Below are 72,089 nucleotides of genomic sequence, written 5' to 3' on the forward strand. Positions count from 1 at the left end.
CGTTCAAATGTATTGCGACGTCATCTATACTCAAAATGGTCAGATCATGACGTCATTGTTAAGACCAGATATGCATAGAAGAAGAGAACGATCTGAGGTAATCCGAATAAAAAGGACAAACTTTAAGGTGTTCCGGAAAGGTGTAATAAAGCGTGTGGTAAAGGGGGAAATAAAAGGTGGTGATACAGGGGATGATAAAGGCTCGTGGCACTGTTCATATCTGGGGTGCTAAAACCCTGTACCCTATACCAAGTTTATAATAAATGTGATTACTAAGGCATTGCTAATATTTAAAAATTAAGCAATTAAAGGTGAAGACGATAAAAACGATAAGGAGATATGTTTTAAAGTTATATCAACAAACATATCAAATATGTGCAGTACAAAAAAAAGCAATGAATCCAGTTTATAATGATATGAAAAGTTTACGATGCGACCGTTCCAGCAAGCGAATCCCACAAAAGAAAGTATTACCCTTGAATAAGGTAATAGAATACAAGGCCTGAAAAATGAACCACTTTACAAAATCTCAGAGGTACGAAGAACAAGAAGATCCATACGAGATTTGACATGCAGATTACGAGATTTGAAATTTGAGATTCAATTAATATTTTTTAAGTTATCGTTTCAGGTGTTAGAGAAGAGGAATGCAGAAGGTCGCTACCAGGCTACGATTATACAGGAAAGGTGAACGTCACACAGTCTGGGAGAACCTGTCAAGCATGGATTCTTCAGACTCCGCATAACCATCCTTATACCAGTCTCCCAGAAAACTATTGCAGGAACCCAGGTGTTACACCAAATCCTTGGTGCTACACGATAGATCCAAACAAGCGATGGGATTACTGCGTCATTCCTTATTGTGGTAAAAACCTTGCTGTTTTTGTATTAATCTGTAATATAAAGTTTTGTATTCCTTAATTGTTAACGTAAAAACGGGAGCAATTATCCTAAACTCGTATTTTTTTTTTTATAAATATACACTTTAACATTGAGATTTACGCATTTCGTTTGATTTTTATTTTATTTTTAAAGCCAATCAAAAAGAATTCAGCGATATAAAAAGAGGATAAAACATATCACATAGTTTCCGATGGTATTTTTAGTTTATTGATATTGCATTTTAAAAGCGTTCTGATTCTTCTCCTTACAGTGACATGTCCATTGGAATGTCTTCGAAAGAATGATCCCAAGGGCACGAAATACTTTGGGACTCTAAACGTGACCAAAACTGGAGACCCGTGTCAGCGCTGGGATTCCCAAACACCACATAAACACACATTTAGCCAGCTGTATGATCAAAAAAACTACTGTCGAAACCCAAACGACGACGACGGTCCTTGGTGTTATACGACAAATGCCGACAAACGAAAGGAGTACTGTACTGTTCCTTATTGTTAGTTATACTAGTGCAGCAATGTTACGGTGTCCCGGAGCTAAAATACGACTGAAAAACGATGTTATTTGAATTAAAGAAAAAAATACTTTGACCGGGAGTATTATCCAAATTCATGAGAATATATTTGTTCAAAAATTATATTTCATGCATTTTTGTGACGTCATATGTACATCGTTGTCAAGTGAGGTGCGTATCTTAACATAGCAAATTACCAAATTAAATCAATTCTTTGTTTTGTCATATACTTTGAAGTTCTTGCTTGGGCTTGAATTAGATATATCATTTTATAAAGATACTGTTAAAACATTTTGCCATGTCGTCAAAATATAGCACATGTTTACCAATTGAAAGCAATTTTCATAAAAGTATGATAAATCCTTTGGTTTTCAGGGTATTTTTCAAATTGGTATGTATAATCTTTCCAATTTTTCGTAAACTATTTTAAAATTGTATTGATCATTCACCTGCGCCAAGTTGTTTTTTACATGCAAATTTCTTAGAATCTACAAACCTCTACTTATAAGTAGTCTTTTACTTTAAACGATAATTAGATCTGTCAATTTCAAAATAATACTGATTATTAATATGAATCAGTTCTACAATCTAGCAAAAATGGCAGCATTTGTGGTGTAAAGGAAACGGACAGTTTTATTACATTATGCTAATTATAATAAAATATAATTAAACATTTATTATACTGGTTGATTTCTTTAAAAAAAAAAGGTTGGTGGACTACAGTCATGCCCGCCTTCAACCTACCACCCTAACTTAACAAAAACACTAAAATGTTTGTACTTATCACTAAATAATTGTCAAGTTGCACCGTTATCCACCTATTGAATTATAGCAGTAATAAATAAATCAAACATTGTATAAAATAAAAATCAGATTTGTTAACTTGTTATCCAATGTCTGAAACCAACAGCTAACTTTTATTACTTTTTACATTTTCCTTATTATTTTTAGTCTCAATTCAAAACTCTTTAGTTTTTGAAGTTACACTATGAAGATATCTTTCATTTAATAAATAAAGAACCTTCATTGTGTTGTGTTTTTTTTACCTGTGTATGCACGGGCTGACATTGTATATGATATCGGGCATTTATAAGATACATCGAAGCAGCGTATTTTGTTGACAATAGCATAACCAAACTTCAAGCCTGCAATAATGTTATTAATTTTACTACACTCTGCTGAGTTGGAATAATCTAACTGTGTCTCGGGAAAGGCCTTCACCACAGTTAAAATGCCTCCTTTATACCTGTAATGTAGCAGAATATTGCAGAATCGCTCAAAAACGATTTTGGAGAAACTTTATAAAGATGCATTGAAACAAAAACAGTCAAATTGTTCATAACAAACCATTTTGAAGCTGTAAATACCTTTCTTCGAAAAGTTTAATTCTATAATTGAGGAATTCAACATACTTCAACAACGTTTTTTACATACCGTGTTGTCGAAACTCGGGATATTTTATAATAAATGCACTGTGTTAGAGTTATCTCCCGTATTTTCTTTGACGAACAAAAAAAAAATTTCCAATGAAAATTAACACCCATTTGTTTTATCGTTTCCCAGTTTATTCATGCAAATGGGATATTGTGGAAACATAAAATAAAGAGCCTCCCGTGATTTAACGTGAATGAAATGCGCATGCACAAAATTGTAAAATACGAAATATGAAGATGATTTCCGGAATTTTTTGAAGAATTTTCATTGATTATTTATTAATGGAACATGATTGATAAAAAATAAAAACAAATTGGTTATCTTCAAGTACCAATGATGTTAAAACATATAAAACACAAGACAGTTCTCTTTCGATTTATCGGTATTAAAAAGTATTCATTTCATGAATTTTAGCAACACCCAGAAGCTATCAAGTACAGCGACTCTCAGTTTCATAATAAAACATCGTCCCTTGCTACTTTATCTCGACCTCTATCACTGATCATCTGTAAGCATTTGAATTTCTCGCTGATATGATGAGACATACTTTATTTCTTCCCTTAAATCCACCGTGAAGGGTTGTAAGCCTGGACCTTAGGCGCCATGGTGGTGTTCATAATCAGAGTGTTTCTCCCCACTATAGCTTCAATGACCAAGTCAAAATGCAACATTCATATAATTCATATAAAAAGTGCCTGTCAATAATATGTAAACAACGTTGAATTTCATAGCAACATGTATAAAAACTAAATAAATATGGCCAACACTTCCAGTTAATCGATTCCGTCAATCACTTCCGCCCAATATATTTGCTTAAATCAGCAAATTTCAACAAATACAAAAAAAAATACGCATAAAATAACGTTCAGAGCAAAACAATTCTTACACAAGGCACTATCGATAATATAAATTTCGCATTTAAACTTCCACGCAAAAGATACGCCTTACTGCTCACACAGGTTGCTATAACAGGTGAACGCTTGACAAGGTTATTCATAGATCAATAATTATTATAAATTAAAAAAAATACTAGTCGAATACTAAAATAATGCATAATACGATATGCATTTGAAATACGGTATTTCTGTGTCCACTTATCAACAAGCTTCATGCACAATGCATACTGCATTAAAGACGCTTTATTTATGCCGGTATGTTTTTTTTTCTTTCTTTTTTTCTAAAAATTAGAACTGAGATATAAACATAACAAATTTTACTGTGTTCATGATTCATTGCTGATGTCACTGGCATGTTATGAAGGTAAGAGAGCATACGTAATATCAATTATTGTATACACTATGGACATTTTTGCATAATTGGTGTCCAAGCAGCGAAGTGGACAATACCTTTGCTTATCACCGCTATGATCCGAGTTCGCTCCCCGTGATCGACAATGGTTATATGTTATACGGTATGGAGGTTACCCGCTTGGTCACATGAGTTTAATGTATCTCCGGGTTCTCCGGTTTCCATTCCACATCAATGATCCCCTAACGCTACCATCCGTGCAGAAATATTAGTATAATTTATAGAACTTGTTTATCAATCGTTGTTAAATTAACATAAACTAGGGGCTATTTGGTTTACCAAGTATCATAGTCCAACCATGGGGGATAACACCATATAACACCCAATACGGTAGTATACGAGCTAAACCGTCCATCATATATTAGTACATACAGATATTGGCCAAAACAACTAACCTACACTCGAGCCTATGACAATGGACCATGCACAACAAGTTCTAACGATAGTAAAAAGTTTGTATCAACATCATGAACAATATGATCAAAGTCACTACAATTTAACCCTACTCGGCATGATACAACATATGTTCAGTGTATGTCGTACTATAACAAACTGCGAATATCAACTGTGAATCTAAATTTTTATATCTGAACCCTTTATGTTTGTGACATTTTATCTACTATTTTTCTCCAGCTATAAACACTTAGCTTTCATTTTCCACAAGCTAATGAAGCAATATATCATTAAGTCCTGAAACCACTGATGCTCTGACACTGTTGTAATTCTTAGAGTAGCACTGAGTCTCATTCAAATGCACACCACCCTCACAAAAAACCTTAGCTTTATTTTCAGGTGAGCAATAGCCAGAATGGCGCCAAAATCTGACTCCTGACAATAAATCTCTTCCTAAACTCTAATCCAAAAGCCTGTTAACTAAATCTACCTGAATTGAACCACTCTGAATCAACAGAAAATCTACCTGGTTTAGTGAGAGGCTTCTTGGGCATGATTTGGTATACGCAAACTCTGCGCACTCCCCGACCTCAAAGCATCTCTCTAAAGTCAACTATTTTATAAACTAAACCAAGTACTTTTACATCAATACTACAGAAATCGTTGGTTTAAACTTATCCACCTCCCGGATACATGTACCTCTCTGAGGAAGTATATCAATCGTGCAGCCCGAAATAACCCCTGTACACAACGTGTTCACGGTTAAGTCCTAAGTTACATGTAGTTCTAAAATTCACTGAGTGATTCAAAAACCTATGCAAGTGCACGATGAATGAATGTCCGAGAAACAAAATTGTATTCTGCATGACACCAATAAACTTAGATACTCAGAAAAAAGAACAAAACTTCCGATGCACACCGATTCCGGATTTGGAGCTAAAATTGATATATTAAGGATCTGGTCAATAGCCTGAAAATGCTCTTAACGGTATGAGTATAAAAACCCTAAACAACCTTTAAATCCTCATACTATAAAATTTAAATTTAGAATAATTGTAAGATAGTAAAAATATAAATACATAAAACTATAAGAATTCTGATCACATATATTCCTTTATATACATGTATATAAATACATAATAACATGCTTTTTGATGTTACACCTTAACTAAATAATTGATTGAAAATTTCAAGATCTCTATGATGTATACTTGTAAAATACAAAGAAAATGAAAAATAAAAAAATAGAATTTACAGTATTTTAATTGTTTCATCTTTTTGCGGCGAAAATCTATTATCACACATATGGCTTTTGCTGTTAAACAGTTGCTTATAAATGCTGACAAATAATGCGCTTTCAAATGCATTAAAATGAAAAATAGCAGCAGCATATTACATCAGAACTACTATCATATCAACAATCCTTTTTGACACGAATATGCAACGGAGGACATCCTCGTTATTGCACTATTTGGCAAGCATGATCAAGTATGTTTGTACAATAGGCCAATATCAGATAAATGTAGAATGATTTCCCCACATATTGCAATTGTGATGTCTTGCATTCTAATAAAAAATGCCTATAAAATGATGCATTAGACCAAAAAAAAATAATTATCAGTAATGAACAAAGTGTACATGCTTTTTTTGACGAAACAAATGCCTCTTAATATTGTGTGCCTTATTTTTATAGGACGATACATCAGATGTTGACATGCAAATTAAAGGAAGAAAAAAAGTATAAATATATATATATATATATATATATATATATATATATATATATATATATATATATATATATATATATATATATATATATCTGTTGCATTTTAAAAAAAAAAGTTACACAATTTTTACAAGTTCTCTTCATTGCCTCCATATTTAATTAAGTTTTAATGACATTTTGTTATTATCATTCAATTCTTATTAATATTGAATATGAAAGAAACGAATCATATGCATTATACACAAGGACATTTACACAATTCTATAAAGTTGATTACAAGGTTTTAATTAAGCATTGAATCATTATTTTTTGAAAGATATAGTCTCATAACTGCAAAGGTGTGTGCATACAAATTGAGTAACGCGCGCTAGATGATTTAATGCTTATGTTTACATTTTTTTAACTTCTTGCCTTGTCTGCAAATGTGATTTATACGTCAACATTTCTGTTTTATCTTAAGGGTAAGTTCAAATTAATGGAAGAGCCACTGTAACAGCCACAATCGTGAACTTTGATTCTCGCTTGTGACGTTACATTTTACAGCGTTCAACGTTTGTGACGTCATAATAGAACTAGTCAGTCTAACCTTTGATTCCCTGTGTGTGTTACGATCTTATAACTGCAGTGTCTTTTCACACACTTTACATGCAAAACATATTTGGAATGTAAATATATCTTGTTAAACTACTTGCATGGTTTTTAGTACACATAATGTTTGACTAATATTGATTGTGGGGGCATTGGTATTAAAACGTTCAATAGTCACAGCTTGCAGTCGTATGTGAAACTGCTATTTCGAACTTTTTTGGTCTTGAAAACGCCAAAGTAGAAGTATACAGACGATTAAAAGGTGTTGCTGGTGAAGTTGTAGAACCATCTAATATATACTCCGATGGCATTGGTTGAAGTTTACGTGATATTGAAAGTTGATGGGGATGCAGTTGTAGTTGTAAAAGTAAACTTTGAATAAAAAGGTGTCGCTGTTGTGGTGGTGAAAGGCCAAGTGCTTTTTGCTGATTTTGTACCTGGTATTGTTTCCTTGCTTAGAGTAACAAAAAATGGTGCTGTAGTTTTCGTAGAAAAAACACTTGTAAATAATGGCGTTAACGGTATTCTTTATGTAATTGTAACTGGTGAGATAGTTGAGTTGGTAATCGTTGTGAGTAAAGCTGAAGATCGCGTGGATTTTGGTAATGACACAGAGTTACTCGAAGTTGATCTATGCGCATATGTTGGCGGTGTTGGTGCTTTAGTATGTGTATTTCCAGCAATGATATGGACTGGTGTTTTACTTGATTTTGGTGTTATGTTGTTAAAAATGAGATAAACGGATGTTGTTGCCGGTATAATTGTGTTAGTAAATGTAGGTTTAATTGAAGCAGGGTTAAATGGGGTTGGTTGATGCACAAAAGTAAATGGGACTTGTGTTCCAGTCCTTCCCGTAAATATTGTAGTTTGAACTAATTGTGGTGGTGCTCGGGATGTTATTGGGTTCGCTGAAGTTAAATTGTAATGCGTTGTTTTAGGATACCTTGATGTTTTGGCTCTGGTCAGCTTAACGGGACTAACGTTTGATGCATACGTTTGAATGAGTGAAACGGGTGTGGCGTTACTGTTAGAATACGTTTTTTGAAGTGATGTTAGTAAAACTGTTGCAAGAGATGAAGTAATTGGATCTAAGGAAACTGCCTGTAATTGTTTGACTGAAGATGATGTAGAAATTCTAGTTGAGTTTGTTGCTGTAACTGATATTGTTATTCGTGATGAGGTTGCATTTTCGGTGGTAAAATCAATTTGTTGCAGATGATGCGTCGTCCTCATTGCTGTTGTTTCAAATGATTCGGTGACAGATGGCTCTGTCTTTTTAGTGAAATTTTTGCTATCTAAATATAAAAAAAAGAAATTATTTCCTACAAGAAAACAATCAAAATATTCCTCTTTTTTTAATTAAAAAAAACAAAAAACATCACCAGGATATGAACTTGGTAGGTCATGTGATATTATGCTAAACCCGAGTGTATCTTTGAATATCTAATCAATTACCAATTAAGTTTTTATCAGTGAACTTTTAAACATTGCTGTTTAATAGTTTGAAAAGCCAAAACCGTTAATTGTTATGAACATACTTATGTTTTAATATGTATGGTTAACCTACAGACAGAACATAACATCGCGCGTGATCATTCCTACGTCTCAAAGTACTGTTCTATAGGTTCAAGATTATGAAGAAAATAATTTGATAGATTGAAAGCAAACTAAGGCACTATTATGCGATGTCGTATTGATTGACGTATTATAAACAAAACAAATCGTTCCACTGATAATGATAAGCCCGTTTAATATTATCATACCGTTTAAAAGCGAGCGCAGCTCGCCGGCGCGCAGCGCCGGCGCTAAGCGAGCTCTACCGGCAAGGCGTGTGTGAATAGAAAATTCGGACTATAGTTGCACATTCATTCAACGGATTTTTTTGGCGTCAGTAAATCGGACCAGTAATGCATTGTTTTAATCGTCCAAGTAGTTACCTGTAATTATGGTTTCCCATTTCACACTAGTACTCTCACGAGAAAAAGATAAAAGACTGTGTACATTTTGTGAATATACTGCCGACACAACGCAAATTCCATTACATAAGAATAACGGAGTTATCGTCCTTTCGAGTGACGTCAAAATGGATTTCTTACACTATTGATCCGACAGAATTTTTCGGCGTCAGTAAATTTCGACCCACAATGCAATTCCTCAATGTCGGAGGATCTCTCTAGACTGGATACCATCTCGCGAGAATCAAAGTAAAACTTTTGAGAAACATATACGTTATGTAATTTCAAGAACATAATGCTTTTAAGTAAACAAAACAGTATATTTCGCGGAGTTATTTTTTTAGGGTGTTTTCAAAGAGACAGACGACACTTGACCGACGTGAACTATGAAGGTACAATAAGGGGAAATTACTCTAAGTAGTTATTGTAAATCTGCAGAAATATAAATACCAAAATCTTCTCAAAATCTTACAGAGCTAACGAATGGGAACATTTCTCCAAAGATAGGAAACAGCTGTAACTTGCTCTTATTTGAATGAATGCTCACATTTATTTTATTCACTATATTTACGGTAATTTCCAGGAATGTTTTTTAAAGGGGGCGTGGCAACATCATTCAAAAATTCTTCGCAAGCAAAAAGAAAAAAAATTCTCAAAATCAGGAAAATTCTAATCCGGGTGAAGAATTTGGAGTGCGTAGTATGCCTATAGCTCTTTAGCTGGTCAATAGTGTCTTTATTTTCACTACCATTTATTACATGCTCCCAGGGGATCCATTTTCCTTCTATGATCAGCAATTTTGTTTTTTACGTAAATTTGTACACTATGTTAAAATCTTTAATATATAAACGGTGTGACCGTTGGACCGAGCGCAGATTTAACACAGTGTAGTTTGATTTTTGTATAATAAAATCTATTTAAAATGCACGAAGTAGGATCCGCCAGTATGGTTGCCTACTCATATCATTCGTCAAAGTTTAACTAAACGTCGCGTGCTCGGTCTACATTATGACGTCATATTTCAGACGTAAAACGTTCAAGTTTTGTCTTCGGAAATAGCTGAAGAGAGTTACGCGATTCCGAATTTTTTTTTTTTTTGTTATTTCTTCTTTCATTGTTCATCAATTTAATTCATATGAATGTCAATGCAATAAAATTGAATTCTTTATTCAGAATCTAAAAGATCAGTTCCTTGACGTTTATGTTTTTATTTTCATCTGATAATTGATAAGACATACATAGAACAAGTCGTGTTTCTTGATTGAAGCACTATTGCAACTTATCTGGTTTCCTTTTTAATTACTTTTTAAGTAAAATTACCTTCTATTAAAACACTGGAACTTATTTAATCGAGTTTAAGGGCAATTAACATCGATAAGTACCAGTCAATCAATGATCAAACTAACTTTTTAAAAACAAGATGGCTGCCAATATGGCGGCGCCCAGGGCTGGAAGAAATTTCTTTTGGCCTTAGTACCCCTGATTCAACTTTTATTTTTCACTGATTTTTTTATATATACGTGTTACCATTGATCCTCGCTTCGCGAGGCGGGCTTTGCCCGCCTATCGCTGCGCTCGGTATTATTCAACAACATTTAAATTTATCCGAGATAAATTCTATATATCAATAGATAACAAAATCTTATGAATTATGAATAATGAAAATTTACTGGAAAAAATAGGCATGTTTATTTTATTCTGCATTCAAATTCATTTACTTTACGTCGCTACTTTTATTTTTATTGTTTTATCATTATTCATTATTTTATCACATGCTGCGCTCGCCCCAACGGTCGCACCGTAATACATATTATTTCATTGATTAAGCAACATACCGTCGTCCTTTGAAGCAAGTAACACAGCAGTAGTGATTACAGCTGCTGCTACTATCAATGTTGCTATCACCAGGAATGGTAGCCATATTTTTCGTCTTGATGGACTTTTAACTGGAATGTGCTCAACATCCTTGTCAATATCCTACATATGTAACAATGAAATTATAACAAGAGCCTTAAAAAATACGAATACATTATTCGTGGTGGTGACAATTTTGTTCTGGGTATCAAACAGCCCGTAAGAATGCACTAAACGCAATATTAAGCATTCCTCGCCCCCATAATTTTAAAGTTCTATAGTCCAATCCACTCTTTGCAAAAGTCCCAAAGGTCAAAATGGAAAAATAGCTTTTTCCTTTTTTGATGCAACCACATATTTGGGCGTCTTGTGAAGAAATCTCTTTGAATAAATGCATTCCCTCGATATGTTTGGATGCCCAAGCTTGGGGCAATCAAAATTCATAGCGGAAACAGATTTTAAAAGTCAAATGACGAAGTTACAACCCTCTAAACTACAGAGGCTACAGTAAGAAATCCATGGGGTTTTCCCCAAAGATGGCGACCAAGGGGCATAACTTTTGTAACGTGTGGATTGGTCTATAGAGAGGTTAAAAATAGATGAAAGCATACTGAAAATATATGTAAGACATAGTATGTAAAAAGTAATTTACCCGGTAAAGTCATAGTGTAAATAATGATGTCATGAAGATTGTCCTTATTTTGATAAGGAAAATAATTTGAGGTTTTTCGACTGTGACATCGAGCGCATGGTTTCCATTTCTAACTACGATGTAAAAATTATAAAGGAGCAGACCTGCGCTCTTTACTTTTAAAGAAAAAATATGAGTGATTAATGAATAAATTTTAATTAAGTTGCGTAAAAAAGTCCTTTCAGTGACGTCGACAAACATCAAAATTAATGTGAAAGACCTCCATTGTTTAATGTTTTATGATTTTTTCTTTACATTACTAATTTAAAATCCGTTATACATATGGGGTTTAACTTTTTAAATGAAGTCATTTGATATCGGTCAATATTTGGTCGAACGAATTGTTCAAATGACTTTCAGGGTTTTTTCATATTTTTAACACAGCGCTGGGGGGAGGGGGGGGGGGGGGCAGATGAAAACATTAAAAATTATACGTTACATTTGATGATACAGGAAAAAATATAATATATGATAAGTTAAATATATTTTGTCTTACCGGATTGCTTTCCATTTTCAGTACTATGTACTCTTATATCTTGGGCCTAACAATCGCTCATTTTAAAAATGGGAACACCGGGGGGGGGGGGGGGGCGTCTTTTTTGTTTGTCAAGGAGAAAAATACAAGATAAAATCATCTACATGAAGAATATGCTCTCAATGTTGAACTTAAAAATGTAGTTCAACATTACCTTGCATTATAAAAGAACTCAAAACTTGCTTATTTTATTGAGGATATTGATAAACTTATGAAACCTCTTCAGATAGCATTCTTAACCGGGTAAAACACATATGTCAAAGTAAAAAATCATGACGTTTACATTTTATTTGTATCTATAGGAAAAAGGATATACTCATTAACTAAATAAGGTTATGTGAACAAAGAAAATTGGCCGATCTATATAAGACATAAACCTGTATCATTTTTTCCAATGAGCACCCCGTAATAAAACAGCAAAAGAAGGAACGACTGTATTTTTTTCCCCTTCTTAATATCATTATGTTAAATACCTGCACTGTACTAGTCTTATACGACGTTTTTATATAGAATGATTTGTTTGTTTAGATGATATCTCTGCGAGTATTTTTTACACATTTTTCCACCATCATTTCTCAACATATTTAAAGAATAATGGTTGTGGGCGATAAAAAAAAAGTTTGTAGAAGGGCCCCATGAAAATAACTTATGAAATATAAAGAACATACACCGCGGTTTAACATTTTCAATTTTAAATATTATTCTTCCAGAGGGTGCTTTATTGTTCTTCTTTGGTTGACATTAATTTTCTCATCATAAGATAATATTTAAAAAGAATATGGAAATATTATATACATTTATGAGAACAATTAGGATAGAAAACGCCTTATTACATAAAACGCAGTTATTAACCTTGTGTATGTCATTTCTTATTTATTTGAGAATTCCAAATGTTGAATAAATAATTGTTAATGCTAATTAAAATTAAGAATTCATTGTTTTGGCTGATTTCGTTTTAAAAAAGAAAGGTTAGAGGACTGCAGTCATGACCGCCTTCAACCGACCACCCAACTTTACAAAGCCACAAAATGTTTGTACTTATCCGTAAATAATTGCCAAGTTGCATCGTTTTCCACCTATGGAATTAAAGCATTAATGAATCAACTAAACATTGTATTGAAAAATATATGAAATTTGTTAACTTGTTATCCGATGTTTGAAATCAGCATACCGACCTGAGGGATATGATCAAAAGCTAACGATTTTTTCTTATTACGTTTCTATCTTTATTTTTAGTCTCAATTTGGTAATGACAATCAAAGACTCTTTAATTTAGAACATAAGCATTATTCAGTAAATAATTAAAGAAGCATGATTGTGTTGTGTTTTTAAATACATGGAAGCAAATAACAGTATTTTTTATGAAATATAGGATTCATATCCTTTACGAAGATATAAAGAACCAATCCGAATATATGATAAATATTATCAGTAGTATGTTCATGGTACATTTCCTTCTTGGTTTTTTTAGAACAAACTAAACAACATTAATATTTCTGTCAGAAATTAATCTAGATTGTAGTATCAAATTGATATAATCTGTGATAGTTAATTAAAGAATAATGAGTTGAATATTTTACGTGTACACATTTGTAAGGATTATTGAATGTATAATATTTTGATTGTACTGTTATATGAAACACAAAAATGATCAAATGCAGCATGTATTTTTTTCTATGAAATGTGTTATTCTAATTTTAGTCATAATATTAAACAGTTTCAATCGAATCTTCATAAAATGTATAGCATTCTTTTTTTCTTTGAATACAAGTACACTGTAAATTCTGTTCCATATGTATTTTATTAATCATATACATATAAAATGTTTATTCTATTTGTTTTGAACAGCAGGCAAACTATCGTTTTTACTTTTTTAAATCGGCATAAGCTCTTAATATAAGGGCAAAAAGTTCAGTGAATATATCTTGAAAGTTGTTGATTTAAAAACTAACAACGTTCATTTAAAACGATCAATATGCAGTCCACCTTACTTCCTCTACTGAAACAAAATTCGAATGGTCTTAACGTTTCATTTGACAGTACACCAAAACGCAGGCTAGTTTTTAATTGAATATCTTTAAATTTTGTGAACACAATTAGTACCGTTATTTTTCTCAGGCAATTTTCTACTGGTAATTTTGCAAAACTCCCGTTTTAACTTCTTTTAACCATTTTTTTTTATCTTGTCACCTGAAGCAGATTGGTTTAACATGCTAAAGTAGCAAATCAAGGGATGCACACGTTAAAGTATTTTTGTAGAATAATAAGTTTATTACCCCCAAAACAAGAGCATTTTTTTGTGCATGAAAGGGTTAAAGTTAAGTTTCTACGGTTTTTTTGTATCATTTAACATGTTTATGGTTTTATTTTTCTGGTGTTTTTTTATATCACTGGCTGGCACGCGATATTAAAAATGTAAACAAAATATAAAACTATTTCCAGATAGAATATCTCAAAGTTATAACTAAAGGTATTTTTTCAAATAATTTAAAAGAATACGACCAAGTGCAATCAGCTTTTGTGACTCATTTACATTGACTAAAACATAAAGTATTCAACGTATGGACAATCACCTTCTCACTTATTGCTTCAAAATATTAGGTACGGATTTTTTTTCAAGGTTTACAAAATATGTCGGTAGAATTGAGTAGACAACATTGTTAATTGAAAGAAGTAATTTTGTATGATATCTGCAATAGATGTTTTGTCCGTTTCATTCGGTCGTCATCAGAAATGAGACGAATATCAGATTAAATAGTCACTCGCTGCTTGGAACTAGATTGCATCTGATGTTTTTCCTTTTTCTAATACCTTTCCTCTAAAATGCTTCTCTGAATTTTGATGAAATTTTCAAATATTTTTCTAAAAGTAACTATTTGAAAAAAAAGTTTTAAAAAAAGGCTATTTAACTTTTGTAGTAGTATTGTTGTCCCAAATCTAGCAGCAACAACAAACGACAATGGCGACAGTAGATCATTACATCCTTTATCTCAATGTTTGTCAAAGTTAATAGATACAAGAACACATGTACTTCGCATAAGTTATCAATGTTTAAATTTACAATCTAGTTGTCCATTAAGTAACATGATAATAACTTCAGAATGTGTCAACATCGATTCAAGGTAAGGATACACTTAAATACACTTCGTCTATTGATAATATCTTTTACACAAACAAATGTAACAGTTAAAGTCTGAATTAATAGAGCATTGTTTTTGTGCAATGACGTAGCAAATCCTAGGTAGATATTTTCCAAATTCATTTTATTTAATATTTATCATGGGATTGTACGTGTTTATATTTTTGATCTAATCTGTAAAGAAAAATATCCATTTTATAATATTTTTTGTATATATTAATCAAAATATATTTTGATCTTACCGAATTGTTTTCCATCTCCTGTAGTATATTAATAGATTTTTTTTCCACAACTCGCCCATTTAAAAAAAAAATGGAACCACTTTAAAGCGTCTTTATTGTTTATCAGCAAGTAGGATACCAAATAAGCTCATTCACATGAAGTATATGGTCTCATTGTGTCAGTTTACAATGCAGTTAAGCATTAAGTTTTATGATAAAAGAACTCAAAAAGTCTCTACTTCTTTAAGTTATTGATAAAACCTTTCAGACATCTGAAGATAATATTTAAAACAGAATAATAAATGTCAAAGTACGAATTAATAGGTTTACATAAGATTGATATATCAAATAACATTTTTCAATGATGAAAACAAATTTACCGTTTTTCATTTTAGACAAGCACGAGTACCATTTAGTCCAATATGCTGAACCAGTTGCTCGTCTGAACACTTTGTAATAGAAGTAATATGGTCATCTCACAGATGTCTCTACTTTTCGGTTTTTATAAACCTTATTTTGCTACAAAATTTACTTTATTGTGCTTAAACAAGCGATTTCTTTTTAAATATACATTGAGTTTTTTGTTTTTGTTGATATATTTAAGAGTGTTTAAGTTTTTCAAAAGATTTGTCTGTCAATTTGTCCATGATTGTTAGTATGCATTTGGAAATTTTGTTGAAGGGCCACTTGAAACAAGAAAATGAAATTTCAAGTTTTGCATGGAACATAAATTTAAATTAAACATTCTTATTTTATTCTTCGAAGATATGTCATTACATGATTTATTTTTATTTATAAATGTAATGATTAAAACAGGTTTTAGTGTATATTCCATGCTTATTTGATTCTTTTTTGTACATTCAGTTATTCCCCTTTATTACGGAAAATTCCAAAACGTAAAATTACTACAACAGATAACATTAATAAAAAAGTTATTAGTTATCATGTCTATCGATGCCATGTCTTTGAGAATTTCGAATACTAAATATATAATAGTCAAAACTAAAACTTAAAATTATATTGTGATTGATTTCATTTGAATGAGTTCAGTGAATCGAAGCCACACCTCCTTCACCTCAACCCTTACAACAAAAATGCTTTATAATATGCAGAAACAGAAAGCTGTTTGTACTTAACCTAACCAAAATGTCAATGTACAAGTATATCCGCCTAATGTAAATAAGCATTAATAAATCAAATCAAACACTTTATAATGAATAAAACAGCAATACATGCTATATTACACTTAATGACAATAAACAAATCCTTTTAAAAGCTTTTAAATAGTCTTATTGTACGTGTTTGCTTTTGTATAGATAATTCAAATCGTAATATTGTGATGTATATGTTGTACTATTTATCTTAAGAGCATGTCTACGAGAAAACCATGCAAAAGGTGGTTAGTGCAAGGTTCTCTGATCTACTTCATATTTTATATGTAACAGTGTGCATCTGTATGAATTATTTTGCCCCTTTTAAGAATAAAATTGTGCATAATTCACCAAATTCTTGCTAAGAATTCTGAGAAAAGTGTAAATATCAATTCAAAAAGTCGTTTAGAGTTATTACAAACAAGATATACTAGTGTGAATCATTTTGTGAGAATTCCCAAATATTCCTTCTGTTAAGTGCAGATAGATCACGAATCTGGTATGTTATTTTATAAATGCTTAAAAATCAGAAAGTGGCACTTTAAATTCACAAAATCTAATGTTAGTTATGAAAAGAAATTCATCTCTATAGTATTTCAGAAATCTGTCTTTGGACTATCAATAATATTGCAATTATATTGTCTTAAAGTTGGACAATTTTTCTACTTTTAAAACTCTCCAGAATCTGTAGCTTATCGTTTGCTTGTCACATGTATATTATGGGGAAAACCCGACATATTCGAGAGCCAAACAATATTTTACTGGACTGAAGGGTTGCTTTTAAATTAACACAGTGTCATCAAAACGGGAGAAATCATGGAAAATGGGAATTTGAATATAAGCTGAAGTGGACTTAACTATTTTTAAAAAAAATCTTATATATCTCACTATTAATGAAAGAAAAAGTAAGCAAGCTTACATACCCCCACACCCCATTATTTGCAAATGCTACACATAAAAAACAGGCAGAGTACCCGTTAGATACACGAATGAATAATTACAGGGGCAAAACTAAAAAAATCAAAGTACTGAAGTACTTAAAATTGGGCTCTTTTGGTGTGTTATTATACATATCGTTTTGTAAAGACTAACAATCTCTCTCTCTCTCTCTCTCTCTCTCTCTCTCTCTCTCTCTCTCTCTCAATGTTATGAATGTTCATCACATGAAATAATCATAGAATAGGTAGATTTGGTAATTATTTTTGTTCGACAGTATTAAGTATTCAACTTTTATTGTCAACGAGTCACCCGATATCAAGCCTGAAGATATATTAATAAAAATAACATAAATCATAAATTACGCTTAAAATTTGTAAATATCAGCATAATATCAGCGAAATATAGAGACAGATTTTATTAGCATTTCATTTTTTTTTCACAAAACAATAAAAAAGTGTAAAAATTTGACTTGAAGTTCTTTATAAGACTGCTTCATAATTCTGGGACCAGGTCTTCTTATGGTGGGTGATGATTAAATAACATCCCAAATAACAATCCCACAAAAACAAGTTATGATGTATATATACTATATATTAATATTTTGGAGAATATTTTTATAGTTCATGTTTATCTGTATGCGGTTTTCTCAGGTTCAGATCCCCTGAAGGAAAGGGTACCTAACACACCCTTTTTTCCTTTACAACTAAATATTCATTTTAAGAAAAGGTATACACTTCAGTTTTTCCAAAGGGAGATAAACTACTAATTGAGAGGTGGGAGTAGAGCTCTTCCTTTATTTCAGATGTACGTACTGTGTGACATTTTCAAGAACTAAAAAGCCCTGTCCCCTCCCCGTCATTTCATTATTCCACGAATATCATTACTTAGAAAAAAGTCTGATCCATTTAAAATAATATGTAAAAGGAAGAATCTAAGAAATGAACTATAGCTAACATTAAATTCTTCCTTCGGGCGGAACAAAACTTGCAATGATACTGCGTACAGGTATAGTTATAATTGATAAAAGTGATTTATGATTTTAAAATTCAAATGGGAATCATATTGAAAAGGTGTGCAAGAAGAGTAAAGTCACTTTTACAATTAATTGTTTGCTTAATAAATTCAAACAGTCAAAATTAATGCTTATAGGGGTCTAACCTTAACACCTGCAGGGTGGTTTGTAGATGATCAGTGAAATATACACGTACAGAAATGTGATGTCTTTTACAACAGACTCCGATAATAACGATAAAAAATTGCACGAGGCATTCGTAGTGAATCCCGAATGAAGAAATGACGTCAACATACCCCATTATAAATCTTCGTAAGAAATCAGTTCTCGTTTCTAGATTTTTTCGAGTAAAATATGATAATCTGTGAATGAAATTATCTTGGAAAATTTACCCTTCATCTATTTTAATTTCACTTTTATCACACGTTTGTATATTTTGTATATAGATTAAAAATCTCCAAATGTGCTGCTTAAATATCTTGAGACCGAAAATAGTAATTTAGACTTCATAAAAGTCTCCTTCAAACTCAAATATGTTATAAACTAAATAACACTCACAAAATGGGACAATTTTTGTGCAATTAAAATCATATAATATCATAATACACCAATGGCATGTATATATTAACAGCAGTCACAGCATTTCTCAATATTGTGCTTGACTTTGAACTTGTATAGCTTTGTCAACATTCTGACTTGTTTAACTTCTCTACAGAAGAGCGGAACAGGAGAGACAATTCTAACATAAGTAATGAAATGCAAATGTAATGAATAAGAATTCTTTGAGAAACAATGATAACAAACTAATTTTTTTTATTAAAAGCAAAAATTGTATTTGTTCACTTTTAATAACAAATATTTACTTCAGTGGATTAAAATCGCTTGTTAAAAAAAATTTTAAAAACCAACAAATTTTCATTTTATTTGAAAATGGGACTTTTTAGTCCTTGAGATTCCATAGGTGGATTTTATATTTTTGTAACAAAACATAAGACAGTTTTTTATTAACACAAAATTTCAAAAAATAATGTACCATTTTCTGAGAAATTATTTCCCAAAAATTGACAAAAGTGTATGATTATCATTTCTTTTCATCCTGCCAACATTTACACCCTTGGAACTCAATTGTGTATATAGAAGTATGGAAAAAAAATATGCAATGATTAAAGGTTTGAACTTCCTCTTTAAGAATATAGTCTCATTTTTTTCAAACATTGTTTATACATTTTATAATTAATTACTAAATTTGACAATTGTTCTCTTAACTTTTCTGGATTTTAGAGTCTAAATAACCAGAATGCAATACTTGCCGTTATTATAAATAGAAACAACCAGTGCAAAACCAAACATCATATATCTGACTCTAGATGGGTATCCTTTAAATCTATGATAAAATTCTGTTCATTCTTGAGACTTGCTACCTCAGCTTTTTTCCATATTTGCATGTTTTTTTCGTAGACATGTTCTTAATTATTACTGATCCACACAAAAGGCTTTGAGTGTAAATGCCTCGCTGTGTATGGTTATCATTCAGCTATGCGTTAACAAATCAAAAGTAAGGTAATCACATGTGGTGGATTTTTCTATGAAATGTGTCATTCATATTTCTAGTCAATATATATAAAACAGTTCCTACTGAACGTACAGTATTTTTTAAAATCAGATTTTTTTTTTGTTTTACAAACACACACTGTAGAGTCTGTTTAAGATATATTTTATTCAAGATATTCATAAAGAATATACAGAGAGCATGTATTAAACGGTGGGCATGATACTCAGTTGTATGTATTAAGCGGGATCTCTAAATGCAAGGGACACACAGAGGATAAAAAAATAAAATATTACTACAAAATCATTAACGCGTTTAAATTAAACAAATCACACTCAATTGTGTCTGGTTATAACAATTATTATTATTAACTACATGGGGGGGGGGGGGACAAAAAAAAATGGAGGATGGTTATGTGTAAATTATTTAACTTGAAGTGTACAAAAGATCAGTGGACATTTATTTATTACTGTTGAGATTAAAAATAAAAAGTTTTAATTACAATAATCAATGTGAAGTCTAGCTGAAAGTATGTAACACCAAAACTAAAAAGAAATTCGGATGGTCGACCTGGGAGCTACAGCTTGTTACGTCTTAATAGTCTGCATCAAATTAGAGCGCACAAAAACTTGAACTAGGTTTGAATAAGAATCTATATATTTTTAATAACTTATGTGGAAAATAGTTAAAACGGGTAAATTTTTCAGACAAATTTTTATTGATATAATTTATGCACCCATGTTCTTTGTACGTAGAATTTTATATTCTTGGCTATGCGTTGTCGAACGAAAGTTAAGTGCCATGCCAATTTCGAAAATATTTGATTTAATCATAATGTAAGGCTACATAAACATTTCCTTAAAAATTACTATAACATGGCATGATACGTAAACACTCCTTAATTGCGAAAGGAAAAAAATTAACTTTTTTAAAGAAGCAGCGAATTTCCGGAAAATCCATAAGCTTCGTAGTCAGTAACGCCCGCAAAAATCAATCCGAATCGATCTCCGTTCATAGTAGATGCAGTTAGTTCCCCTTCAGCGACACGTATTGATCTTACGTTGTATGTTATGTTACGAATCGAAATGTTTTCTTCAAAAACAATATCGCTTTCCTCTATTGCCGTGCCATTCACACGGAATACATCTTTAGATGACTCCCGTATCATTATGGATACGTAGTTATAGTCATACCCTAGCGGTACAACTATTTTATAATAATCTAAGTACTGATTGATTCCTGGTACGATTGTCATAGATGGGTCACCTAACGGTGGTGTATTCGAACCTAAACCGAATGCTGTAACTAAAATAGGCCTTTCCGATTCAATGAAACATACCTGATTGCTTGCTATTTTAGTGTCAAAAGAATCAAACTCGTATAAAAATAGAGTTTGAGTTACATGACCGATCATGTAGGTAATGTTTGCGTTTTCTATCGCTGTAATACGTATAAGTGTGTCCCTGTCATTCATATTAGGAGGCACAATATATGTACTGTCAACACTGTCAGTTGGTGGTAACTGTTCAATAAGGTGATCGCAAGCACCTATATTCTCAAGTTTATTGCAATTATTGCCCGAAAATACTGCAATAGGAGACGACGATTCAACCAGCGTTCCAGTTAAATCAGTAACGTGCTCAATCTGATATGTTTGAAAGCGATTGAGAGATACGTTAAAAACGTCACCGTTGTAATATGCTTTTCCATCAATAACCAAAGGCATGTTCCGTTTCATCTTGTAAGTGACTGAAATAGTAGTATTATCTTCAATAGCAGACACAGCTAACTGGCTATTTCTATTGATTGTTGGCTTTGATGACACCACTACATATTTATTTGACAGTTTATGCAGTGGTATATGCGTAGTGCTTCCGACACTGGCATATCCATTATCGTGACTAATGACAAAAACATCACTGGAAGTTTCAATTAAAACTGACTTCTCTTCTTTTTGAAAACTCTGAAGTTCCAATTCTTGCGGAAGAGTGATATGCTGACTAGAGGGAATAAGTATATTTCTGTCAATCTTTGCCTTTAATAAAATGTCAAGACGAGGGGATGTTGTAATGTTCATTTGAACTCCATTTTCAGATGTTACATAGACATTTTTCGCCGTAAATTCTATATTCGCCATGAACAAAACAAAAAATTCCTTTCCTCTGCTTCCTATACATTAAAAGAATAAGATTGATAGTAAATTGATGAATTATTTTTGTTTATGCACAATCTGATGTGATGTTATGGTGATTAAATAAATTTACAAAGTCATATAGAGTGGGATTACAATTGCCATGACGTCAAGTTTACACGTTACGTTAACGTGCAAAGAATTTTGAAATGGAAATGAAGAGAACAGACACACTCTTGTAAACTACTGTAAAAAAACTACATAATTTAGGTAGGTGCTTAAAATTTTGCTATCCGAACAATAATTATGAATCTCGGTTTTTTTCTGTTTAAACGTGTTGAGAGTATAATCCTTATTGTATAATTATCTTAAGAAAAATGATCATTTTCATTGTTCTATAGCGACCGAATGTTGTGAGACAATTTGAAACTGACTATTGTTTACTGTTTATTTCAAACTATTTGGACGCGGACGTGCACTAACTGCAACTCTTTAATCATACAGTTTAGCTGTATAAATATCGGGAATATTTCATACATTTAATTCACTTACCTATAGTCATGTTTTGAGCTGATTCACGCACAGTCGTGGTTTCTGCAGTTGTAGTAGTTGTTTGAATATCATCTACAGGAAGAGAGCGCTTTAAGGTTTATAGTTAAAACGCAGAGATACATTTTTTAATCAATTTTGATTTGTCAATTTTTTTTTTTTGCTAGATAAAATTGTAACAAGATAGATTCAAACAATGTTACTCTGAATTAAATATGATGACCAACCATACTTATTCGAGCCATGCAGAAGAATACCAGCTATAACAGCGGTGGACGATAGCAGTAGTAACAGTAATAATAGCAAAAGCAACAACCGTCTTCTTCGTTTGGATTCACTCCTCACTGGTTGATCGTGATCCATTCCACTATCATAAAAAACATTCATGCTTGAAAATTTCTCTATACATTTTGTGTATTATGTTTTAAACATAGATTAATACATAGAATAGTAAATTGTAAGTTTCTAAGAGTGTATTTTTTTTCTTCAAAAATTGGTTTGTGAATAAACTACAAAAATTCAAACCCACGAAGTGTAAGGTAATTCAGGGTATGTGTTTGTGGACCAAGTGTCATTTTTATTTTCTATTTACACAAAAACAATTCTGATTATCAATTGCCAAGTGAATGCGTGTTTTATGAATCGTGTTTGTTCGTCAGAGTTGATTCGCTTAAGAGATATATCGCACAACAGTATCACATGCTGGTTATAAATAAATCAGTACTCTTTCTTCAAAAACAATTAAACTCTACCTCGGAGTTTATTAGTATGTATGATATAATAATTAGATGTGCAATACGTTTCTATCGGTGGCAATGTTGTTAGGTCGGATCTTATTAACTAAATACTATCATCCTTCACATGAAAACATCTCAGCATCGTCAATATCGTTAAATGTACAGCGGTACAACAACCAGAACAAGGAATTTTGCAGAACTTGTAAGAACATTCTGAGAGGAAATTCAATTTATCTAGGTCTTCTTTTACGATATTAAAGAAAAGTGATATACTGTTGCTTTTCAAAACCCTAGTGAATGAAAAGCAGCTGAAGCATGCTCTATTAAACATGTATCATCTTGATAATATTAAACTTGCCGACGAAAAGTTATATCAGTACATGTATCATCTTGATAATATTAAACTTGCTGACGAAAAGTTATATCAGTACATGTATCATCTTGATAATATTAAACTTGCTGACGAAAAGTTATATTAGTACATGTATCATCTTGATTATATTAAACATGCTGACGAAAAGTTATATCAGTACATGTATCATCTTGATAATATTAAACATGTTGACGAAAAGTTATATCAGTACATGTATCATCTTGATTATATTAAACTTGCTGACGAAAAGTTATATCACTACATGTATCATCTTGATTATATTTTGAATAACCAACCAAACAGTTAGTAAATTGACGATAAGCTAAATCTCAGGTATGTGTCTAAATTGTATTTATTTCGAAGGTTTTCACGGAATTTCGAGGATTTGTTTCCTGGTTTCGATCTTATCTATCGAATTTAATTTAAAAAAAAAATTATTATGGTATCTTACGCCGTTTTTCTTTTTTTTTAGTTTGCGACATATATACTAGTTAAAAATGACGAATTGTATTAGAACATGTAAAGATGATAGCGTATTGCTTAGTCTGGCGTCAAAATGATCAGTAATCGATCACTAATATTGCTTGCTAATAAGGATCATACCTTATACTATGATACATTATTAATGAAACTTGAAACATGTAGTTTATTGTTGTGTGTGATACATTCTAGACAATACCTTTACCTTATTGTACTTTCAGCCATCCTGTACAACAAAATCAAACATCCAAAAAGTCCTTTACTGCAATTCAATCCGTTTTGACTTTTGAACTGTTTGAATAAGTATATATATCAGAGCTGAAACAAGATCAAGCATGCATTTACGGTAGGTAAACACATATACGATAATTTTTCTATGCGTATCAAAGAACAACGAACGGTTAATTATTTTATTATCGATCACAGTCTCTAAAATGCCATTATTAAAAAAACTGAAAACAATTGTAAATCATAGAACATTAAACTTATTCCTAATTCATAATGTTTCATACTCATTTTTTATGCATACGTAAAAAAATCTGTTCGTAGCTCTTTTTACCTTTTTTTCGCAGTATTCAAAGATAAATTTAATCTCTTCATTCTCTTTGACTTGAGGAGCTATAAAACAAAACAAATGAGTTATCAAACATCCGACACTTCTTATCATAAAATGTTTTAATAGACTGTGTTCTGTTTGAACTATTACATCTTCGATGTTCCCACTTAAGTTAGTTATCAAAACCTAAATAGAATAAGCAATCTTAAAGCGCCAACGAGTCCAATTGACATAAATGGATCACACGTTTGTGTGTCAAACATACACAACATCTATACTACTATAATATTAAAATTATAGACTCGAATTTTTGGGCTTTAATACCATGAAATCGGAAGAGTACTGTCTTTTGTTTTATACATTTTAAAGAGATCATTGGTTTTTGAAGATTACCAACTTGTTTTTAATCTTTTCTCTATCAAGCTTCGCTTATTAATAATCAACAAACATTCCTTTAAAAAAATCCGGAAATCATCTAGTATTTTGGATTTTACCATATTGTGCATGCGCATTACATTCACGCTAAATCACGGGAGGCTGTTTAGTTTATGTTTCCAGAATATCTTATATGCATGGATAAACTTAGAAACGATATAACAAATACATGTAAATTTTCATTGAAAATTTGTCATATGTTCTGTTCATCAAATTAAGGAAATACGGGAGATAACTCTTAATCAGTGCATTTTATATTAAAAATCCCGGGTTTCGAATGTCAACATGGTGTGTAAATTCCAAGCGAGTAAAAACGTTGGTGAAAAAGTGTTGAATTCTTCATTAATATGAATTAAATGTTTAGATGAAAGATAGTTACAGCTTCAAAATGGTTTCTTATGACTAATTTAAGTGTTATTTTCAATGCAGCTTCATTAAAATCGTTTCGGAGCGATTCTGCAATTTTTTGCTACATTACGGGTATATGGGAGACATTCTAACTGTGGCGATGGCCTGTCCCGAGACACATTTAGATTATTCTAACTAAGAAGAGAGTAGTGAAATTAACTGCGTTATTGAAGGCTAAAAGCTTAGTCATGTATTTCGTAAATGTCCCATATCATATGCAATGTCAACCCGTGCACGCACGGATCAAAGTCTAGTAGAATTTAAAGCAATATGAGCTGTATTTTATAGAATTTGATTTTGCTGCCAAAAGCTGCTAGTATGATAAGTCTGCATATAACTTTAACTTTTATGACAAATAAGGTTAGAAAAAATCATTATTTTTTTTCACAGGAAAAATTTCCAAGAAACATATAGCAAATCAATTTTTGTACAGGACAATAATTCAATTTTGCTCCAATTAAGACTCCTTAACGGCCTAATTTCGCCAAAAAAAAAATGGCGAATAGAAATCTAAAAACAATGATATTTTTGAAGAAAATATCATTTTCGTAAAAAAAAAAAAATCATCATGAAAATTGCAGCTCATATTGCTTTAAGTATGTCAAACAGACTCTAGTATATAAAATTACATATAAGAATGGATGTAAAGTTACATCAAAATTGCACCAATTGGCCAATTTCATTAGAAAGAGCATGGCAAACAAAAAAGTAAAATATTAAAAAAAAATATGCTGTACTACATGTACCTATTTAATTCTTACTTGTTACAACACAGTGATAATTAAGGCACTTGAATTTCTTAAATGACTTAAACATTGTAATGCTCAAACAGGTAGATAGATGAAAAAAATCAACCGAAATGACGTCAATATTTGATAAAACTGGAAGTAAGTGTTTTAAATGCTTTTGAGTATTGAATAAATTATCGAAGAATGTTGAATGATCATAATTATTAAGACGGGAATCTTGAAATTAGTTTATAGCATGTCATTCCCTTGTATAAAGTACATGAGTCAAGGAAGTTGTGATACTTACAGCTTTGAGATTGGGTTTTTGAAGCGACGTACTGAAGGTTAAACAACATGAAGATAAATTAGGGCTGGTAGGGGACAGTAAACTTTTAATCAGCGGGTGTCGTATAATGCAAGCTACAAAATGCATATATCACTAACAAACAAAATTATCAAGGGAATAACTGGCGATTTTCAAAAGGCTAAGACATCAATGAATAATGGGCTTTATATTAAAGGGTAAACAATTAAGAAAACCATAACACTGGATAGGTTAACATTCTCTCTCATTATCTCTGACCCTTTTTTCCTCGTTGTTAATAAGGGCACGTATTACATGTACGCTTTTTCTCCAAATTGTTCAAAATCTGCCAAAATGAGTGTAGTTAGTGATATTCACAGTTTATTTTATACCAACATGAATATGAAATATACATGAAATATTGTATGTACATGTAACACTTCCCCCAAAATACTTTAAATGTTTACATTTTATAATGGCTATATGAATCTGCTATGTTATGTTTTCTCAAATTGTTATCCTTGCATTGGACTCGTTAGCCTATTCCTATACAAATAGATTAATCCATTGCAGTTTGCGTACAGAGAACACCTAATTGGGGATTCTACCACCCTACATATACGTGAGAACCACATTTCTTTTTTCTTTTTTTTTGGGGAGGGGGGGGATTAAACATGAACGGGGTCATTGCGGCTGACACTGTTTCGAATTCCCACTCTTTTTGTGATCGGCTTCGGCCGATCACTGTTGTGTCCATATGAGGCATCCGGCAAATGCTTCCACGTACGCACACATTCCGCTTGCATAAGTAGGTCTTATAAAAACTTGAAGTTTGGTTTAGTATTTATATAACATTTTACTCAGTTTTATTTCAATTCATTTACCTTAAGAGATGCAAACATACATACAATACAGTTTGACCTGTTAATTCAAGAATGCACATTTTGTCTCCCGCGTAAGAATTTCGATCGAAATATTCATTCAGTAATGCAGTTGACCTCGATGAACTGACCTCAATCATAAGAAGATGCTCCATGAAATGACCTCGATCTATTGATGTTGGGTAATAGAAGCTAGGTAGATGGCTTGATTTATACGTTATAATGCAACCTCAATAGCTAGTTATGATGGCATTCAATGTTTTTTGCAGTCGCATTAGATTATTTTAATACAACTCTTTCTTTGTATACGTGTTAATGCTCTTTGAAGAACCCTACTGAGTATTCTGAAGAAGAAGATACTTTAAAAATTAATAATTACGTTAAAAATATAAAACTTGACAAGCAGTTTACGAACGGCTTTCCCCAAATTTACTAGTATTTCAAAACTAAATTTGTTGACGGTTTATAATGATGAAATTATATATGATTCAAAATATTCTATATTTTGTAAAAATACAGTACTTTTTAAATTATTTTACATCAAACTCATCATGTTGATTGCTTCTAGCTATCAATATATCATTATTGCCGATCATTCCTTTAAAATGAATACTTGTTTGAATATGCAGTTATGCTGACATTTTTTTCTAAAACAATGAATTTATGATTAGTTATGCTTACTGAGGCTTAAATTCATGTTCTTGCTTTGATAAGCTATTGCACAGAATATTACATGTATATTAGATAGATAAAATTGGACCGGTCGTTTAGTACACTGCTAAAGGCAATTGAGATAGGGTGGTGCGGTGCGGCTTACTATTATCTCAGTTGCATCACATTCTTTAAAGTTTTTTTTTTTTACATTTTGTTTTCGAATTTCTATTTGCCTTTTCAGATCAACCCGATTGTTTATGTGGAATACCAATATTTTACAGGAATTTTTTTTTACCAATTTCTAGTGATGTAGTTTACATGCAACAGCGCGTATGTTTGTTTTGTTTTGTTTTAAGAAAGGGGTAGGGGGTGTGGTTGTTTTGTTTTATTTTGCTTTTTTTCATTATTGATAGTTGAGAATAAACCGACAGAAAATGAAGCATTCTTTTTTTTTTTAAATTTAATTGTGAAATTGCATTCAATCGCGTCAAAAATATATTCCTCAAGTTCGTTGCTAAATACGCCTACTTCAAAAGAACAGAAGCACCTCTCCAATTTAATATCTTCTCAAGTAACACTGACCATAAAGGAGCCATTGATCTCGTAATATATCTCTCTATCCCTTGAGGCCACTTTAAAATAAACAAATTAGATAGCGTCATACTGCTCTAAGTTTTGTCGCGACATAATACAACTAAATCCCTAGGTATGTTTTTGTATAGGCAGCGTAAGATCTCCAACAGCGCCACGAGAGCTCCGTCGGCGCGCAGCTAATCGCAGTGTAGACGCAGTGACAAGTCAATTGCACTTGCACGGAGACACCACGGAGTCCTTTGGGATCTCACTGCGTCTCTAACGCGCTCTCCCCGAGCATCCACAGCGTTTGAACAAGTTGTTTTTCATTTGGCTGCCGGCACACAGAGACCCCAAAGAGCTGTTGCTGCGTTCAATGCGCTCTCGTGATGTTTCTTCTGCGTTTATACTGCGCTTCCACGGCGTTTCTAGTGCGAAAACTCGAACAATGGCTGTTGTACAATAGCAAGCGATGTAAAAATTATCATACTAGATGTAGATTATGTAAAAAGTAGCACTTGTTAATATTCCAAGACCTATTAATGGACGTAGATGGAATTCATGCCATTTGGTTCGGATGTTTTCACATCTTTTCTATGTTTTCTACCAACTATTAACGGATCTTTTTTGTAGACCTGACTACTAAGAGTTTTGTCCTAGTCCTTCACAAATTGTTTAGAAGTAGTTATGTTTCAATTACAATGAACCTTTTCATAAAATCAAAACAATTTTTTAATCTTTTATTTACTAGTCTTAAATTCTTTTTTGTTTCCCGTACAATTGTACAAATTTATATTAACCTACCAAGAAGTAAGGAAAGTCTTTTGCACGCAGTCAGCGCGCAGAGCACGCCGTGGACGCGCGGTAAAAACTCCTAGCACGTCATGAGCGCTCGGCGGAGACTCAGCGAGAGCGCAGTTAACCGCAAAGTAGAAGTCCGTGGAAACGCAGTTTCAAGCCGTGGGAGCTCCGTGAGAACGCCTCGGTCGCCGTGTGGACACCGTGACATCTCCACTTGTTAAATTTTCAAATAAAACTGTACTGTTTTCTTAATTTTCCTTGCGATTCTACTGCGATTCCATGAATTTTACAACGCCGTGAACACGCCGTGGGGACGCAGCTTGGTGTGACAGGGCCATAACTAGATGATCAAAGATGTTACGAACAATGCCTTGTATCGGTAACAAAACGTTTCAACTATGAACAAATATTTCTTACATCCCGGGAAAGATATAGCCTTATCGATAGAGAGTTGAACGACAAACGATGAATTCATTCCTTAACTGGTATTATCATTATTATAATATCAAACCTTGGAGTTCTTATGGCGTGATCTATAAAGTATGTTAAATACGGTCCTCTCATACGACACACCGAAATCTTTTAAAAGCAAATTGACTTTAATCTATGTGTATATAAGTACAAATTATCTTTCTCAATTCTGCAACACCTAGCTTTTAAATCAATTTGATCAAATGTATCGTTGAAAATTGTTTTGTGACGATCGCTGCAATATTTGGTGACGAAGTAAATAACACTACTGAATAACAATCGTGTATGTGTTTAAAAAATATCTATCCCGATGTAGCCATTAAAAAAAATAGTTCCACCTACATGTTAATAGTACTGATGTTCGATACGAACCGTCGTGATTGGTACGAAATGTGCCAAAAAAGAAGAAAATAATTGCAAACTTTAGCATACACTTTATTTTAATATTGAAGTTATTCAGTACGTAAAAAGCCAAGATGGTAGAAGGAGTAAAAAATAAAGTTCATTCTAGTGAGGTAAAATATATGTTTTAATTAGTTGCATTTACTGTTCTTTCTGTAAGGAAAACCAAAGTGTAATGCGTATGAAAAATCATTCTGAAAATGTTTCTCGATGTTTTTTTTTCTAAAAAGCTTAGATTTGTCTTTGTTAAACTGGAAAAATCATTTAATCAAACATGTGTTAAAACATGTATTGATTTCATTGTGACGGAAAGGACGTTTTCATTTTTTTTTTACTGCAATTGTTTTTTTTTTCAATAATGTTTGCAGACGTATTATATACAAAACAGGCCAAATATATGCTTTGATAATGCTTATCTAATATTTTAGTAAATATTTCAGATCTTAATTTTTCTTTAGAAATCCGTTTGGTATGATACCCAAGGAAAGAAGATTGCTATTGGTCAAAATAAGGTATGTTGATAGACATCAATATCAAACACAAACGAGTTCTGTATTCTTTTAGATTTGACTATAGTTTTCATATTTATTAGAAAATACATTGAATCAATTCGCTGGCTACAGTCTTTTATTGCATATCTTTTGGAGATTATGCAATATATATAATGCTAGTTTAATGTCATACTATTAACTATGTATGTAATGGATTGAAATCGGTATGCGTGGTATGAGAAATTGAAAAAAAGGCTTAATGGGCATGGTACGGGTATAATACTCCATTAAATTTGTAGAATTTATTCTATGTATCAAGGACATTAAATCATTTCTAATTTAAAACATTAAACAAGAAGCAAAGTTTTCCGTTAATATATCATTCATACATTTTGTGTTGAATGAAGATTTACAAATAACAGATAACTAGTTTTAAATAATTGTAAATATTTTAACAGCTTTTAATGCAAATGCATTGTTGCAAGTTTCTAGAAAAATACTTTGATATGATAATAGTTTTAATAAACACTAGAAATATTGAAAATGTGGGGACCTTAGTTGCAATATTATAAATGTAATTCCATAAAAAGACCCCCCCCCCCCAAAAAAAAATAAATAAAAAATAAAAAAAAAAAGAAAAGAAAAAAAAGAAAAAACAAAACAAAACAAAAACAAAACAATAACAAACTAATAAAAAAAAGTCCATCAAAACTCAGTTGAAATAGGGTTGCATGCTATGTTTTCTTATTTTGGAGTTTATAATGATGAGTAAGAATCGAATGATATACTAAGAGATTTGTGAGATATGGTATAAACGTCCATTGTCATAAGATTTCAATGATATGGTTTGCTACGATGTATGTTGTAGAAAAAAATGCTTTACATTTTTCTTTTGAAAATTAACAAACAAATACAAAAACCTTTACGTCAAGCACAATTGGACATCTGCTGTATTTCTATTGTAATAGTTATATTAAACATTGCTTTCTTGACGATATACTGAATTTTTGTAGACAATCATAGAGAGAAAAAAGAATTCACGTAGAAGGAACAAAATAAAGAATATGAAAATTAGACGAAAAGATCTGGCCTTCCGAATCATTGCTATTTCATCTTGCTTGATCCTGACGTGTGGGATTTTTGCTTTGACGATGGTGGTTGTTATGCAGAATGAAAATGGTAATATTTAGAATGAGAATAAATATATAGAAACAGTGTATAATATATCTATACATTTTTAAATTACGGTAAAAATGGATATGTTGTAACCAATTTAAGTATTGCTATTACTATTTTAGACTCACATAGGACGGCACCAATTGTCACTGAATCGTCATCTACAACGGCAACAACAACAACGCAACAGCTAACAACGATCACTGCGGCGGCTCAAAATACTACAATATCACCGAATACAACGCAGCAACCGACGACTGTCAGTTTGACAGACGTTTCTAGTACACCAATGAACACAGTGCATACATCAACACTACCATCACCAACCTCAACACAAAACTACTCAACATATAGCGTGACTGATAATTCTACGACGCCTCCAGAAATTACAACACAACAAACAACGATCAATGTTAACTACAGCTCAACATCGACAACATATACATATACGTATACAAACACAACAATAAGTGCAAATATCAGTACGGTAACTCCAGTAATTACGTCACAAACAACAATTTTCAATCTTACAAACAATTCTACAACAGAGTCACCGTTATTGCAATATTTAACATCAAGCAACACCACATTGTATACAACACTAGTACAAACAACATCAACGCAGCAACCAACAAACAGTTCAACGACAAACTTACCGGTTACAACATCACTAGAAACATTTTTAAGTTCGGGCTACAATACTACAACATTGCCGCCAGTTACAACACAACACGCATTGAACATAACTAACTTTTCAACAACAACACAACAAACAAATGCAACTGACTCCACTGTTTTGTCGATACCAGTGACAACAACATTAACACCTACCAACACAACAGACAATTCTACGACATCGTTACCGTAAGAGTTGTTCGCAAACAATCAGAGAATGTTAAAACCCTAGAACCTATATGTCATTAGACGTCACCTTAACATGCTATTACAAAAATGCATCCATATCGCTGACCTAAAAAAAACGGCAACATAATATGTTTTACAATATTTTAATATCTGCAAATCAACTAATAGCAGTCATTACTATAGTAGTGAATGGTATTATTATTTGACACCGATGCTTTGCTTCTGCTGAACTTACAGGATACTTATCTATTTTTTTAGTGGTCATGCAAATAATTTTTGTCATAAATTTTGAATCATGATTTATGTTTCAGTGTAGAATTCAATCAATTAAGCACCTAACATGTTTATTTTAACACATATTGCGTTGAATCATTTTGTATAACCACGCATCTATTAAAATGTATCTTCATCAATATACTAAGAAACATTCACATTAAATACTCTGTTTGGATTTTAAATAAAGAACAGCGTTCAAATTAAATTGATGTATTTTGAAAATATGTAACGAATAAAAAAAAATCAGTGCTACGAAATAAAATACTAAACAAATAGAGTTTGTTGTGTATTCTATTCATATATTTCCAGGTAAAATCAAGAACATCGTTTAATGCAAGGTTTATATGTATAAGAATTAGGACATTCAGAAAAAAACCGCTACTTCAAATCTTCGCTAAGTATTAAAAAACTATTTTCCGCAAAATTTTCTTAACATTTATAATACGTTAATTTTGCCTACGTGCGCCGTTAAAATGAATGATTTTCGTCGGTTTAACAAATACAATGAAAATTGAATGACAGCAAACCAAAAAAGCAATGATTGTGGTAGTATCAAGGACGAAAAAAGAACACTTGTTTCCATAGAAAACTTTTTCTTGAATCATGTTTCGTCTAAGAGCATGGGATAGCTATGGCTATTTTTTTGACCATATCGAATTATTTTAGAGGAAAAGTTATTGTAAAGATAGATGAAAATTACTTGATTCATTGTTGATACAAAAAATAAATTATTTCCCTTTAATCTACAGGACTATTGTTAATGGATAGGGCGACATTAAAAAAAATGTATCCTCGCATGAAAACTGTTATGCTAATTAAGTGGAGTTGTATTTTGTGGTTATAGTTATCTCTCTTGGTTCTTGGACGAAGTGCGCGGTTATTATTGGCAATCGGTGCTGTCTGAGAACCGGGCGTTTCCTCTCCGCTCCCTGGAACATTCGGTAGTTTTTCTTCTTTTGTAACGGACGTCTTTAGGAGTTTGTCTCCTTTTATATTTATTTATTGTCGTCCAGACATGTTTATTATTTATTTTATAAAGTCCGAATCAACGAATCTATCATAAGTAAATATCTTTAGTTATCCACTACATTCCCTGTGCATTTTGTTGTGTATACTTAAATAATTTTGTTATTTGTTTTAATTCATCAAATATCGTATCATAAAATAATTGTTAGTCATTTTAACATCTGAATCAGTGTTGCTGTTATTTATTGATTATGATCTATAGTATTTCATGATCATCCGAGATAGTTAAAGTGGGAACTAACCGACCACTGTTACAGTATTAATATGTTTACGCTGTGCAACTGTGTAATTTGCATGAATTTCTTTTTTTCGATGAATGCCCTTCGTTTTCAGTCGTTTTAATCTTGTTTTAATGTATTTTTTAACGGAAATAAAATCTAAATTGATGATAAAATAGAAAATGTCAATATTAGCTTATTGACGAAATGTTTAAAACCCTGTTATCATAGCAAACACAATAAGGCGATTTCCTTTTTTGGGTACATTCATAGGGTGTTTAAATGGCTTGATTAAAAAAAGACACGCCTTACACATACACCATGCTCTCTTTCAAATCACCTTTAAAATGTTGGTCATTGTTAACTAGCAAATTATGAACCCTTAGGAGACCGGTATAATGAATGAAGAAAAGCGAACAGAGGTATTCCACACTAATGTGCTACAGCGATGAAAGAAGAAGAGGACTTTATACTAGGCAGTGAAACGGAAAATAAAAACTCGGCTTTGAAAACAAATTAGAATTAGGATAAATTAAGTAGTTTGTATTTAACTTTAAACTGTACTACCTTTAACCTGATAAATTTCTTCATTGTGTCTTGTATGTAATTTGAAGCAAGAAATTAAATTTATCTATAAAAAAATTAGATGTAATAAAGTGTAAATTAAAACAAAAATTTACAAAAATTTACATTTCAATGGTATTTTTTAAAGCGTTTTTAACCGGGTTTTCCAACGGAAAAATCCGGTTATTAAAATGGTGAAAATGGCGGGCGGGTGGGCGTGCGGCTGCCAAAAGGGTACCCTCATTGTACGGATAACTCCTCCTACAGTGTTTAAGATAGGAAGTTGTTCTTTTGCAGATCAATTGTACATATATCAGAGGTGTGCATATTGCTAGGATTTTGATTTCTGATGATTTATGAAAAAAATACCAGCTTTTGAACTTAGTCATTTTTTGGCAAAATATTGCATATAGGGTACCCTCATTGTATGGATAACTCCTCCTACAGTTCTCAAGATAGGAAGTTGTTCTTTTGCAGATCAATTGTACATATATCAGAAGTGTGCATATTGCTAGGATTTTGATTTCTGATAACTTATGAAAAAAATACCAGCTTTTGAACTTAGTCATTTCTTGGCAAAATGTTGCATATAGGGTACGGTTTGCTGTCACATTGACAGCTTTTCTCTTGTTCATTTTATTTTCCAATGCTGAGTTGAATGAAGAAACGTCTGAAAAGTTCTCGTTTAAAAAAAATATATAATATGAAATATAATATGAATTGTATTGATATAGCAATTGTTCACAAGTCTGTGAAAATTTGTAATCTCATTTCAATAAAACAGCGGTATAAGAATTGATAGAATACCTGATTAAGTAACACTTATCTTTATCCTTGTATATTCTTTACAAAACCGACCAGACCCAACCGAACACTAGAGTAAACCCCAACTTAACATCCAGCGTTTACTTTTGAGGTTTACGTCGGGTTTACGTTTTGAAAATTTGGGTGCACTCGAGATTTACTTGGGGTTTACTCAGGAATTGCTTTGGAAGTCAACTGTACGCACTGAAGTGTGAAGCAGACCTGCAGGCATGTTCACGAAACTTTCCTAAGATATGACCTAAGTGTATTCCTAAGATATGACTTAGGAAAAAAGTTAGGAGCATCCTAAGATCAACTTAGGACACGTCTTAAGATGTAGCTCGACGGTAACTTAGGAACATCTTAAGTTAGGATATCCTAACCTTCTACAACCATTCTTATTTTTCACATTTATTCATTCAGATCGAATTTGAGAGACTTGTGAGGGATGCATCATTAAACATTTTGCCAGAAAATTGTACGTCTCGGTAGTTAACTTAATAGGCCTAAAACCAGTAATTTTTATGTATACATTTTAAAAATTTACATTTACCTAAATATATATCAGTGACCAATAACAGTTTAGTTTGTTTTTGTTTTTGTTTTTAAATGAAACACCCCCCCCCCCTTCCAAAAAAAAATACAATGTTGAAATAAAAAAATATCACACGCCCCAAAAAAGTCAAATAACTGTTCTTCTTCTTTTTTTTAAAGAAAATATGTATTAGGACAGAATTGGCTTACAAACAGATAATTATGTAAACAACACGTGTGTATTGTCATTAAATAATTAACATTGGAGAATCTTGTCATTCAAGTATATGTAATATACATAAACTCGCGATTTTTATAGAATTTGAAACGTTACATAAGGAAACACATGTACCATTACAAACACAGCCAATTTCCCTTTAATCTGCAATATATAGAATACACGAACATGTTGAATAAGAAATAAGTTGTAATATATTTCGAAAATATATAAATACAGTTCATTCAACATTACAATTTTTTTTAAAGATTGTTTTGTTTTCAGAATAAAGTGATAAAAATTAGGAATGATCACGCATGGCTTATATAACCCGATGTAAATTTACTTTTTAGCAAAGGACATTCAAATAATTATTATCAAAAATTATTAAAATCAAAACAATGGATGTAACGCATTAAGTGTACAGTGCAGATAAAAAATATAAGTGAATAATTTTCATTCGTCAAACAGAGATAGTATTTGCAAAAAAAATTCTAAAAAATTTGTCAGCTCCCAGGCAGGCATGTAGTAACGGGGAAGTGGTGAGAGTTTGGGGTCCCCCTCCACGTCATTTTGTTAAAATGAACACACATGATAGAATAAATGACTATGCCCCCCTCCCGGATTAGGAATTTGATGTTTGTCGAAAATGCTGGAACAGTGGAAAATATTGCTTTATTATACCGGTCTTAAGAAAAGGCTTCACAACATCCCAATATCCTTAAAAACTTGATTTTATAGCTTAAGGATGGTCTTAGGACAAGGTAGGTGTTGTCCTAAAGTTAGGACAAAGTTACGGCGGTTCCTAAATTTAGGAGAGCTTCGAGAAACAGACTTAAGACTAAGACATATCCTAAGATGTACTTACGACACACCATAGTCCTAAGACAGCTTCGTGAACATGCCTACTGTATTTTATCTTATCATCCTACTGCCTGTGATTTCCACCCCTTGTATATTCCGAATACAAAGGCAGCGTTTGCTTTCAGGGGTATACTTCTGATCGAGGTTTATCCCCTGTGTCCACTCTGGAATACTCTGGGTCCACTCTAGTGAACCCGGAGTAATCCCAGAGCAAACCCAGAATGTTAACCCAAGGTTTAGTTTGGGTTTACTTTTTTTTAGGTTGTGGTTTGATCGGTACCGTAGATATATATTATTGAGAGTGAATAAAAATCACCAAATTATTTTAAATAAATCTCAACGCTAGATTCAATAATTATCATTCTTTCTGTCTTTGTAAATTTGAGTTTGACGTTAGGTCGCCTGGTCCGTCACGGCTGCTTATAGTTTTGATTGATCGATAGCGTTGTAAGAACTCGTGTAATTTTAGTCCGTTAGTTTTATCGAAAAAATGATTCATACTTGTCTTTTTAAAAAAGAGGGAGGAAAACATAAGGTGGATGCAAATATTGTGGTAAAAATTCAAAACGAAAACTTTCAAACACAATCTCAAAGTGTTGAATTGTTTTGTTTTTGTTTGATTTTTTTAAAAATTATTTCTTTACTGTTTCTTGTTTGGTTTTTTTAATTTTCCATATGCGTTATTTATTATTACAATGCGCAGTGGTGAAAAAAAGAATAATAATCACTGAATGGATCTTCAAAATTGAATGCACATTATTATAATAACAATTAAAAATATTTCTTTTATCTGGGATAAGCTGTGTTTGTATAATAAATAATTACAATAGCGTTATCAAAATTTGCATCTTTTTTATAGATTTCAACTGACGAAAACACCACAATGTTGAAGTCAGAATGAAGTAAAATGTTAAATAATTAATATATTCTTTGAAATTAAATAGTGATTAATGCTTTTGGCTGTCTTTTCAATACAAAAATCGAATTCAATATCATAAACAATATCACTCAGTTATACTTTGTAATACGTCTCAATGCTTTTGAAATATTTACGACCTTTCGAACGAGCGATATTCTAGATACTTATCAATATTCATTTATCCGATATTATGACATTCTTTATTTCAGCATCAATTTACATTATTATTAAAAAGAAGAACGAAAAATCTTTCAGTCACAAATTCAAATGCCATAGCAGGTAGCAAAGCGAGTTCAAAACATTTAAAAATATATACATAAGTGAAGCCATTGTGACATACGGACTTATTCTATCAATTACGAAAAATGAAAATCCGAGCATTTGATATATTGAGATTGTTGTTGCATTTTACATTATCCTCAGCGAACTTAGTGCTGCAATATTATGAAGCCATACCAGTGTTTGAAAACAAAATGTCTATTTTGGATCCAATTGACACCAAGCCCGCGGACTCTCTTGCAAGATGTGCCATGTTCTGTGGTTTTGGATGCAAGACTTTTAGCTTTAACCATGATGCAGGATTGTGCCTCACATATAATACATGTCATATCTTAAATAAGACAGTAACTAAAATTGGATGGCAACTGTACAATAGCCTTTCGTATCGTAAGTACCTTTTTTTACTTTTTTAGAGAGAGAGAGAGAGAGAGAGAGAGAGAGAGAGAAACGAGTTTGAAACGAATAAAATAAAAATATGTATAATTGTGTCAGAAGGATGATATCAAACAATTTAGTTCAAGTATAAGATATAAATATTTAGCGAGAACAAGATTCAAATATGATTTGTAGATGGTTTGTATTATTTATTTTAATGGCCATTACTTTTTGCATAAATATCAGAGAAAGTAATGAAACACTTAAGACCCTTCTGAGTACCACAACTTAAGGGTCAATCGGCCATTAATCGAAGAAGAAGTTCATTTCAATATTCAAGAATTTTTTCTCTATTTTGACATATCAAAGATCAAAACTTTGGACTCCTACATGACCTCTGAAAATCTACGTGACCTCTAAAAATCTCTAAATACTCAGCATATGATTAAACAATTGTATTGCTCAAATAAAAATTGTTACTGTGAACAATGATGCAAGTGTTGCTTATTCGACGTATTAGAATATATTCCACAGTTAAAAGCTAGAATTTTAAGACCTTAGAGTCTTTTCGGTCCCTTATTGGATAGACAAACTCCTTTACTATTGCATCAAATACAACACATTTTGTTTAATTAGTGTAAGAAAATATGTAGCGTTTCCGAGATATCTGGAAAAGAACGTTAGAGGGGCCATCCTTGCAATTCCTTTTAGGGACAATGCACAAAAAAAGTTGTGTATGTATATTGTTACATGTAGGCACATCAATTTGAATTTTTACTCTTCAATATTGGTTTTCAAAACATTTCTCCAATTTGAGATATTGAATACATGTATCAAATATTCAGACCTTTGGCTTCTTTACCCCATACATGTTTCTCGTAAAAAAAAGAGTAAATTATTGTTTCTGATAGGTAATAAAACATTAGGATGAGTATGACGTATTATAAAATATTCAACAGTAAAAGGCATTGTTTATTAGATTATAGCGTACTCTAGGTCACTAATTTGAAGGACAAGCCCCCTTTTAATGTTGTTTAATTAGAGATTTTGTCCAACAAGTATTCCTAAACTGTATGTCGCTCTCGAGATATCTGGAAAAAGAATGTTTTAGGGACAGTTCCTAGAACTCCTTTAGTGACCATGTAACAAAAAATTATGACTTCGTACTGTTTCCAGCTCTTTATTAAGGTTTTCCGTTTTCAACGGAAGACGTTGAACTGATTCTGATGCTAATTCTTTTTATTCTTTTTTTTTCTTCTAGACGTTTTTTAAAACTCAAATATCTTGCTTGTTTGTTGTCCTATAAAGTTCAAATTTTCAGAGCTTATTGGTAGTTACAATTGAGTAATTCCCCTTTTCCCCCAAAATATAGGCATTCTTGTGCACGAAAAGGCTCTGAAACCGCTAACAGCATGTGTTACAAAGTCACAAATCTTAAAAATATAGAGTTTGAACGTTGTCCTCTGAGTTTTGTTTTTACAATTTTCCTCCTTTAAAGTTTTCAAAAAATTAATTTGAATTTGTGTTTCAAAAAATGCTGATTTTTGGTAGTGTTTTTGTTATGTAGCTCTTTAGTTTAAAATTTTCTCTAAACACATATAGGAACAAAATATGTGCAAAATTTCAAGGGCTTTCACTTGACACCATTGAAAAAGGGCTGGCCCATTAAATTAGGGGTCTAGAGCCCTTAAAAGTTATCGCTTTATAACTCAAAAATGGTTAATATTTCCTATAGCTGTCGATAGAAAAGTTGTTCATTATTGTGTTATCAATGTCGTTACAAAATTATTTTGTACCGGTAATGCGTAATATGAGTGTAAAAAGCTTGTCTTGTTAACATGTACCTGTATTCATTTGGCAAGTAAGCGAATCGTCTTCGTGCGCATAACGTACATAAATTAACAGCTGAAAGTGTACCACCATATACGGGATGCTTTGATTTATTTGAAAAAGTGTCTAAAAAGTATACGTGTACATGTTTTTCTTACAGCCTTTTTTTTTAGGAGTCACCTCTGTTTAGGTCCTATAGTGGACAACCGTTAAGAAAAACAAAAACGAGAAAATATAAAAGTTCTTTTTCTTATCTAGTAAGATACATAAACTAGATTTAAAAAAAAATAACTTCTAGTCATTTTACTGCAAGCATTTCAAATCGACCTAAATTCTTAGTTGTGTGCGTCATTACATATCCCATCTCGCCCGCGGCCGAGAAAATCGATCGCCAAGGTCGCGGCTGGACTACCTAGCGCTCAGCGGTTATCTAATACACAAGAATCGCGTCTGTCATATGTGATTTTATTTAGCCGCAAACACAAGAATCATACACAATGACATAAAAGCTTACTCTTCTTAATTTGAATTGAACGATAGAGTGTCAATAAGAAATCGTTCTGTTTAATCATAAAAGCAATGCCATTCTCGAACTGAAGCAGTATCAGACAGATAGATCAACTGTGAGATTAAAGGGGGAAAACACTTATATTAATTAGAGTTTAGTCATCATGCTGCAAACATTGTAAATCTTCCCGGGTTCTGAGCTCTCTATGTGTGTTTTACCTTTATGTAAGTTATCCGATCCCTCATCCGCGGCCGAGGAAATCGGTCGCGGCTGCACTACCTAGAGGTCAGCGGTTATCTAATAACAAGAAATATATACAAGAACTGTTTCAATTTTATGTTCTTAAAGTTTGTTCACCTTCAATTTATTTAATGAAACATTAATGTGAATTGAGAAGCCCCTCTAAAAATTGATAAAACCGATATTATTCCAAATCAAAAACATCATCAGACATAAATCAATAGTGAATTTGTAATTCTAAAATGTTCTAAAAACTATACATGTTCTAATAATGTTATAGATAAACAACGAAAAACCACAAAGATTAAACCTTAAAATGATGATCACCCCTAGAACATAGCCAAGGGGATCCCGCGCGAGTGGACAAGTGATCCGCGGTAGCTTCGTGTTCTTCTACATGTACTTTATCACACGTGCATGTTTATTGATATTTTGTACGATTCCAACTATTTGTTTATTCGAGATTATGACCGGTGCATGTAAGATTGACTTGTGTTTCAATTTAAGATTTTTTTATTTACCCACAATATTTCCGCTAAATACTGCTGAGAGGTTTTATAGATATCGTAGAAAGTAGTTGACGTCTTCATAAGGTTGCACATAAAATGAGAGAGAGAGAGAGAGAGAGAGAGAGAGCGCGCTCAAAATTGGAAGCATTATTTAGCTGAATTTAGAAAATGAAACAGTCCCCAAGCGTTCAAGGCAGGATAAAAAAAAATCAAATATCAAATTAACACATGCGGTAGAGGCAATTGCAACTTCTCTGGCCTTTCCGGCAAGTTTGGAAAACACCTCGAATGTATTAACATCACCGGATGTTAGAATTTTATACAAAATGGAGTCGCTTCCCATTAAAATAAGTATCGGCAAGAAGTCTTGTATGTCGTTTCTGTGTTATATTTTAGTGTATATTGATACCTTTAATGAAGTATAGCTCACATCTCAACAGATCATAAAATGTGTTGAAATTATATCAAGTTTTATAAAAAGGGGGTTTGTCATGGACGCCTAAGTAATACATTCGAAGTGTTTTTCCGAGCTTGCCGGAAAGGCCCGAGAAATTGCGATTGGCGGTAGAGGCTGCCACGGTAAACTAATTGTCCAGAATTGCGGGATTTAGTGATTATTTTTAGAATGTTCACATGAGTTTTTAAACAAGATTTGTTTAGATTTTATCGTTTTCATGATCACAGTGCACGGGCTTTATTTTTTGTTCAAAATGTGGCGAAGACCTATTTTTGGCGACTTTTTACATGTGTACATTTTTCTCCTCAATGTATGTCACTTTCCCACCCGTGTGTTTATTCGGTCAGTCTATGCTAAGTCAATCCGCTCCACGTGCGACCGGAAATCTCGTGTCGCGTCAGCGCACATAGCTCAGAATATTGCCCCCGGGCTGCAGATCAGCAATTGATAAATAATTAAGTAACATTTGGTTTCCCTGCAGCGGTTAGTTGTTAAACAATAAGTGTCTAAATAGTCGATGTCAATCAACCTCTATGGTGGCATATATCTGCCCCTTGTGTGCAAGTAATTTTTCTATTAATTATGTCGACATGCAAGATAAAGATGTTTTTTAATGATACTATCTCCACTTGACCTCCACATTTGCATACAATCTAAATTAACACCTACTTAGCAAAAGATATGCCTTTATCTGTTTAATGAGTGGTGCAATACTCAATCTAGAGGTTACATAGAAAACAGGCATGAATTAATTTTTTTGTCTCCATTTGAAGAGTTCCAATCAATTTTCTAAAGCTCTAATTGGTAAGAAGAAATGGTCGTGTAAAGATGACCTTTTATCAATACAGGGTCTGTCAGGCTCTGACAAGTGTCAGGAGAAGGAGGTGTTTTAATCAGACTGATGGACAATCCTTTCGCGACACGAAATTGCGACGGAAGACCTACTCGTTGCTTTGCAACGAGCTCGGCTCTAGTTTTCATAATATTGTTTTTAATGTGGCTATCACAATATTTCTCTATTTTTAAGATTTTGAATATCCACAGTTCATACTTCTGACACAGGATGAATGACCATCTATAAGTTCTCCAACATTTACCAACAAAATATATTAACTATATGATAATGAAAGAAAAGGTTTTAAAAACGGATTTTGTTCTAGAAAATAAAATGAAAAAAAAAAAATAATCGTAACGCCCAAGACGAGGATTGAACCCAGGACCATTCGTTTACCAGCATCACCTCGCTTCCTCTGCGCCACGGCTACTTACCTATTTAAGGAGGTTTTTATATTCTATATATCAGTGGATATTGAATCAATGTATTCAATGTGTATTTTTTACTTGTAAAGATTTTGACTTCCATTCAAATTGTAAAAATCAGTCATATCTAATTTATAAATTACATTCATGCATATATTTAGAATGAAATACGGAACTTGGTTTTCAGTGAAAAAAAAATACATTATACCATAATGGAAACCGTTAGGCTTATTTAGGAAATAAATTTAAACCGAGTAGATAAACGTTCATCTCATTCACAGCTAAATGAAATGCAAGGAAGAAGATGAAATCATTTCTTTTATTAAATGCATTGAAACTAGTAGGGTTTTAGTTCTACGCAATTTTCCCGGTTTTCATGATAACGGCGCCGTTCCAGTATGTTTAAACATTTACTTGTTTTTTAGACTATCAATTCTATAACAAACAATATTACCAATAAATGGTGACCTATTTACTGCATGTGGCAATTGCAAATGATGTATACATATACTTGTACATACAATTGTATGATGTACCAGGCCGGGTATGTGACATATTTACTCTTATACATATATTTAAACAATTAACCCCTATTTATGATCACCGGTACAGGAATTAATTAGCCTCTAGATTTTACTCTTACATTCATGTATCTTTAATTTGGAGACGTAACATTTTAAAACACAGAGTTGGGAAATAATTCTTTGAAAATGAATTACAAATGTAAATAAACTTTTATTCACTAGAATTATCGTACACACGTACATACTAAGATTCAACGCCTTTAGAAACACTGACTTGCACCTGGGCACACGACACACCTGTTGTGTATATCTTGTATATTCTGTGTTAGTTCCAGGAGTTTTCGTAAGTTGGACAAACAATAGACTCTAACTAGATATACACAAACATGCACTTGGGTACAAGACACAACTGTTGTGTATATCTTGTGTATTCTGTGTTAGTTCCGGGGTTTTTCTTAAGTTGGACAAACAATAGACTCTAATTAGATATACACAAACGAACAAAACTATGTCTAGACAAACAAAGCAGTAATATCCTGCCCGATATAACAAAGGCAGTTGAGAGTATTTTCATCTTAAACATGTATCTAGCAGATCTAGAATTAGACTAGAATAATTAAAATTGAAAAAAATACATACCTTCAACTGATTATTAAATTAAATCATGCAGTTTTGGTTCATTATCTTTATTTTGTTTAAGATGGATGAACTGAGAGAGAGAGAGAGAGAGAGAGAGAGAGAGAGAGAGAGAGAGATATTTCACCGATTAATTTATAATAGGAAACAAACATAATTAAATATAATTTCATACACAAATTTAGATACAGAGACTGCGCTCACCCCTACAATAATGTTGAATAATTTTGAAAAATTATTAAGAATTTTATAACGGCAATCTGTGTCCATCGGAGCGGTGTTGATGATAGCGATATGTGTTTAATGGCACGAAAAATAAAACCGCCTGGAACATCCCCTCCCCTTCCTTGGAAATTATATCATCACGCGGATCACCCCCTCCCCTCCCTATAAAAGAGCTTTTGCATTTAATACATGTTTTTTATGTTCAGTTTGATCAAACCTGACTTAAAGGAAACTTAAAGATGGTTTAAAGACAACTTAAAGGGAGCGTAAATGCCACTTAAAGATGCTTAAAGGTAGCTTAAAGATGGCTTAAATGTGAATTAAAGAAGTTTGGACATTAAGGACCTATAAGCTCAGCTTAAAGGTGACTTAAAGGTGGCTTAAAGATTGTATCTCCTTTAAGCCACCTTTACGCCACCTTTAAGGACCTGCTTAAAGATTGTTTTTTCGCCCTTTGTGACCCTTTATGACAAAACAAGGGAGTAAACAATTGAACTGTATAAGTTAATATCATCATGGTAACAATACTTGCTTCAGTAACGTATTACAAAATATTTTATGATTAAAAGTTATTATTTGAAAACCTTAGAGCCCCCTTGGTCCTTATCATGAAGGGCGGGAGCGTTTTTACGTATACAAAATGAAAACCTGTGATTTAATTTTTTTTTCTTTAGTTTTACTTGTGTTATTGAAATAACTTTGAGAAAGAGATAAACAAAAAAACCACGGAGGATTTTATTTTTAATATCAGTTTCGGGACCAGGCTTTGGTACAGGTTTCCGATGGAAACAAATTACTTTGATAAAACAGATAAGCCCCAACGAAACATTAATCTTTTTTTTAGTTCACCTGAGCTGAAAGCTCAATTTAGCTTGTCTGATCACTTTTCCACCGGGTTCTGTCCCTCCGTCTGTCTGTCTGTATACTTTTTTTTTTACATTTTCCACTATTTCTCCAGAACCACTGCGCAGAACTCAACTAAACTTGACACAAAGCATCCTTAAGTAAAGGGAAATTGAATTTGTTCAAATGATGGGTCATTCCCTATTTTGACGGGAAATGATTTAAAATCATCGAACATTTGTCGGTATATATCAAAAATCTTGACCATGTGGTCAAAAAAGTTAAAACCCGTGTGATAGCATCCTCAGGTAGTGTAAATTCAGATTTGGCAAATCATGATCCGTAGGGGTAGAGTGAAGGAGAAGGTCTAATTTTTACATCTTAAAAATCTTTAAAAATCATCCTCTTAGACACAATTTGCTTAGAAAAACTGTAAGTTTAGTAACTACAGATAGTGTAGATCAAAATTTGTCAAACTCATAATCTATAGGAGTAGGGTTAGGCAACAAAGGAAGAAATTAAATCACAAAAACTCAGGTGTTGTTAAGTATGGTTGAACTTATATGCAAGCATTTTGACATACTGTTAATTCTTAAAATTTGTTTAGACTCTGGGCCCGCAATATGCTTGGGCCTTACAACTTACAAGCGATTCAAATTATGGTGAAGGATTAATAGCCATGTATGGACAATGGTTCGAGATCTTCTCGAGAACCGCAAATCTCAATATGTGGTTAAACTGTAAAATCATCCTATTAAAAGGGAGCTCAGTGATAAACTTAAGAATATGGAGGGGTGTTCCTTTCATACAGGATCTATTACATGTATATGACCAAATTTAGGGTTTTTTTGTGTATGACTATGTTTAGCTGATTTTAGTATGTCTACCGTTGCTCCGGTGAGCGATTTGGCCCTTTTAAGATGAAGACAATGAATACCATAGGAAAACAGCTTTCAAAATATGTCAGCATACTTATCAAAATATGCAATACAAAGAAATGCAATAAATCCAGTTATGAATAATTAACGGTGCGACTCTTCCATCGGGAGCAGCTCAGAAAAGAAAATACTACACTAGATATATAGTGTTAAAATATAAGCCCTGAAAAGTGAACCAATTACAAAGCTCAAAAGTACGAAGGCTAAAAAGATTCATTCGGGATTCGATATTCAAAATACGGGATTTCGAATTCGAGATTCAATACATATATGTATTTTAACCTTTTAGGTCTTGGTGAGGAAGAATGCAAAAGATCTAGTTTAGGATACGAATATACAGGGAAGGTTAGCGTCACAGAATCTAACAGAACCTGTCAAGCATGGAATTCCCAAACTCCGCATGAACACAAAAACTTTACCAATCTCCCAGAAAACTATTGCAGGAACCCGGATGGCGAGCCCGCTCCTTGGTGTTACACTACAGATCCGAACAAGCGCTGGGAAATCTGCAACATCCCTTATTGTGGTAAAAATCTTGCTGTTTCCGTATCCTGCATAAATAATTGGTTTTTTGTGTTTTCAATGCTAAAATCAATATAGAGTGGATACCATATATACGAGGGTTGTCTAAAAAGTTTGTTGACATATGTAATTTTATTCAGAACAACGACGGAATAATCAGTAAAGTATCATCATATTTTAATATAGAGCATAATAATGTATGTTTATAAGAATCAAAGCAATGTACTTTTTGTTCTGGAGTTATCATTATATAATTATTATATATATTGCCTATTTAGGCTGCATGGCGCAGTCTGACCTTGTGTTGTAACAAAGTTCTAATTACGTCGTAGTCCTGGGTTTACTTTTAAGTGATTTGCCACATTCACAGTACTAGTCTGACCAGAGAGTACAATCGCAGGCTCCATTAAAATAAAAGCTTGCATCACTAGTAGATAAGTAAATTTGAACTATTTCGATGTTTTCCTGTATCCTCCATCATTCGTTTTGTTTCTACAGGTGATTTACCCCAGTCGACAGAGAATTCTATGATGGTATTTTGTTTCGTGCGGTCAGCTATATATATTAATATATACATGTACCATTATATGTAATTGTTAAAACATATTTTATATCGGCGAAACAGGGACTACATTATGAACAAGAATCTGGGTGCACAAACAGCAGATTAAAGATCCAGAGTACCGGAAAATAAAATTCAGCGTGCACATTGATGTATGCGGACACCGGCAATTTTAAGCGTTTCCTTTTTATAAACTTTTTTTACAGAGAGTGCAACAGAAAGAAGAGAAAAAGAAAAACATTTGACTGAAACTTTAAAACCTTTTCTCAACAGACTGCAATAATTAAACTTTATCTGTATTGTATATATATATTTCATTTAATGACGATATAGATTACGCTGCAATATCCCTCTAAAACTATAATTATAACATTGACGTCATTGTATTTTGTTTTCCCTCAGACTGAAATGTTACATTTTCATTGGATTAAACATGGCACGTAATTGCCTCAAATATCTCTGTGTAGGTTCTGTGAGGATTAATATTAGGCAATATGGCCGTCATTGGCCGCCGCCTCACCTACTCAGCTCGATATTTCATATCATTTAACACAGAAATCGTGTTCAGTAAGTCATGAAAATATTTAGAGTAGTGGCACTTTGGAATTATTTTTAAATTCGAGTAGTTGCCCTTTGAATATTGACGTCACATTGTTGTGTCTGGAGCAGAACAAAATGGCAGCGTCTAAATTTGCTCAAATCTCTGCAAAGGTTTAAAATTAAATAGCAAAAAAAACATTGTAAGTAATATGGGTGAAGCAAAGATTTTTTAAGCGTATTTGAAAGGTGGTATTGATTATTTTGAAGAGTTTAAATGAGTTTAATTGGACGAGATGTAAGGTATCTTGTACATTGCTTTGCGTAGATCACCGCTATTTGTGAATGAATATGTCGCTTGATAGTCCTCTGGAAAACAAAACACTTATAAGGTTCGTTACTGACTCACTACGGAAATATATTGGGTTGGGTCTTTGAGAATGATCAACCCAATATATTTCCGTAGTGAGTCAATAATGAACCTAATAAGTAATAGTAGACGTCACCAAGTAACGTTATTGTTATTTTTAAAACGTCTGGACATTTAATGAAAGCGCTAACGATTTTTTCTGTGTTGTCTTTCATTTTTTTAAATTAACTTAATAAAAAACCGGACACTGCGATATTTGTTTGGATTTCACTATATATATATATATATATATATATGTATATATATATATATATATATATATATATATATATATATATATATATATATATATATATATATATATATATATATATATATATATACTTTATCCTTATAGGTGTTGTTGAAGAAGAATGTAAAAGATCCAAATCAGGCTATGAATATACAGGAAAGGTTAGCGTCACAAAATCTGGGAAAACCTGTCAAGCATGGAATTCTCAAACTCCACATAGTCACACCTTCACCAGTCTTCAAGAAAACTATTGCAGGGCAATAGATAATGAGCCCGCTCCTTGGTGCTACACTATGGATCCGTACAAGCGATGGGAGCTCTGCAACATCCCTTATTGTGGTAAAGGTCTTGTTGTTTTCGTATCATTCTGTGAAATTTAGTTTTGTGTTTTTTACTTGTTCACGTCAAAACGGGAGCGATTACCATATACTTGTAATATCTTTATATAAGTATACACCACTTCAACAATGGAGACCTGCGCATTTCTTTTGATTTGACGTTAAAATACTTTGACTCTTAAAGCAGATCAAATTAGATCCAGCGATACAATAGAGGATAAATTATATCACATAGTTTCCGTTGGTATTTATTTTTTTTACCTACATTGATATTGCATTTTGAATGTGTTTTTTTTTTCTCCCTACAGTGACATGTCCATTGGAATGCGTTCGAAAGAACGACCCTAAGGGCAAAAAATACTTCGGGACTATAACCGTGACAAAAACAGGAATCCCGTGTCAGCGCTGGGATTCAAAAACACCACACAAACACCAGTTTGATGAGCTGGCTGATCATGAAAACTATTGTCGAAACCCAGACGAGGACAACGGTCCTTGGTGTTATACGACAAATGACACCCAACGATATGACTTCTGCCCAGTTCCACATTGCTAGTTATACCAGACAAATAAAATGATAGATATAGACTGGAACTTAAATGTAAATGTTTCTCCTTAATATGAAATAAGTGTTCTTAATCAATGCAGAAATAAAAACGATGCATTTTTTCTTCTCTATGTTTTATTTTCTAACGTAATATATTCTATACGGTTTATTAGTATTTGAGATCCCTTAATTCTGTTTGAAAAAATGGCCTGTTTGGTGTCCCCCCCGCACCATTTTTGTGGGCATGGGAGTTTTTTCTTGCTCGTGTTTTTCTTATGTGCTTACAGTGGGTTGGGGGGGGGGGGGTGTCATGTGTTTGTGTACATGTGTTGCATAATCTTTTTAGTCTTTTCGCCCCCTATCTTGTGTTTTGTGTATATGTTTTTTTTTCATATCTGTGTGTATAATAGGGGTTCATGATTGCATTCAGCACTGCATGTATTATAACTATATTACATATTCATGAATGACCCTCTGTTTTGATTATATGTTTTAGTCATTTACTAAATAAATGGGAATATTCATTCTTGAACTTGTGTTATGTTTTATGACTGTTTGAGCAAAATACAAGATCGGTTACCTAGGCAAGGGTTTTGAAAAACAAAGGAAAATTAATTTGAAGTTCATTTTAGTGACTTAACTAATTTATCTATACTTACGTCACATTTTATGCAATCAAGCTGATATAGATGTGAACAGTTATTGTGAAAAAGTATAAATATATAAAAATGTTCAATGAAAACGCCCAGCAGTAATAGAATCACAATATTTTTTTGAGAAGCTTGTAAGACTATTTTGTATCCGTCAAAAGTCGGACAAAAAGTTTTGTTTAACATGCTGAAGCCGAACAATTCAAAAAAGTGACATCACTGTTATGTGTGTGTCGATCTATGTCAATTTTAAGGTAGGATCTAACTAAAATGTTATTAAACCGTTACGTTAAAAAACGCGTCGTTACCAGTAAAAAAATAATTCTTCACCCATGTATTCAACTACATTATCAAATAAATTCAATTGCTAACATATATATTTTTTGAGGTATACGCCACTATGAATGACCTACAATTGTGAATGTATACATACAGGTACCAGAAAGTATTGAAAATTATATATTTCAAGCTTAATCTTAACACACTGAGATGAAAAGTATCACTTTATAAATGGTTGTCGTACCTATATAAATCATTCAATTAATAAAAAATGGACGTGGCCATTGGGAATGAATACGGTATTAAAATAATGTTTAAACTGTTTAAAATGTTTAAATGTTTAAAACTCATAAAATTTAACATAACAAAAAAAAATGGAAAATGTTTTAACCCATAAAATTTTATTAAACTGTGAAATTTTGTGAATATATAAATGTCAATACAATGTTTCATTTGTTATGAAACTACTGACATTGGGTAATATATGTACATTTACAATCTCTATCATGATATCAGAGTCGAAAAACTGCTATAACTGATTTTTCTACAAAAATGTATTTCTTATTCTTGAAGATGATATGATGTTATTAAGATTTACTTTATTTCCTGGATATAAAGATGATACCTAAACAGTGGTTTTATTCAATCATTTAATGCAAAAATTATCTTAGCAGAAGGTTTTAATACAAAATGATAGTCTCAGTATCATATGTAGCCAAAATCAGGAAACCCAAATTGTTGCAATGTTTTGGTGTTTTACACATAGTAACCACTGCCCCCCCCCCCCCCCCAAAAAAAGAAACCCGTTAAAATGCCTTAAAAATGTCTCAAAGGGACTACTTTTAGTTAAGAAGATATAGATCATAACAACACTATAAAGTAGCTGTGGAAGTTGACAACTACAAAATACACAGCAAAGTTAATTTGGATTTTTTTTTTTAATTTAAAGTTATGAATTTTGTAATATTTTAACAGCCATATTTAAAAGTATATATAACGAAGGGTCTTGACATAAAGATTTCCCATGCTTGTCCCTTAATAAATAAAATTACCGGTTTTATTTGATTTTTTTTGGGGGGGGGGTGGGGGGGGGGGGGAGGGGTGTTGTTTAGATCAAACGACATGTTCCTCAATTATATAACTTTTTCCAGGAATTTGGCAATGGTTTAGTACTACTTTGACAAGCTTTCTAGCAAAAAACTACAGTATGCAATTTCCTATATAATCTTCTTGAAAATACACTTGAATTGCTGATATAAAAATAAATACATCTACAGCACAGCGAAATTCACTATTATTAGATCAATATAACCTATACGCTTCTGGCAGTGAGCCACTCGACCATCTAGACATATAACCATATCCATGTAAATTTTGATAATTTTCAAGGTAATTATAAAATTAATATTTTTTATTGGAACTCTTTATGTGTCACTGACATTAAGGCCATCAATATGATATTTGTCAGCAATTGACATCCCAGACATACACATAATTCAATAAAAAAAAAACCAACCAAACATACAAACAAACAAGCAAACAGAAAATAAAAAAAAAACTCCCAAAAAACAACAACAACAGCAACAAAAGAAAAAAAAAGAAAGAAAAAAAAAACAAAACACAAGATAACAACAAAAATAAAACAAAACAAAAAAACAAAAAAACTGCATGTACCTTTCTATTCTTTGATGCGCAAATGAGTTGAGATTGTTGTAAAAAAGGACAAAGGAGTAATAAAATATATAAGAATTATAGACGAGGTGGGCAAATTCACTACGAATGAAAATGTTTTGGGTCAGAATACATACAGGATAAGAAAATTTAATTAGGTTCGCTAAGTGCACGGTGTTATCTCATTTAATTTCTTGTGTTTATCAAATGTGTGGGATAATTCATTATACTCTGTCCCGAGCTTCTTCTTCCACCACTTTTCGCTTCATATTTCGATAACAATAAATACCTTTGTGCTCAAACTACGCCAATCGTTCCATGAGAAAATGTCCAGATTATATGTCTTGAAACGCTCCTTCTCACACTGAAGGTTTCAAAACACGTCCCAAAATAGAAAGTCTACGTGAGTTTTGCATTGCATCAGTCATAAAAGAGCCCGGGTGATAACGTTGAAAAATTGTGCGAGGTGTTCCGAATACTTCCGAAAGGAGGAAATATTTAAATATTCCCCATTATAAATTTCCGTTATTATTTTGTTTTCGTCTCTGTAAAGTTACCTGAGTGAAAAAAGGACAATTTGTCATTAAAGATATCCTAGGTATTTTGCATCGCGTTTCATCGATTTCAACTGTAGTTCTTTCACAAGTATGTGTATGTTTATCAAAAATCATCAAAGAAGTTATGGCACCAATCACTTTAGGCAATTTTTAATAAGAAATAATAATAATGTACTCATTGAGAGATAAAATGGCATTTATTGTAGGTAGGATAATGTAGGACTGATTTCAAATCAGAAATGTTTGGTGTCGCTATGATACGGGTTTTTATATAAATAATTTTAGTGAGTATACTGATGTTATGGGTTTAAATATTTAATCTGGAATGTTTATTCTAGATTTTAGTTTTTCGACTCTCGTATTTCGATTTTCCAATTTAAACGGGCCATTTAGGCTTTTCGTATAAATGAGTAGTGTGGGTTTTCGAATCGCTCTGGTATTTAAACAAAATATATCTCTAATTGAAATAGTGGACGAGTCTAGTAATCAGTATCTCTTTTAATCGATCGTGACCGTAAAACAGTCAAGCGCTTTTGTTTTATTTTTAGAATTATTTATCCTTGGATTCCATTCGTGAAAAAAATTTAAATGGAAAAACATTAGCACCTCATTTATATATATTGATTCATTCAACCATAATGTAAAATACGTTCAATCTCTTTTGAAAACGAAAGTACCTATTTCTAAATTATAGAATTACGTGGTATGGTTCTCAATGTGTTGATGTACATTCTTTGAAATAGATCTAGGTGTTATTCAGTATAAGTGTCATTTTCTTTGAATGCTTAATATTCAAATAACGTTACGCCTCCCTTTTTCTATCTCACTATATATGTCTCCTTGTATTTATCTAACGGCACGGAAAAACTTTCATAAAATATGCATGTTTTACAGTCAACTTTAAAGTATTGTTCATCTGCATACATGTTTGTGATATTGTTTACTGTATTTATAATTTATGAGATACAAATGAAGCGTTATGTTAAATTTTGAACATTTCATAAAAATTCATAAAATAAACACCTGTTTCAACATGAAAAATAATGAATAAGCTAGTCATTTAAGGTGTACTTGGTCTGTATATATATACAAATGGTGACATTCACATTAAGAGAGAGAGAGAGAGAGAGAGAGAGAGAGAGAGAGAGAGAGAGAGAGAGAGAGAGAGAGAATGAATGTAGCTGTAGTCATGTACATTTAGACTCGTTTGAGTCATTCTACGCTTAATAAGCTGTGGGACCTTTTAAAAAAAGACTGAATAACCGATGCCTGTTTTATAAATATATACAGGGTAATTTTTGAATTATTTCCCTTCTTATGAAATGTTTGACACTGATTGAAAAAAAATGAGTCTGTTGATTTAAAAAAAAAAACAAGTTTAACTAATAATGATAATAATAATAAAAATAAAAAATAAACAAATAAATATAACGTATAGTGGGTTAATATTCTTCACGTAATTCTTTTTGTGACGTTAACACCATTTTTTTTACAATTAAAACTACTTTTTTATCTAGTTTATAAAAAAGTCGCGCATCAACAATAAATTAACGATACAAAATTGATCGTACATATTTATAAGTTCAGAAGTTAAGACTTGGCTTTTAATTTGATAAAATGGAAGTTCGCAGATTGCATTTTTTTATTATTTGTGTGTGTGTGTGTCGTAGGGGGGGGGGGTTGGATTGGGTGTTACGCCCTAAGAAATGTTGAAGTTTGGGTAGGAATAGCAACAATATTGAAACGCAAATTTGTAGTTGCATGTTACGAACACTAAACATAAACTTGGACCCCTTATTAAAATGTACTTTTTAAAAGACCTTCATGAATCGTTTAAAGTAAATATATAAGACGTGTACGAGTGATTGATGTTTAGACGTAAATAATCTCTCTTTCAAAAAAGAAACCAAGAAAAAAAAACCCACAAAAAAACAAACAAAAAAGAACAAAAACATATTCATTTGATTTGTTAATATTTTAAAAACAAATTTCGTTTTGTTCATTCTGTACATAAAACATTTGATTCTTATATTTTGACGTTAGTAAGATTCTCGTGTAATAAAAATGAATATAGAAATAATTTGAAGTAAAAACTACAAGACACAACAAAATTAGATTTTTTTTTAATAAATTCAAAATGATGGTTTCTGTGACATTTTTTTCACAATTCTTTTTAAAAAAATATTAAGCAAATCGGTTTAAATTGATTTTTTTTTTTGGGGGGGGGGGTGTTAAATGTTTTGTGTTGCTTTGTTTTGTTTTGTTTTGTTTTGCTTTTCTTTCTTTTTTTCTTTTTTTTAAGGGGGTGGGGGTGTATTTCACCAGTATACTATTTGTCACTGGTTGACATTCCAGACATAGACCGAAATCAAAAACAAACCCAAAATTCGGCTTCTTTATAACGGTTGCCAGTGTCATCATGTGCTAGCATTTCAGTAATTTTTGCTATTACTTTTATAGAAAAAATGCAGGTTGAGCGATATTTTGCATACTTGTTATTGACTATAACATGAAATAAATGCTTAAGATATTCTCCAAAACACAATTAAAAAAAACCGAGTTAGACTCATCTTACACATGATTATTAATGCATAAGAGTTATATTACTCGTGCAGGCGCCAACGAGTTGAGATTGTCTTGTTAAAAACTTTGACAGATGAGTAATATATAAAAAAGGATATTAAACATAGATTGGTGCTTCATATCTGATGAGCAATATTATGATAACAATTAAACGTACTTATTATAGAAGTGAGCAACCTAAATAAACGCATTAACGCTCTTACAATTTGCAATTTTCATAGATGTAAAAGGATTAAAAAAAATATCAAAGTGTTTACGTAGAAAGAAGCGAAAAATCTTAAAGTATAAAAGAAAATTCAAAAAACAAAATTCTGATTATTACTGTTCATTTTTTACAACTGCAGAAGGCAAAGTCAGTGTGAACGAACAATGTTAGCTTAGTATTTTCATGCTGATCAATACCTTTGAACTAATTTTGACGACGTGGTAAGAATTGTTGAATTCAGAATAACTGCACGGTTAGATAATATACCCTGAATGTAGATCTTTAGTCAGTTATTTTTTATAGATGATATTGACCTTTTTCCTTGCGACGGGATGCTCCTTACAAATACTTACTGAAAAGTATTCAATCATGTCCATTTGAAGGTGTATGTCTACTTTATATAAAACATTTTACTTTCAATAATAATAGATAAGTATTTGTAATAGAATATCTTTCTTTTTCTTTTAAAATCAATCAAATACTAACCGACTGTATATACTTGACATACTTAGATATTAAAAAAAAAAGACAAACCAAGTAAACACACAACACAGCTATCTTAAGGATCCCCCCCCCCATAGATAACCGTATGAAATAAATGCAATAATACAGACTTCTTTCAGACAATGTATAAAAATCATCTTAATATGGAGGAAAGCAGCCAAACATATATGAGATACATATGACGTTATTTATCGCGAAAGTACAACAATATACGAATGAAAGATTTAATTTTTGGGTATGTCACTTAAAAAAAAATAATTGCTTAACCTAAAAAGTGGTGAGAGCAACAACAGAAGTACTTGCAACATGCTTAATTTTAGCATTGATAGTTCACGTTTTGAGAAATTGTGTCGATAACTGAGTCAATTCACATGTCAAAAAAATGATTCCTTATAAACCACAACTTGCCCCCAGCACTTTTTACAATCACTGGTATTAAATGAAATATAACAGTTAAACACAATCCATAAAATTGACGGGATATCGTTTAACTTTTGCAATTTTTAGACAGGCATATATGATTTTATGCAAATCAGCCGATTTTCAAACACACTAATGGTCACAAATCAGTATCTACCGGAATTATATTTTTTTCTTTACATATAAGTATCCTGTAGGGACCCTCTAAAACGTTCCTGTGAAACTAGTTTTATACCAGTAGTGTACCTCTCTGGACACGGTGTCAGCTACAGTACGTATTGGTCAGTTCTTTTCTATTGTTTGATTACCTTATTTAACCTGTCACATTGCAGACCTGGCCGACAGTGGCCACGCTTTCAACAAGACAGATATGAGCAGCTAAGGTTTTGAGTAACCTTTTTCTCCTATTAGTTAAACTATTTTATTACTTTTTGTAATGTAACTACGGCTCAGTCTTTTTACATCATTGTGGAGTTTATATCAAGTATTTTTTTTTGTTACTTTTGATATACTGGTTTTACGAGGTAGAACTGTTAAACATAGGTTCTTGCTCGCGCGTGTTCCTGTGTGGTCATGTGTGTGTGCGTTATAATGGGATATACATGCATGGTATACTTGTATATTGTCGTGTAGTACGGTGTACTTGTATATTGTCCGTGTAGAACGGAGTATTTGTTTATCGTTTTGACGTGGTTTTTTCTTTGTTAAGTATTGTGATACTCTTCACGTTATGCAGTGTTCGTATTCGCTGTGGTTTCGTGCCGTTGTATGGAATGCTGTTGTTGTCATAATGTTATATTTAAGTCCGTGCGACTTAGCCTATGTTTATGTAAGGTATATTAATCATGTAACTCAAAATATGTTTATTTGTATAATTTAATAAGGCCCCTATCCAGTTTCTGCCAGTCCATCGCCGTGGTTATACATGTACCTGTCCGCCACTGTCTCACGCCATGTCATATCTACCAATATCGTCCGTCTACTCACTGGATGACATCTACCTCTATTCTACATGCCCGTGATGGAGACTTGGGACACCAGAAAAACTTAAACATTTCATTGTTCATCTTATGTATAAATTATGTATATTGTTTGTTTTTTTTTTATATATTATATTGTAAATATAAATCAAATCTTGTTGTGTTTGACCGAACAGTCAGGACGGCTGTCGTGACAAAATTGTGTCAGAAGTAGGATAGCTGTTCAGTCAACACATATTTTTGTAGTTTATTTTGGATATTGTTCTAAAGAATTTATACTTCTGTTATATTTTTCAGTGGAATGGCATATTTTTTTTTTTTTGGCGTTGATATATGGAAGGGTCCCGAACAGAGAAAGGTTGCTCAGGTTGTGTATATTTAATAACTATCGAGTGTTGAGAGGTCAGGTATATTGATACTAAAGACATTGTTTTTTATATACGCCCATTTTGTAAGAATTATTTTGTTCATTGTTGAGCTAGTTAGCGTAGTTAAGATGGAGTCGCCAACACTACAGGAGCTAACAGAACACGGGAGAAAGATGGAGTTGAAGGGGACAGACTTTCAGAAATTCATCTTGGATCAGCAAACTCATTATCGGGAGTTGAGAGCAGCAGAGAGATCTAAGGAAAAAGAGGAGATATAGAGAATCAGTTGAAGAGAGAAGAACTGGATTTGGAGAGGATGAAGTTAGCGGAAGTTAAAGGTATTGCTGAAGCTGAAAGTAAGTGCAAAGAGACGTTACTAAAGCTTGAACAACAGTTACAAGAATCTAAAGCTGATATGTCTAGCAATGCTTCTGCTAAAGTGCCTAAAATGCTTTTCTTTTATGAAACATAAGATGCTATTGATTCATATTTCGTCGTATTGAGCGTTATGCTACAGCACAGAAGTGGAACGGCGAAACGTCGGCGGTAAACCTTTGTGCGTTGCTACGGGGAAGAGCGTTGGACGTATACTCTCTTCTGCCACAAGAGAGGGCCCTAGACTATGCAACCCTGAAGGCAGCTCTGTTGAAACGTTTCGAGAAAACTTAGGATGGGTTTAGACAGCAATTTCGCAGATGTCGTTCAGAGAGAGGTGAGACATTTACCCAGTTTTCTGTTAGATTAGCGAGCTATCACGACAGATGGATAGACATTGGGAAAGGGAACAAGACTTTTCAAGGACTATATGACTTAGTACTTTGTGATCAATTTCTATCAGTATGCAACAAAGACTTGATTTTGTTTCTTAAAGAACGCATTCCCAATAATATTCAAGATATGTGTGCTTTGGCTGATCAATATAAGGAGGCAAGATGTGCTAACATTCAAACATTAGTTAATTCTAGCAGAAAGGACACATCAGTTGATTCACGGAATTCTAGCCAATCCAGACCTCAGGTTCAGCGAGATCAGAAGGAAACTGCAGGGACACCCAAAGATCAACCACCCAAAGCAAGTATCGATATTACGTGCTACAAGTGTCGAAAACCAAGCCACTTTTCATATCAGTGTTCAAAGGGACGGAATTCTGTTGGGATGGCAGTCGACGGGAAAGAATTTTCGGATAACAGTAATCCAGGCAAATGCACTGCATTTACTACAGTAACTACTACCTCATCCGTATCCACAGCAAACAATTTTAGTATTCTGAACACTTCTTGTAACGCTAGTGCATCAGTAGGTAGCTTGCCTACAAGTGATGGTACTGTTTTCTCAATAGCAGTAACAACAGTACCATCTACCAATACATCAAAACAATTCTACGACATCGTTACCGTAGAAGTTGTTTTCATTTAACATTTGCAAAATAATTAATGGCAGTCATTATAATAGTGGTAGATGGTATTATTTTTTGCCAGCGATGCTTTGCTTCTGATTAACTTGCAGGATATTTATCTATTTAACAAAACGTAAACAGTAATCCATTTATTTGATTTTCTAGAAATGTTTATCATAAGTATATTTTATGGTCATTGAAATATTTTTTTTAATAAACTTTGAAACATGATTTATGTTTTAGTGTATAATTTCATCACTTTAAATGCTAATTAAAACAGTGATTTCGTTGAGTCATTTTGTCGAGTCACTTATTTATTCACATATATCTTCTTCATCACACTCATCATTACACCAAGTAGCAAGTTCTGTATTTGAAACTGAGAACAACGTTCAAATTAAATTTATGTATTTTGATATTCTGTAATTAGATAAAAATATCAGTGCTACGAAATAAAATCCTGTAAATGAATAGCAGTTGCTATGTATTCTATTTGCATCTTTCCTTGTTGATTCAAGAACATCGTAAATGCCATGCATTTATGTATAAAAATTAGGACATTTAGAAAAAAAAACGCTAATTCAAATTCTCTTTAAGTGTAAATTAACCTTTGTCAGCCGAATTTTGTTAATATTTAATATAAAACGCTAGTTTTGCTTACAAGCGCCGTTAGAATGAATCAGTCACCGCGGTTAAACAAATACAATGAAAATGTAATGACAGTCTATCACTTAGACAAAAAACCCCAAAAGCGATGTTTGTGGTTGTATTAAGGACAACCAAAGCACAGCCAACACATGTTTAAATAGAAAAGCACCTGTTCTTGAATCATGTTTATTTAAGTGCATTGGATGATTGAGGCTGTTTTAGACCCAGGCCTATAGCTTTATGTTTCTTAACATTAAAGGAAACTTAATTATAAATTGAAATTGTTATACGTTTTTGTAAAACTAAGTAATAGCAAAAGAATAATATCTGAATATGATGACTAACAAGCCTTACAAGCGCAAAATGTAAGTAACAATACCCATTAAATAAAATTAAATGTGGATAATCAATGTCACTGAGCTGGGTATTTTAATGCTGATCAATGCCTTTGAAATAATAATGAGGACCTTTTAGAACTGTTTTATTCACAATATCTGCACGGTTATAAAAAATAGTTACGTATGTCGATTTTAAGTTTTTATAGTTGGTCTTGACCTTTTATATGTGCTAGAAACAGGAGGCTTGGTACAAATATTTTGGAAAAAATTCCAATACTATTCATTTTGTAAATGCCTGTCTACTTTATATCTATATAACATAATATTTAGAGAGATAGATCTGAGAGATATATTTTGTTTTGATAGCAGATAGATCCGAAAACCCAGTGTCCATACCTACCTATTACAGAGAGAGAGAGAGAGAGAGAGAGAGAGAGAGACTTAAGAATTTACAAAGAATGCAGCATACAACCAATTCATATAAAGTGGTAAAGTCACTTCACGATTCATAAACCGCTAGACTCCATACATTTGTAATGTTTTATAACTGTTTGAGCAAAAAACAACCTCAATCACATTGGCAAGGTTTTTGAGAAGCAGAGGAACATAAACCTCATCTTAGTGAGATAACTAATTTATCGATATACATGTATACATCACATTTTATGCAATCAAGGTGATATAGATCTGAATATTTATAATGTAGAAGTAAAAATGTATAAAAAGGTTCAAATAAAACGACAACCAGTAACAAAAGCTCAATATTTTTTTCAGCTGCTTGTAAGACTATTTTGTATCCGTTGAAAGTCGGACAAAAAGTTTCGTTTAACTACTGAAGCCGAACAAATCCAAAAATGACATCACTGTGCCGTGTGTGTCAATATATGTCAATTTCAAAGTAGGATCTAACTAACATGTTATTCAACTGCCACGTTAACAAATTTGTCAGAAATGTTATGGGTAATATTCTGGTGACACCAGTAAAAAAACAATTCTTCACGCATTATAACAATGACAATATCATATCAATTCATTTGCCAACATATATATTTTGTTAGGTATACGCCACGATAAATGATCTTTTTGTATAATTGTGTGTGTATACATGCAGGTACGAAAAAGTATTAAAAATTATATGTTTCAAGCTCAATCTAAACACGCCGATATGAAGAGTATCACTTGATAAATGGTTTTCAAACGTATTCCAAACGTTCATTCGTTAAAAAAAACGACTTGGCAATTGGGAATGAATACGATATAAAAATAATTTTAAAAATGAATACGTTTCATAAAATTTAACATCTCAACGAAAAATGGAAAATGTTATAGCTCCTAAAATTTTATGAAACTGTCAAATATTGTGAATGTAAGAAATGTCGATGCCATTTTAAATCTGTTATGAATGGACTCACATTGGGTGATGTACATGTACTTTCTCTATACCAAAATCAGAATCAAAGAAATCAACGAAATTTTTCGTATTTCGACTCTCTTATTTCGAATTTCTAATCTTACATGAGCCTTCTAGGCTTTTGACTAAATATTGGGGATTTTCGAATCTTTCTGATATTAAAACAAAATATATTTCTAATTGATAGAGCGGATGATTCTAGGGATCGGTTTCTGTATTAAAATCGATTTTGACCTTAAAACAGTCAAAAACCTTTGTTTCATTTCAAAGATTATTAATTTTTTAAATCTCATTCGTATAAATTATTGAATGGAAGAACAATAACATATTTTTTAAGTTATTTAGATTGATTACTTCAACCATTATGTATAATACAGCCATTTCTAAACAGTAGAATAGTGTGTCACGTTTCTCGATGTGTTGATGAAGATTCTTTGAAATAAATTTGGCCTATATTTGGAACTATTTTTTTTTATTTGAACGCTTAATAGTTAATTTATGTTACATCGCTTTTTCTGTCTCGCTTGATATGTTTCTTTATATATTCTCTAACGGCATGGATATACTTAAATAAAATATGCATGTTTTACAGTCTACCCTGAGGTATTGTTATTTGGTTTCATGTCGCGCATCAACAAGAATTTAACAATACAACATTAATCATTCATATAAAGGTATTCAGACTTTTAGATAAAATAAAAGTTCGCAGATTAAAGTTTTTTTATGAAACACAAATATCATTACAAAGAACGAATAACAATTGTTTTTGTCCTGTGCCAACGGATTGAGATTGTCTTGAAAGAAATTTGAACAGGACAGTCATTAAGGATATTAAACACCATATGGTGCTTCATATTAGTTGTACATTATATTGATAACAATTAAAAGTACGTGTTAAAGAAGGGAGAAGTCGTGTTCAAACATCAATATTAGCAATAAAGTTGTAACAATTGCAATTCGTTATAGTGAAAAAGAATAACCATTTAAATGTTTAAATCGAAATCAAAGAAATGAACCTTTCATGCTCAATAGCCTATAAAATGAAGATGGAAAAGTGCCATGTTGTCAATGTGGAACATAATGCGTTTGTTAGACAATTTAGAGAGCCAGAGAGAGAGAGAAAGAAGAGAGAGAGAGAACTAAGTTTAATAAGAAGAGCCAAAGAGAAAAGTCATTCCCTTATGATACCAGACAATACCCAGTGTGGAGGCCGCCTGTCATGAACGCAGCGGCCGGAAAAGGAGAGCAGACCTCCCCCCGCGCTGTCTGTAAAGAACTGAGGACTAATGTCTGAGTCCATATGCCTGAACTGATAACTGTTACCTCATTGAATTTTCAAGGAATTGTTGCCATATGACCAAGTCATCCAGCATGCCACTACTGAACCTAATGAAATGATGAGGCTTCTTGATGCCAATGATTGCATCGATTAAACGCCTACAAAATGCTCTGCCGGGCTCCACCGTTTTGCATGCAAAGTAAAGTATGCCAATAAATGATTGCAGTGACTTAAGCTTGACTTTTTCTGCATTCTGCACCAATCAAATTGTTTGCATTACAGTGTGTAGTTTGTCTGGAGGGAGCCGCATGACTTTATGAATTATGTCAGAATATATGCCCAGAAAGGTTATAGTGGTGTTTAGTACTGTGGTTTTTGTCTATTAAGATTGTTAGCCCGATGTGGTTGTTAATTTGTTTGAAAAGGTAGCGTGTGAATTGACAGAGGTTAAAATTTGGTGGACTAGCGAAAAGAAAACCATCTAAATAGTGCTCGGATTGCGGGACTGAGATTGGTTTATCCAGCGGAGTGAAGAAGCGAACTTTTCTTAAATTGCTCAAGACCCTAGGGCTGCGATGATAGATGTTACTTCGTCTATTGATAACAAAGTTGAGAAAATAATTTGACGACGGGTTAGTGTTGATTTGTTTGTGATATATAAATGCATTAATGTTTAAAATGCATAAATAATAGGTCTGTTACGAAGATCCAGGGAAACTGGACTCGAAAAAATGGTCGAAGCGTTCAAGACCGGCTTTGGTTCCGACATTTACACATGGTTCTTACGGGTCCCTTCCCTTGCGATATTCCTACAATTTTACAGTTAAGAGTGTTAAAACTACATCTAAGTCCAAAAGCAACGTTGATACCCCACAGACCCAACCCATTGTCAGCGGTGCACTTGTACCCTAGACAATTGTCTTCAATTCCTAACCTTCTAAAGGTCTGCCGCCCCATCCCTCCACACCCGCAGGGCCTGCACCCCAGCCTTCGGAATGTCAACATGCCAGTCCGAGGGGGACCTCTTCAGGGACTGCTATTATGCACCAAGACCGAGGAATGATCATGTCTTACGCTCTGCCCAGTCGTCTGATTTACAATCACAGGGCTCTGCGATCCAGACCCACACCGCCATGGTACTAAGTGCTGCAGCATCAAGCGGGGGACCTCTTCTGCAGCGCATGTATTCGAGCCACATGTAAACCTAAGTTGTGTAAACCTATGTTATGTCCGAACCACATACTATCCCTGGCCCCCGAGCTATCAACCTATGGTTAGCCCAGTTGGAACCCCGCTAGGTCTGTTTGTACCCCAATCCAGTAACTTTGGTTACAATGTACCTATGTCGCTACCCCATCCTTACTATTTAAGTAAGGATTGGGGTGGGTAAGTAACTTAAGTTTAATCACAAATGTACGAGCTTATGGAAACCCATGTACACGCGACCCCCCCCCCCCTTCCAGCTCCTGTCATCATGCAGAGTCCACCTACGAAGACCTCATGCAGTCATTGTAGGGACCCACCCGCATCTCGTAACAAGCCAAAGTACAAGAACCTGCGGCACATGTATGATGACATTGTCTCTCCAAAGGGCCTTATAATAGAAACATATATTAGCTTACTTGGATATTTTAGGTCATACGAGTCACCTAAACCATACCGGGACCTCGATAGCAGGACCAAATGAGCAAAACATGCCTTTTTAAAAAAAAAAAAATCTTCCTTATATTGCCCATAGGTCAGGGGTTCAGGCTCTAGTATGGGACCAAAAGTGCCATTCAATGAAAATGTATTAAATCTTTAAGGAGGTTGGCACCTGAAAAAAAATAGGAATGTAATTCATTCGAAAACCACTTCGATATAAAGATAGGGAACTTAAATGATCATTTATTTTATTTGTGAACCATGTCACATGCCATTTTTGGAAATATAGGGCCCCAAACAGAAATGATAATTTTCCTGAAATTTTTGCTAAAACTTGACATAGAAAATGATAATTTGAAGAATCAAACAAATATTTACAGTTTGAACTATTATTTATTTATGATTTTAATACAGTATGAAGTTGAACACATGTAGTGATTAAAAAATCTAAGTCAAAGTTTAAACATTCTTGCTTTACTGTGGCTTCAAAGACCAGTACATAATGAACACAACAACACATGTTACTCAATTTTGGAGTAATCAAATTGTAATGCAAATAAAAAAATAAATATTGATGTCATCTTTTTAAAAATGTGCATGAAAGAACTTTTTTTTTCATTGGTAAAGTTGTTGACATCTTGTATGTAATGTGTTTTGCAGCTCACAATTGTTTTTTTTTTTTTAGAGAAATTCCGTATGTTTACAACATACGTGTAAAAACATGACATCCAAAGATTCTCTAATGATTTGCGATGGTATTTGTCAAGGCTCAGGGATAGAAAACACACAACTCGTAAGATAAAGATCACATATCATCGCAAATCATGCGACATCGTCAATGTATTGTGAACGTTAAAAACAAACAATAAACAAACTAATTAAGTCGGTGTCATCAAGTTTACAATGCAATGAATGCTATGTTTGATATGTGTCTCACTGCAGTTCCTTACAAAAGACAGCTATATATATATATATATATATATATATATATATATATATATATATATATATATATATATATATATATATATATACACCAAAAAGGTACCCGAATTGTACCGATAACTCCTCGTACAGTTTTCGAGATAGGAAATCGTTCTTTTGCATATCAATTATAAATATACCAGAGGTATGGAAATTGCAAATTTTTTTTTTCTGATAATTAATAGAAAATATGCATATAGGGTACTTCATTTCACTGGATACGGGTTGACATGGATTATGGATACAGTTTACATAAAGGAAAACCCGGTTTGCTGTTACATTGACAGCTTTTCATTTGTTGTATTATTTGTATTATGGTATAGAAAGTTCAAACTTGAAGTAAATGGAAAAGATAGACGGGGTAATTATATGTGTTGTATTTACTGTTCCCTAAGCTAACAGATTTGTAACATTATATATCGTAATGAAAATGTATAGTTAAAAATGAAAATACAGCATACTCCGGATTATTGAAATTCAGGGGACCATGCAAATTTTTTCAATACATCCATATTTCAATTTAAGCGAAATTGACTGACGTGAAGCCGCCAATATGAAAGTTCAATCCCGATGTAAGCAGAGAAAACCAAACCCGAACAAATTATTTGGTCATCATTTATTTATTACAGTGAACAGATTACATGGAATATTAGTCCTTGAAAGTTTGATTAAAACTATATCCGCAAGTTTTGTAAGTTTCATTTTGTTACTATCTTTAACCTCATCATAATCTCCAGTCGCATTCTTTTACGTTTTAGAGAAAAATCACCCGACTCAAACGCTTCAAATACTGCTAAACGCTGCTTGTATATCATCGTAAGTGTACTCGCGATAATCTCAAAATCCTTAGCTATTTTAGATTTAGGCTTTGTCCTTTTATCAATAGCCATAACTAGCTCATATTTGGTGCCCGAAGATAAGTTTTTTCTTTCCCGTGGGGTTTCCATATTACGTCTAGCCTCAATACATCCGTATATGTAAAAAAAAAATCAATAGTGAATAAATGATATACAAAGGTGTGAATTATGTTCTCATCATGTGTGTTTTTATACTTCTTTTAAAAAGTAAAATTTATGATAATAGACTTATGATAATATAAGTAAAATCTGGCATAATTACTGTCATCATCCGTGACGACAGCCACCAGGAAGTACTTCAATATAACCGTTATAAAAACAACTAATTATCACCTATGGGGACCGATCAATGGCTTCAATATAAGCGATATTTCAAAATAGCCGATTTCATTCTATCCGTTGAATCAATGCAAAGAAAATGAGAGGCAAAAACTGGGGATTTATTTCTATTTCAAAATAAGCGGAATTTCAAAATAAGCGATTTCAATATATGTGGAGTAAGCTGTGGATACAAAAAGAAAAAAAGTACAAGTTAAACAGCTGATTTAATTGGACCTAGCTGTTTATTTGTGTCCAAGTAGCGCAGTGGACAATGCACTCGCTTTTCACCGCTGCGACCCGAGATCGATCCCCGTGATCGACAGTGGTAGTGTGTGATATGGTTTGGCGGTCGCCTGCTTGGACACGTGGGTTGGGTTCTCTCCGGATACTCAGGCTTCTTCTCACACCAATGACTTCTTCGCGCTAACATCCGTGCCAACGAGAGATATTAATAAACGTTGTGGAACTTGTTTATCAATCGTTGTAAAATAAATTAAGTTCATTTATTTTCAGTTGTTTATTTGTATCTCATTTCACACAATCACGCCTCACTATCACTGAATAAACATAATATAAAAGGCTTGTAAAGTCCGTCAAGCTATATGAGAAGTGCATCATTGAAATATTGATTTAACATTGTATCTCTATAAAATCAAACAGTTCACTGAAACTGATTCATAGTGCAAACTCGTTTAGATAATCGTAAAAGTAATCTGTGAACAAGAAAACTTTAGAGATTCACTCTCAGATGATTGGTAAAAATAAAATGAGAAAACATATCTAAATAGTTAATATTTAATTTAATTTAAAAAAAAATAAAATGCTTTTAAGCGGATGAAATTTAATGAGTCCATCGATAAGCATATGTGAATGAACATTTAACAACACAAACTTGCTAACTTCGTAAAAATAAAATGAAAATGTATAAAGAAATTATATCCATGAGGAAATTAACGAATCATTTAAGCGTGCATTAAATGAATGAGTATCCTACTCTTCAAACAATTTTCAAACCAATCACAGAAACATCTGGGCAATGCTTCATAACATGAAATAGGACCTATGTTTACATTTCACTTTTCTATGCCATTAATACCAGCCCAAATACTATTTTAAAATACCAGCATAATAGTTGCAAAATACTATTTTAAAATACCAGCATAGTAGATGTTGTTATTCCCATTAGTAGCAGGGGACATATCCTGGTTTATTCTCGTATGAACAACATCAAAATATTTATACATCTCTCTCTCTCTATCTCTCTCTCTCTCTCTCTGACACAGAATATTAAGAAAGACAACTGCAAAATTAGAGTCTAGTTTGTTAATCTCCATGTATAGCTGTAAGGTGGAGGTTGAATAATAACAGGATTGTGAGTATTCGTAGCCATGTCATTATCAAAAGCAGGTGCTGTTGATATTCTTTGTGTTTGTTCATCCTACCTCTACCGGTATCAGGATATGCAAAAGTAGAGAACTGTTTTAACAGTTTTAAACATACTTATATTTAATATATTATAAACAATGTTATCAACAGTAGCATTTATCAGAAATGAACCCATCCATTTGAGTCAATTGAAATGTGACTTATTCAGTCTCCTTCCAAGACTTTTCATTCAATATCTAGTTCATCCTGTGCATATGAAAGTGTGTAGGTTTAACGCTTTGTCTGTATATGTATAACGGTTTCAACAAAACAAGTTAGTACTGTTGATCAACTTAACCGCGTACCTATTTACCACTGAACAGTATTAAGTTGTCATTCATCGCTGATTTACGTCTACATGAAGATATTAGAAACTCCCGCCGACAGTGTCACATGCAAAGTGTTTTTGTGTTGACAACGGATTAAAATACAGACTTAAGATAATCTGATTTTTTTTCGTTTTTCTTTTGAAAAAAAAATTGCTTTGATCAGTATTACATACGTTGCAGGTACAAATTTAGTCTTATAGCCGTAGAAAAATGGAAACAAAAACGTTGTATTATAAGCTGATTATAAGAGGCTCGTCATTCTACATCGACAAACGCACATTAAAAAAAATTAAAAGATGTCAACAATCATTATCATATCTCAAAGTACTCTAGAATAATGTTACACCAAAATATAAGCAATTTTTATTTTAACTTGTCTCTACACGTTCTATTATTCTTAATTAAAGGTTACAGTTAGTTCATTTCATCCTCTGCCTGCTGGATTTGTGTTAATTTGAAGTTCAAATGACATGTGATAATTCATGCAAAATAGCAAATTGTTTGTTCATGAACTTGTAAAATGCACGATATTTGGCCTTTGGCAACTTTAATGACTCTGCAGTAATTAAGAAATGCATTAAAATTGTTTAAAAGTGATTGATTATTATTATTGAATTTATGCACAGCACTTTTTTTTATGTAAACATTAGACATAATGTATAGGACAGTTCTTGCAGAAAAATGCTTTAAAGCATAATAAGGTAAACAAGTAACAAAACCTCAATTTTTTTAGCAGCTTGTAAGACTATTTTGTATCCGTCGAACGTCGGACAAAAAATTTCGTTTAACATGCTGGACCCGAACAATTTAAAAAGTGACATAACTGTGCCGTGTGTGTCGATATATGTCAATTTTGAAGTAGGATCTAACTAACATGTTATTCAACTGCCACATTAACAAATTTGTCATAAAATGTTATGGGTAATATTCTGGTGACACCAGTAAAAAGATGATTCTTCACACATGACATCAATGACAATATCATATCAATTCAATCGCCAACATATATATTTTGTGAGGTATACGCCACGATAAATGATATTTCTGTATAATTGTGTGTGTATACATGACATACCAAAAAGTCTTGAAAATTATATGTTTCTAAACATACCGATATAAAGAGCATCACTTGATAAATTTCTTCCAAACGTATTCAAATCGTTCAATCATTGAAATGGACTTGGCTATTGGGATTGAATACGATATTAAAATAATTTTAAAAATGAATATATTTTATAAAATTTAACATTTCAACGAAAAATGTTTTAGCTCTTAAAGTTTTATGAAACTGTCAAATTTTGTGAATGTAAGAAATGTCGATACAATGTTAAATGCGTTATAGAACGATTCACATTGGGGGATGTACATGTACTTTCTCTATCCTGATATTAGAGTCTAAAAGAAATTTTTCGTATTTCGACTCTCTTATACCGAATTTCAAATCTAACATGAGCCTTCTAGGCTTTTGACTGAACATTGTGGATATTCGAATCGTTCTGGTATTAAAACAAAATATATCTCTAATTGATAGAGCGGGTGATTCTAGGGATCGGTTTCCGTTTCAAAATCGATTTTTACCGTAAAACAGTCAAAAACTTTTGTTTCATTTCAAAGATTAATTTTTTAGATCTCATTCGTATAAATTATTGAATGGAAGAACAATAACATATCATTTATTTAGATTGATCACTTCAGCCATTATGTACAATAACAGCCATTTCTAAACAGTAGAACAGTGTGTCACGTTTCTCGATGTGTTGATGAAGATTCTTTGAAATAAATTTGGCTTATATTTGGAACTAGTTTTTTTTTTATTTGAACGCTTACTAGTTAATTCATGTTACATCGCTTTTTCTGTCTCGCTTGATATGTTTCTTTATATTTCTCTAACGGCATGGATATACTTAAATAAAATATGCATGTTTTACAGTCTACCCTGAGGTATTGTTATTTGGTTTCATGTCGCGCATCAACAAGAATTTAACAATACAACATTAATCATTCATATATAGGTATTCAGACTTTTAGATAAAATAATAGTTCGCAGATTAAAGGTTTTTTTTATGAAACACAAATATCATTACAAAGAACGAATAACAATTGTTTGTGTCCTGTGCCAACGGATTGAGATTGTCTTGTAAGAAATTTGAACAGGACAGTAATTAAGGATATTAAACACCACATGGTGCGTCATATTAGTTGTACATTAAAATAACAATTAAAAGTACGTATTAAAGAAGGGAGAAGTCGTGTTCAAACATCAATATTAGCAATAAAGTTGTAACAATTGCAATTTTTTATATATTTGAAATAGAATAACCATTTAAATGTTTAAATCGAAATCAAAGAAATGAACCTTTCATCCTCATTACCCTATAAAGTAAAGATGGAAAAGTGCCATGTTGTCAATGTGGAACATAATGCGTTTGTTAGACAATTTAGAGAGCCAGAGAGAGAGAGAGAGAGAAAGAAGAGAGAGAACTAAGTTTAATAAGAAGAGTCAAAGAGAAAAGTTATTCCCTTATGATACCAGACAATACCCAGTGTGGAGGCCGCCTGTCATGAACGCAGCGGCCGGAAAAGGAGAGCAGACCCCCCCCCCCCCCCTCCCCCCGCGCTGTCCGTAAAGAACTGAGGACTAATGTCTGAGGTCCATATGCCTGAACTGATAACTGTTACCCCATTGAATTTTCAAGGAATTGTTGCCATATGACCAAGTCATCCAGCATGCCACTACTGACCCTAATGAAATGATGAGGCTTCTTGATGCCAATGATTGCATCGATTAAACGCCTACAAAATGCTCTGCCGGGCGCCACCGTTTTGCATGCAAAGTAAAGTATGCCAATAAATGATTTGAGTGACTTTTTCTGCATTTTGCACCAATCAAATTGTTTGCCTTAACGTGTTTAGTTTGTCTGGAGGGAGCCACATGACTTTATGAATTATGTCAGAATATATGCCCAGAAAGGTTATAGTGGTGTTTAGTACTGTGGTTTTTGTCTATTAAGATTGTTAGCCCGATGTGGTTGTTAATTTGTTTGAAAAGGTAGCGTGTGAATTGACAGAGGTTAGAATTTGGTGGACCAGCGAAAAGAAA

At 32.6% G+C, this 72,089-nt stretch overlaps 3 protein-coding genes across 3 annotated transcripts in view; 2 read left to right on the forward strand and 1 right to left on the reverse strand.

Moving 5' to 3' along the window:
• The window catches only part of LOC128172458 (plasminogen-like), a 5,292-nt gene extending 3,005 nt beyond the window's left edge, over positions 1-2,287 (forward strand). The window contains exons 3-4 of the mRNA XM_052838257.1: positions 632-865; positions 1,154-2,287. Coding sequence (XP_052694217.1) covers positions 632-865; positions 1,154-1,401 — 482 coding nt within the window. The 3' untranslated portion in view covers positions 1,402-2,287. The remainder of the gene's footprint in view (positions 1-631; positions 866-1,153) is intronic.
• An 18,553-nt stretch (positions 2,288-20,840) lies between these two features.
• LOC128172452 (IgGFc-binding protein-like) lies at positions 20,841-22,611 on the reverse strand. The gene is made up of 2 exons (XM_052838248.1): positions 22,596-22,611; positions 20,841-22,081 (listed from the first exon to the last, which is right to left on the reverse strand). The coding sequence occupies exons 1-2, from the start codon at positions 22,603-22,605 to the stop codon at positions 20,841-20,843; spliced, it is 1,251 nt and encodes a 416-aa protein (XP_052694208.1). The 5' UTR covers positions 22,606-22,611.
• A 16,102-nt stretch (positions 22,612-38,713) lies between these two features.
• Positions 38,714-50,356, forward strand: LOC128172425 (plasminogen-like). The gene is made up of 4 exons (XM_052838225.1): positions 38,714-39,014; positions 47,262-47,498; positions 49,361-49,594; positions 49,902-50,356. Exons 1-4 carry the CDS (start codon positions 38,714-38,716, stop codon positions 50,147-50,149), a joined length of 1,020 nt encoding a protein of 339 aa, XP_052694185.1. The 3' UTR covers positions 50,150-50,356.
• Positions 50,357-72,089: the final 21,733 nt, after the last annotated feature.

The sequence above is a fragment of the Crassostrea angulata genome, chromosome 2 (assembly GCF_025612915.1).
Source record: "Crassostrea angulata isolate pt1a10 chromosome 2, ASM2561291v2, whole genome shotgun sequence".
NCBI classification, from domain to species: Eukaryota; Metazoa; Mollusca; class Bivalvia; order Ostreida; family Ostreidae; genus Magallana; species Magallana angulata.

Excerpts from the sequence above, each read along its gene's own strand:
- LOC128172425 (XM_052838225.1), top strand. The coding sequence starts at position 38,714 with ATGAAAATCCGAGCATTTGATATATTGAGATTGTTGTTGCATTTTACA. Across the intron at positions 39,015-47,261 it reads GTACAATAGCCTTTCGTATC|GTCTTGGTGAGGAAGAATGC; the intron begins GTAAGTACCTTT and ends TTAACCTTTTAG. Across the intron at positions 47,499-49,360 it reads CTGCAACATCCCTTATTGTG|GTGTTGTTGAAGAAGAATGT; the intron begins GTAAAAATCTTG and ends TTATCCTTATAG.